The 68,908-nt window shown below is 30.9% G+C and overlaps 5 protein-coding genes across 11 annotated transcripts; 2 read left to right on the forward strand and 3 right to left on the reverse strand.

Annotated features, from left to right (window-relative positions):
* Positions 1-10,967: 10,967 nt before the first annotated feature.
* Positions 10,968-18,167, forward strand: LOC114408312. 3 transcript variants are annotated; one of them, XM_028371351.1, is made up of 9 exons: positions 10,968-11,082; positions 11,304-11,658; positions 13,196-13,690; positions 13,837-13,986; positions 14,479-14,628; positions 15,667-15,714; positions 15,836-15,898; positions 16,541-16,971; positions 17,230-18,167. In XM_028371351.1, the coding sequence occupies exons 2-9, from the start codon at positions 11,328-11,330 to the stop codon at positions 17,815-17,817; spliced, it is 2,256 nt and encodes a 751-aa protein (XP_028227152.1). In that variant the 5' UTR covers positions 10,968-11,082; positions 11,304-11,327; the 3' UTR covers positions 17,818-18,167. The 3 variants fall into 3 exon arrangements, with proteins under 3 accessions (XP_028227152.1, XP_028227147.1, XP_028227143.1); XM_028371346.1 differs by having other exon boundaries at positions 10,989-11,211; XM_028371342.1 differs by having other exon boundaries at positions 10,990-11,190.
* Positions 18,168-19,461: 1,294 nt separating this feature from the next.
* Positions 19,462-20,281, reverse strand: LOC114406249 (ankyrin repeat-containing protein NPR4-like). Its single transcript, XM_028368903.1, has 2 exons — positions 20,161-20,281; positions 19,462-20,075 (listed from the first exon to the last, which is right to left on the reverse strand). The coding sequence occupies exons 1-2, from the start codon at positions 20,279-20,281 to the stop codon at positions 19,462-19,464; spliced, it is 735 nt and encodes a 244-aa protein (XP_028224704.1).
* Positions 20,282-27,372: 7,091 nt separating this feature from the next.
* LOC114408333 (putative receptor-like protein kinase At4g00960) lies at positions 27,373-36,105 on the reverse strand. Its single transcript, XM_028371357.1, has 7 exons — positions 35,282-36,105; positions 30,001-30,129; positions 29,636-29,763; positions 29,342-29,552; positions 28,989-29,226; positions 28,520-28,670; positions 27,373-28,368 (listed from the first exon to the last, which is right to left on the reverse strand). The coding sequence occupies exons 1-7, from the start codon at positions 36,099-36,101 to the stop codon at positions 28,021-28,023; spliced, it is 2,025 nt and encodes a 674-aa protein (XP_028227158.1). The 5' UTR covers positions 36,102-36,105; the 3' UTR covers positions 27,373-28,020.
* A 9,196-nt stretch (positions 36,106-45,301) lies between these two features.
* Positions 45,302-55,588, reverse strand: LOC114408341 (bZIP transcription factor 16-like). Of its 5 annotated transcripts, none has more exons than XM_028371371.1 (13): positions 55,185-55,588; positions 54,605-54,717; positions 54,455-54,505; positions 54,284-54,358; positions 51,280-51,372; positions 51,137-51,196; positions 50,843-51,012; positions 49,815-49,875; positions 48,366-48,408; positions 47,944-48,233; positions 46,544-46,621; positions 46,332-46,457; positions 45,302-45,781 (listed from the first exon to the last, which is right to left on the reverse strand). In XM_028371371.1, the coding sequence occupies exons 2-13, from the start codon at positions 54,677-54,679 to the stop codon at positions 45,662-45,664; spliced, it is 1,242 nt and encodes a 413-aa protein (XP_028227172.1). In that variant the 5' UTR covers positions 54,680-54,717; positions 55,185-55,588; the 3' UTR covers positions 45,302-45,661. The 5 variants fall into 5 exon arrangements, with proteins under 5 accessions (XP_028227172.1, XP_028227174.1, XP_028227166.1 ...); XM_028371373.1 differs by having other exon boundaries at positions 51,280-51,369; positions 55,185-55,585; XM_028371365.1 differs by having other exon boundaries at positions 54,455-54,511; positions 55,185-55,585.
* Positions 55,589-57,304: 1,716 nt separating this feature from the next.
* LOC114408364 lies at positions 57,305-60,569 on the forward strand. Its single transcript, XM_028371388.1, has one exon. It carries the CDS (start codon positions 57,457-57,459, stop codon positions 59,140-59,142), a length of 1,686 nt encoding a protein of 561 aa, XP_028227189.1. The 5' UTR covers positions 57,305-57,456; the 3' UTR covers positions 59,143-60,569.
* Positions 60,570-68,908: the final 8,339 nt, after the last annotated feature.

Genomic DNA, 68,908 nt, shown 5'->3' on the forward strand with positions numbered 1-68,908 from the left:
TGCAACTTAGTATACACGGATTCATCAGGTGTTTGTTAAAATAATTAAGACAAATATAGGAGAGAAAATATCATGATCACCCATTTATTTGCGTTAGAGAGCAAATTTATAAACACTTTGATAGTATTTTTTTAAAAGCAAACTTTAATAGTATATTAAATATCTTATCAAGGTCCTTTAAAAAAATACCTTATCAACATCCATCATTTTTATATCTCCCTTTATTATACCTTGTTGATGAACAAATTCGTCTAAAGTTAAAGAAAATTGATTTAAAAATATTATGAGAAAAAAATAATTTAAATTAATAGAAAATTAAATCAAACAAAAGAAAAATTAAATAAGAATTTAAATTAATTAATTAAAAACAGAAAGGAAAAGAAAAACCAATTAGTATAGAAGTTAAATTCAAAAGATGAAAATGTTAAAAATTTATCATATTAGAACTATTCCTTAATGTAATGTTAATGATTTTTTTTTCTATTTATAATTATTTTAATTTACACATGTTTATACTGATATACTCTAACTTTGGTACTCAAATGAAAGAGTTTAATTTATCTATTTTTCTCTCAACTCCCTTTGCAGAGCTAAAATAGTAAATTACATTAAGAATAAAAATCTATAACAGGTTAAACAAATATCAACTTATCTCTAGCGATGACTTTATTTAGATACTATTTTCTAGTTTTATTAGAAAATAATGTTTTTCAACACTACCTCTAAAACTTATCATGCAAATGAGTGATTAAGTCATAAGCAATAATATTAAGTACAAGAAAAGATAATGCAATGATAATATTCATAAATAGATAGAAAGAAAAATTATAAGTTCATTGTCAAGTTTTCAACAAAGTGGGTTTAACACCTCTCATTGTCATGGAGGCTTTACAATTACAAGAGGGGAAATTTAGTAAAAGGAAGATAAGAAAGGGAATGGAGGAAATAAATGACCCCAATGCTTCCTTATCCTTCTTTAAACTTTTGTCTTCTATATATAAGAAATTGTATTCTTTTAAAAATTTTGTGTGTTTTTTTCTTCTTTCTTCTTTTCTTTTACAAGTGCATATTGGGTTAGTATTAAATGGGCTTCTCACGCTAAGTCCGCCTTTTCTGTGCTGAATTAGTTTATTTTTCTTAATTAGTCATATTTTTCTTAATTATTCTGTTTTTCTTAATTAGTCTTGTTTTCTTTAATTATCTTACTTTTTTGTTTTTATTTTACTTAAAAAGCATTATAAATTCGTTACTTTTAATATTCTCTGCACAAAAAATTAAATGATGTTAATTTAACTATTATTTACTCAAAAACAAAGAATTAGAAGAGAAAAATTATAAATTCCTATATAATTTAATCCCAAAATATACTTATAATGAGTGGTTATCATACCCATATTTTTTTTCTCTTTTTCTTTTTAGTATTAATTAGCACCTACCGTATGCATGAAATATATTTTTTTCAGAAGACTCCTGGAAAAAGAAAACAAAATTCAGAGAAGAAAGACAAAATGTGATGTCACTACTAAAATATAGGTTTTTTAAGACGCACCGTTTACAACGGTCATAAAGGAAACGTCGTAGATGGAGACGCAGTGACATTTTTGAAATTTTTCTAAATTTTACAACGTTTGTTAAGAGAATTGCTTTTAATAATGAGTAGAAGTAGGACAACGACGTTTATTTGAATAGCTTTTAACGACCGTCTTTGAATATGGTTTAAAAAATTTCGCAAAAGAACTACTAATTTCGTGTAGCTACTGACGTCAACACCGATGTTGAAATACTAACTTACAAAGACGTTCTTGGATTTCCACCGATGTAGAAAGCGCGATTTCAACATCGGGCACATCTTAACAAACGATGTTGAATGAACGTGTTCAACGTTATGCCTGAAAGCACCACCGATTTCGATCTGAAGCTTTCAACATCGGTCATTATGCTGACACCGATTTAAAATATTATGGTTTTCTACATCGGGCAGTTGACGAACGTTGTTGAAACGTTAGCCTATCAACGACGGTATATTCTACATCATCTATGCACCGTCTTTGAATGTGGATTTCCACCGATGTAGAATCCACACTTTCCACTAGTGTCACGTGTGAAATTTGTTTTTTTAATCAGCGGATTTTTGTTAAGTGGTCGCTATAGCACGTGTGGATGTTTTGTTTCTTCTATCACAGCGTATATATAGCAATCTTTGCATTTACTATTGATGTTTTGCTTAAAGAATTAATTAATGCAATAATGAGTATAATTCAATTTTTACAGCAATACAATAATTATGATATTACACAATACAATATTATATCAATGGTAGTGTTTTCGTACAATACTTTTTTTTGGATAAAATACATTTTTTTAGGTCTTATAATTTCTGGTTAAAAATGATGTTAATCAGGCTCTATTTTTTTATATAAAAAAAACGATTACTTTGGTACTTGTATATATGTTCTATAAAGTGAATTTTTTCCACACAAAAATACCTTGAGTTTTATAATGAAAAAAGAGGGAAGGGGGGGAGAGGGAATTCATCAATTATAGGATAAATGCGAGAATAAAACCCGTCATTTTTATAACATAGGAACTGAGCTGAGACCAATTTTGCCTTAAGTACATAAAACACAATTTACCCTTAGTTCTTTATTTTCAAATCGTATCTCTATCTTATCTTTATCCCATATTAATATTTTTTTACTTAAATAATTTTTTTTTATTTTTATAATATATGGTCATTTTTACTTAGCTTTCTCCTTTTTTTTTTATTTTGATCTCCATTAAAAAAGTTATTTCATTTTGATTTTTCACATCAGAATTTTCTAACTATGTGATGTCATTGTTAACACAGATTGGAAAATAAGTCTGTTACCTAAATAATAAAGACTGAAATATAAAAAAAATATAAGAAAAACTTATATTAAAAAATTATTATTTTATAAAAGCTATAACGATATAAAATAATTTAAAATAAAAACAAAAACAAACAGAAAATTATTTAAACCTAATCTTCTTTATCCCAGTATAAATGAAAGTAGATTTATAAACTTAATATATATATATATATATATATATATATATATATATATATATAACAATATTTTATTTTATGAGAAGACGTTACATGTTAAGATTTTAAACTCACCTTATAATTATGTTTGTATCAAATAGTATCACTATGAAATAGTATTACTATGAACAATATTATTTATTATTTACTTATATTTATCTTTTTATCTTTCTTTTCATTTTTTTATTTTTTTCAATCAAATATATTTTTCATATATTTTTAGGCTTAATTATTGATTCGATCTCCAAATTATTTTAAATGGTTCAATTTAGTCCCCAAATTTTTAAAAATAAATCAATTTATTCTACAAATTTTTGAAAGTTCAATTAAGTCCTCAAATTATTAAAAGTGAATCAATTTGATATTCAAACCCTAAAAAATGAATCAATTTGATTATCAAATTTTTAAGAACTTGAGGACAAATTTGATAATAAAAAAATTTAGAGGCCAAATTCATTCATTTTAAATATATGATTCATTTTAAAGAACTTAAGAATTGATAACTCCGAAGTATAAGCTAATTTGATAATAAAAATATATTGAAAATATCTTTAAAAATATTTATTTAACAGTGTTATCTTTAGCTTAAATGATATGAATTGATATTTTTCTTATCTATGACTTGTAGATATGAAAATGAAGGATTAAAATAATAAAAAGATCTACAAGATATCAATAAAGAAGATTTTTTACATCAAGTACAAGTCCATTCCAGTAGCTATGCAGAGGGAGTCAAGCCAAGGAGGAGGAAGATGAAGTCTCATAACCCACATATTAGGTTTATCCCTTAGGGAAAATCCTATTTCGTTAATCATTCTCATTTTCTGATTATTAGTCATCTATCATCTTCTTTCATTAATCCCTGAAGTGTAAAATCTCTCATGATCATAAGAGGCTAAACCCCTTCTTTGTTGGGTACCCAGAGGCCAAAATGTTTGTGATATAATCCTTTGTCTAAATATCTAATTAATGTTATTTTGTTTCCATTATTCTTCTCTATGCTTATTTATTATTATAGTCTGATCACTCATATATATTTATTTTGCCCACATAATTTTGCATCTCTTATCTTAATGTAGTTGGTTATCCTATCTCATCAAAGAAATTTGGGAAAAATTATAAATAAACTAGGTACTTCGTGTGGGAAATCAAAGATAGAATAATTCAGGAGATCCATATGGAAACATGGATTTCATAAAATAGAGAAAATTAGTTACATTATTATATCATAAGTAGTTTTGGCCTATTAGGGCCCAACACATTATCAATGATTTATCTTTCTCTATCTTCATTTTATCTGTCTTTATCTTCTATTTTCTTTTATCTTTATCATCTCTTAATTTAAATATTTTATCTTTTCTATCTTTAATTTTTATCTTTAAATATTTATCTCTTCTTCTAAATCTTTATCTATTATTTTATTTCTTTTTATTACTTAATAATTGAATTTGCATCACTTAAGCACACCAAAATCTCTGTGGATTTGACACTCGGACTTCCACGTACTTTATTACTTGTGATAAAATTGGTACATTTGTCAATCGATCAACAACAATCAAATTCAATATTTTAAAAATTTAAGCATCAAATTAATAATTAAATAGTATATTTACTCATCTTTTTTTATTTTTACATATCTTATTTCTTTCTAGTCTACCCTACTCCACCAAACAAATTAAAGTTTATTTAAGTCCAAATTGATAGCCAGATAAGAATGCATAATAAGGCAGCACCTCATGCAATACTCACATGTGAATATGAACGGATGGTTTATTTATGTTTGCTGACTTTAACAACTACATGTTTGAAAATTAGACATAAAAATACTTTTAAGACAAAAATAATTTATTATAATATTAGAATTTTTATTTTTGTTTTTATTTTATTTTTATTCATTGAATTTATATATATATATATATATATATATATATATATATATATATATATAACATTATTAATTTCAATCCAAATACACTATGCTGGAGCCCGAAGCCATCTGTTATTCTGTTCACATTGAGCTATAAGCCTAGCTGCTGAAATATCTTTATAGATAAGCCACTTTAATTGATGCAGTTGGAACAATAAGTATAAAAGCTACTCCCGCTTCACCCTCATTATTATACCTTCGTTATTATCACACCTAACTGATGTACGTGGTACTATCCATGCTGCACCATATAAATTCAAATTTTATTTACCCTTATTATTATCATACCCAATTGATGTACTTTTTCTTGGTTACACACTTACACTTATTATTACAGAAAAAAAAAATCAAATTGCATCAATGGATGGATAGCATCAAATAATATATAATAATAACTTAATAAGGTTGAAGCATAGTCTCCTACCCAGCCAGTTTGTGATTCACACATTGTACAATAATTATATATTTTTTAAATATTAATTTAAGGTTATTTATACTAAATTTTGAAAAAATGTTATATGTTCAAAATTTTAAACAAATTTATAATTATATTTTTAAATATATTAAATTTTATTAAACTTTAAATTTTAAGTGTATAAGTTTACCTATTATAAAACTATTTAGATTTTTTTAATATAAACTGAATAATATAGATCAATTAATGATTTATTGGATCAATCATTAATCTAATAATAAAATATTCATAACCAAGTTAATAATCATTCCGAGTCTAGTCTGATAACATTACACCTAACTGATGTACGTGGTACTATACATGCTGTAGCGTATAAATTCAAAATTTATTCACCCTTATTATTGTCATACCTAATTGATGTACTTTTTCTTAGTTACACTTACAGGGGAAAAATAGACAATAAATAAAAGTGTATCAGGATTAGATACGGCAAGAAAACCCGTATCTGTGGGTACCCGCCCGAATCCGTCCCGACTTTGACGGGTAATATCCGAGTTGACCGAGTATGGGTTCGGATTTGAGTTTTCCCCAATAACCAAAAGTCGGGTACGGGTACGGGTATGGGATTACTAGACCCGTCTCGACCCAGAACCCGAACCCGCCCCGCCACTTAAAATTTTTAGAATTTTTGCATAATTTAATCAAAAGGCATATAATTTTTATTACTAGTTAATTTTATTTTAAAATTTTTACATAATTTAATATTATTTTCTTAACTATTTATGTAGACACACGCGTTATAATAAATTTATTGATATATAAGTAGTTAAAAATAAATGTTTAACAATCAATTTATTTTTTTTCTAAAATCAAATTTTTAATATTTTTTTACAAAAAAAATATTTTTCTAAATGGTGTGTGAAACGGGATTGGGGATACCCGATACCCGACGGATACCCAACGGGTACGGGGATGGGACAATAAACTCAAACCCGTCGGGTATCGGATACGGGTATGAGAATATGTTGAGGAGTCAGGATAAAGGATTGGGGAGACAATACCCGTATCCGACCCGCCCCATTGCCATGTCTAATCAGGATGGATAGCATCAGCCCAAAGGAGACTATGCAATCCTACACGTTACTATTTTTATGGCAATCGAGCATTAGAGAATACTTTATGTACTAAACATGCCGTGGCGTATAATTCAATTTTTATAGAAATATTCGTGTATTACATAAGTGAATTATGTTTTTAGTTTTAAGAATTGAGATAAATTTGCTTTGAAAAAAAAACAGTTTAATTACTTGAATTTCAAAAAATATATTTGTAGTCTCTACTCCCTCAAATTATTTTCATTCTATAAACATATCTATTTTATTTTTATTCCAAATCCTAATAACTAACACTATTAAACGTATTAGTACCTTATCACAAAAAATATATATGTTAGTACGTAGTTTCTGTCATAAAAAAATTGTAGAAGAAATTATATTCTTACAAAAATTACTCACATTTTTTTCTCTTTTTTCTTAACTTACACAAATATTGATCTCCTAAGGTTTAAGAAAACTATACACACTTTTCTTTATTTTTAAAATATATCTAAATTTAATGTTATTATTGTTGGTATGAAGTTGATTTAGATGATTTTATGTGTTGAATCATTGATGGCTTGGTTGGGATCATTTCATTTAGTTTCTGACACCCATAACTATTCATTTGGCTTATGGGTTTGCTAAAATAAGGTTGGTTCAATATTTTTTTGTTGCTCACCATGATATTCATTTGGTTGATGGTATTCATTTAGCTTATAGGTTTACTAATATGACATCTTGATTGAGTTTTCTACAACTTTTTTTTTAATCAAAATTGTCTTATATTTGAAGGAGGAAGGCAAAGACATTTTTGAAGAAAAAAACACTTATTAAATGTCATGTACAATGCACATAACTTACTACTGGCAAATGTTTGAATAGACTAACTTGTGTAAAAAAAAATACTTTTGACTTTAGTCACTTTAGACTTGACATTTGATGTATTAAAACTTTGATGTTTTGTTATTTGATAAGTATTAGTTTTGGGAACGTTTGATATTTTATTTACTGTTGAATGTTTAATATTAATTGAATGATTATATTTATATATTTTTTAATAGGTATCAGTCTTGTGTGCGTTTGATATTTTATTGAAAGTTGAATGTTTAATATTTAATTGAATGTTTATAATGATATTTATAATTTTTATGTATTTTTATCTCTACCTTAACTTTAAAACATGGAGGGAAAAGAAAAAAATTCCCACTATTTGACAATTGTATACTTTTTAAAAAATAAATTTTTAAAACTTTTTTATTAAATCATGGGCCGACCTGTTTAACTACAAACTTCATGAGTCAAATGTGAACTAAAAAATTTAGTTCATTTAATTCACAAATCAAACTTATCTAGCTAAAAAACACAAGTTTCATGGTTGAACCTTAGATGGCCTAATTGGTCCATCTACACATCCTTATGGTTTGTATGGTTGGAAGGAAGAAAAACAAGAAAGGAAAGAAAAGTTTAAAATTTGAATTGCAAAATAAAAAATAGAATGAAAAATTTAAACTTTATTTTCTATGGGTCAACTTTCTTGTTCCTCTTCTTCCTTTTTCTCTCCAACCAAATAAAAAAATGTTTTGTTATATATGTTTTCTTTTCTCTTTATTTTTTCCCCTCATGTTTTCTCTTCTACCAAACATAAGTTTAGGCATTACTAGTGTTGTAATGTATTAGTAGGGATCTAAGTTTGGATTATCAATGTCATGTCAACATATATTTTAGACTATCACATTATCTATCATATCAATATTGTTATCACTTAAATTTAAGTTAGTGATTTTTGTTAAAAAAATTGATGACAAACTGATTATGAACCAAAATTGTTAAATTTTAAAAACCTAAAAGACCAAATTTGCAATAAAGCAATAAAATTTTAAAATTACATTATTGTGAAACTATAGTGGTCAAAAGTAAATTTAAGTCTTTACATAAAGTAATTTAATTTTAATTTTCATAGTATACAAATTCATTATGTTAATCATTGTAGGTGTTATGTTAAATTTCTTCATATTTTAAAAAATTCTAAAAAAATATTATTGTTTTAAAAATTCCTTATATTTGGTATCCAAACATGTTAATTTATGTATTATATTTTAAATGCACTTGAAGATTAAATTTCTCTAAAAATTCTCCATCCAAACACATTAAAAATCAATTTGACTTGACCTTACTCAAAATCCCATTGAAAACTAAATTATGTAATTTAAGATTTTGTGGCTATTTTGTAGAATATGATTATAATTATTTCGCGTATCCCAATTACCCAAATTTGATCAAGTATCTGATCACAAAAAATATGACTTAGTCTTGCGGCTGAAGTAAATCGGTTCAAGCTTTTTATCTGTCCAAACACAGACAGATTTTGGTAAACATGTATTGCAGAACTATCTAAAACGGCTACGTTTTAACTAGATAGAAAGCTTGTCAAAGCATCAGAGATTTTCTCTTCTTTATTTTCCTGATAAATCATTTGTACATGAAATGATATAATGGACAACACCGTTAACTATATTGCTTACTTAATGGGAACACTAACTTTGGAGCTGAAGATAAGGTATGACACAATTCACACACTACATAACAATCCAGGTTGTTTTGAATGAGTGGGAAAATAAAAGGCAAATTAGGAATGAAGGATCATATAACATTAAACAGATCTTAAGACTATAAATGATCAGCTTTAATACAATTTGAACTACAAGCTATCCGAAACAAGATCTTGCTCTTGCTATTTAAAAATTGGTAGAATACTGTTAACGAAGAATCAATTTGAAAATACTTAAAAGTTATTTAATAAACCAAAAATATGTGTAATTACGTTAACTCTTCAAAAAAAAAAAAAATCTCTCGTAAATATTCGTTTCAATTATAAAAGATAGAATAATCCATTTTGATATATAAAAAATAATCGATTTAAAAATATTATAAAAAATGAAATTTCAGAATTTTTTTTCATATATGTCAAAGTGATGGAAAAGAAAGAATATCTTTTATATATCTATCAAATTTATTAACTTTTCAAAAAATGACGAAACCCAATTTTATCTCTTCACAAAGATAAAATTTCCTATGATGAATTATTTAATTATTGGAGCTATACTAATAAAAAAAAAGAAATAAATTGAACAATAAATTTGTAAATAGGACAAAAGTTATGATTAAAGAATTAATTTCTTTAAAATTCGATAATTTTAATTTTAAGATATTAATCACTTCTGCTAATAGCTTGGTTAATCAAATTACAATTTGATATCAAAATAGCCTACTATATATCTAGCTAAATTTATATTTGAATTTACGTAATTATTTTTTATATTTGAATTTAATTTTTTATTAATAGTAAATAATTTTTTAAATTTTGTTAAATTTAGATTTTATCATAAATATATGTTTAAATATTTATGTAATGCATAAAATACTTACTAACATTAAAATACCTTAAGTATAAAACCTTTCCCTAACCTTGAGCGTTTGTCAACGTACGGCGAAATCGTCAACTTTAATACTTGTAAGAAATGGGAGAGATTATTCCCACTGCAAGCAGAAGAAAAGTCTGCGTTAATTCTATACCCAATTTAGTCTTTATCTTAAATATATAAGAAAATAAAACTACAGTAATTCACGTTTATTAAGAATATCAATTAATTTTATTTAAATTTTTTAATCTTATTATAAAATATATCATTATCTAAATTAACTTTTAAGAGAATTCGATTTTATGGAAATTAACTTATTTTAAATGAGAATATTTTCTCCATTTCAAAGGTCATATGGTTGATATGAAAAAAATTTAAGCAGATAATTGGAAATAAAATTTGAATTAAGTAAAGAATATTTTGAAAATAATTTTATAAAAACTTTTATACTAACTAAAAAAAATTTAACTAAAATTTTAAAAACTTTACACTATTATTTATTTCTTAACAAAAATTATTTAATATTTTATGTTATAAAAAAATTAATTTTAAAAAGTAAATAAAAGGAGTAAATACAAATAAAAATTTTCTTCTTATTTCACACACACAAACTTTCTTTTATTCTTGTTTATCTTTGCAAACAGAAAATTGTTACTTCCAGATATATTTTATTTTTCTTTTGTTCATTTTATTTGTATCTATTTTTATCCAAACAAATGTGTAAAGCTCAAAAGTAGTGAATATTTTTAAAAATAAATTAATAATATTATTTTTATAAACACATAATAGCTTCCACATATTTCTTTTGGGTAATGGCATTTGTATAATTGTATCTATAATTTTCAACACCTCATCAATATTTTTTTCCTATTATATCATATTATTTATTGAGTAAAACGATACCTATTTAATTAATACCTTTTCTTTCTCTTTATGCCTCTAACTATACTGGTGTCTATATATATATATATATATATATATATATATATATATATATATATATATATATATTCCTTTTTCTCTCTCACGGGATGTAAAATAAGATTTTGATTTTCCGGCGTCTAAATATATTTATTCTTTTTCTTTTTTGGGTGGACTAGTCTTTGATTATAAGAGGCCGTGGAGTGAATCATCCTTCTCAACATAGATCTTAATGTGTAAGCATTTGTCAAGTTAGACCTCCCATTCTAAGTGCCAAAATTTCCGAATAAAGTATTTTTCTTTTTTTCCTTTTATTTTAGGCGCTATATACAGTGCCCTGCAAGGTAAATGGTTACTTCCTCCCCGTACGTTGCTTTATCAAATTCCATACTTGTTTTTCATTTCATGATCCAAACGAATCTGTTAGGCTAATTGATTTTGTATGTATTTTATATAGGTTCAGATTGTGGAAGCAGTAGAAATGGCAGCTACAAACCTTGCAGCCCGTGGAATAGTTCTGGAATCGCTTACAAGAGACAATTACGACAACTGGAGTGCTCTTGTGAAGAACTATCTAATGGGTGAAGGTCTGTGGGGCGTTGTCACGTCTGTTTCAGAAATTAGTGCGAAACCTAAAACTGATTGTGAGAATTGGAAGAGGGAAAATGCCAAGGCTTTGCATATCATTCAGCTAGCATGTGGTTCAGAGATTCTTAATCAGATTAGACATGTTGAAACAGCAAAAGAAGCTTGGAACAGATTGGGCGCGTTATACAGTTCACAATTAAAAGGCGATCCAGATATTGAGCAAGGTATTTATACTACTTTTGTGCTTCTGTTTTTTTTTCTTCCAGTGATCTAGAAACTTCAGTTCAGTATTGCTAGAGGAGATGTTAAAAAAAAGAGGGTTTTTTTTTTTGGATCTTAACCCTTTGGTTGTTAACTAATTTAGAATTTGAGTGGAAAATAAGTAAAACTTAATCAATGACTGTTTTTAATAAAGAATAAACTCAAATATTACCTAAATAATTTCACTTAAATTTCAATACACTAAAAACTTGATTTAGTTCTTATACCTAGATTATCTTTTTGTCTTAGTTAGAAAAAGTAAAGATTATGTAAATATAAAAATTAAATGAGTAATTAAATCAAAAGTTATAATAATGTTACTCACAAAGCACCATGGTTGAGATTTGACTGCAATTATTCCAACAGTGAAACTATGTAAGAATTGATTTTAACTTTTAATAACCTTATAAACAACTTCCAGTGCTTTTGAAATGTTTTTGGAAAAACTAATATTACCTTTTTCTCACATCTTTTTTATGTTTAAAATTATTACAGAAATATTTAATGAAACTAAAAATTGTTATACTTAAACTAAAATAATTTTATTTAATACATTATTTTTTAAACTTGCACCACTTGTAGTGAGGGTTAAATAAGGATATATTTGAAAAATATATATTAATTAGACTTACAAATGAAAAGGAAGTAGTATAATTTGAAAATAAGAATAGAAAGCTAAAGCATTAAAAATAGAAAGCTAAAACATTAAAAATATGGAAAGGAAGTATTATAATTTGAAAATGAAAACTGATATTAGTATTATTAGATAAAGTTAGCTATTAAAGGACTTGAAAAATATGAGATAACACAAAAGATATATTTATAATTTTTTATATAAATTCTATTTTGTAAGACTGGTTTTTGTTGTAGTTATAATTTTAATGTATTTTATAAATTAGTCTGACCAATATCCTAAAGATATATACTAGTTAAGAAATTAATTTTTTTTATTAGAAATCATACCAGAGTGTGTTTTAAAAATCATATGAGTGTGTTTTTGTTGTAGTTATCATTTTAGTGTATTTTATTAGTAATATTAATTTTTTGCATCACAATAAAAAAAAATCTACTCTTACTTCTCTGGCGGGTCTTCTAGGAATGTTGATTAACATTTGTTTTTACAAATTTTGAATTCCTATCAGTTTTTTCTAAAGATATCTTTTGTACAGAAATAAAAATAAGAATAATGCTCAATTGCTAAAATAATTTGTACAGTAAACAAATTGTTAGAAAAGAATAAAAATAGCTGAAAAGTTATTTTAAACGTAATGTAAAAAATGTAGTTGTATTAAAATATCAAGAAAAAATGTTGTAAATAATAATAATAATAATAATAATAATCTACTAGATATACTTGGAGCTAATAGCTTACCTATACCTATTTACCAATCACTAGGATTTACGTAATTACCTTTTCCTATTTTTATGAAAAGTATAACCTATATATTTTGATTTTTGAGCTTTGATAAAAAATAAATTGTTGAATTGTTCGCGTGGCAGGTTTCGTGGACGATACTCTCCATGAATATAAACAGCTGCACAGATATGTGGAGAGTGGTGATTGGAAAAATGCAAAATCAATCATCTATACGGACGACACGGCCATATTTTCCACGTCCTCCACGGGTAGAACTGTTCTTCATATTGCAGTAATTGCTGGGTACGAAAACATTGTGAGGGAGTTAGTGAAGAAAGGGAAAGAGAAATTAGTAAAAATGCAAGACAACTGTGATTACACTGCTCTTGCTCTCGCTGCTGAATTAACTGGAAATCATAAGATTGCAAAGTGCATGGTGGATCCCAAGAAGGGAGGGAAGGATCTGCTAACCATGAAGACCAAAGACGCTGAAATTCCCGTTCTTCTTTCTGCTGCCAAGGGACACAAAGATATGACTCGCTATCTTTATTCTCAAACTTCTTTAGACCAGTTCCGAAACAAAAATTCCCACAACGGCCTTTTGCTTCTTACACGATGCATCACCGCTGAAATATTTGGTAAGCAATAAAACTTTTCTTAATAACAGCTAAGTATTTCACAAGTACTACTTTAAGATTAAATAGAATTAATGTTATTATATACTCCTCACTTACTTATATTCAATATAGAACTTGAGCTCCTTGTTGTTGGTTTGATCTGCTAGATGTGGCTTTGAATTTAATCCATCGTATTCCACAACTGCCTCTAATCCATGAATCCGATGACCTACGGCCCTTATACGCATTGGCACGCATGCCTTCTGCATTCCCTAGTGGCTGCGGATTTGGACGTCTCCAACAATTCATTTATAATAGTAAGTTCTCACATTTTATTTATCTTTATTAATTAATAATAGTATTCCTTTTTGCTTAATCTTAATTGAAGATTTTTTCTTTTGAAAGATTCTATGGTACTAAGAGAAATTTAAAGGTTTTGGTATTTTTTTCACCAATTGTATGAGTTTCTGTTTAATAAATATACCAAAACTCTTAGATTCCATTGGTATAGGAACTATCTTTTTTCTATTCAGAATCACACTTTCTATTAGACAAGAGTTGCATGCAGACTAATATTGCTTCAGAACTTGTAGTGTTGCCAATTTTTGAGACACTTTAACTAGAAATCGAAGACTTACTAGTTGCTACAATATTCTTTTTCACATCACTTTCGCACGCATGATTCACTTGGTGACGTTCGTTTTAAGTGTTTGTATTGAATCTGTTTGATCAATTTTAATCCGTATTCAGAGTAATATTGGAGAGCTAGCTCAAGTATTAATGTTAATCCACTTCTCGCTTTCGATCAGTTTTAATATTAGAAAAACAAGAGCAGCAAAAATTGTGCCGAATTGTGCCAGATATTGCTCAAGTAGAATGCCATGCTCAAGCAGAAGCCTCATATGTTGATCTAGAGGAACTAGAGAAAGGCCAACATAATTCGAATGCCTCCTTCGCAGGTCCGTGTGGATTGCACTCTTTATCAAATTGCCTACACCTTAATATATACACATAACCAATATATTATTTTATTTATTTCAGTATCATTACACATGAATAAAAAAGAGAATTGTGCTCAAAAGTAGAAGATGTAATCTAAGCAAGTAGAAAAATCAATCATTGGTTCGTACATTTTATATAAAAGCTTAAATAATAATTTAGTTTCTGTGAAATATCTTATTTTTGTTTTTAGTCTTTTAAAGATGTTTTTTTTATTTGCGTTTCTGTAAATTGTTTTCTTTTAGTTCTTACTATCAAGTAATTACATTAATTGAGGATATAACAGTAATTTTAAAAATTTATTAATTTGTCACTTCATCAAGAAATTTATTAGGATAGTCTGCATATAAATTGTAATTGTTATTTTATCTTAATGTATTAGATTATTTTTTAATAGTAATATTATTTTTGTGTTTAAAGGATATTTTGAGATCCTGCAAAGTTGATAACATATGCAATGTATTGCAAAATATAATCTAAAATGTTTCAATAACAAAGAGGATGCTCACTTAAGGATTCAATTACAACATTAATTATGAAAGCATTCTGAATTTTAATATATTTCAACATTTTCTGAATTATGCAGAGTATTATTATCTTTATGACAATCAATTTACTTTGGTTTTTGTTGACTCTCTCAATTTACTTTGACTATTTATATATATTGAATAAAATATTCCAAAAATTCATTATAAAATAAATTATGAAAGAATTTTATTCTATAAATCAAGAATCAAAGGATATCATGATTTTGATGGTTGAAAATAAATCTTTTTGTTTGAATATATTTTTTTCCCATCAAAAGTAATTATATTTACTTTTATTAGATATATGATGTTTTATTTTTCATTAAAAAATTTGAACAATTATTAACAATAGAAACTTAGTTATTGCTAATTTTACTTAATTATCATATGTGATAATTTTCCTCCCCTTAACAATTTCTTCTGGTCCCTTTCCTGTTTATCATTACTCAAAGTTTATTTTTGTTTCTTCAGGAAGGCTCTATGGTCTGATTTTGGATTTGCCACCCGTAAAGCTCTTAGGTACGTGTGTCCTGTTTATTTGAGTTCGAGGATTCCTATGTGCTAACATCGAATAAATGCCTTGATCAGCAATTTCCCCCTTTTTTTTATGTGTTTTCTTTCTTTCTTTCTTCTTTTTCAGGTGGACTGCTTATATTCGTTTATCTGTTGTTTCAAAATTATATACTTTTAAAGTTCTCTTCTGGTACGTCAACAGAATTTGAATTTATTTTTTGTTGTCTTGTTTTTCTTCAGCTACATTATTAATTTAGTTCTTTTATTTATTTAATTATATCAATTTAGTTCCACTATTATTCAATGATTTTGTAACAAAAAAAAATCAATGTAGCCTCTTAATTTTTAAAATTGATCGATGTTATCCTTTCTGTACAATTGTGAGAAACAACTATCACATTAGCTTAATGTATGTGTTATGTGATACAATGAAAAAATGACAATAATTGTCACATATAACACTTCTGTTAGAAATTTAAACAACATAGAACTACTGACAGAAAAACATTGTATCAATTTAAAAATAAAGAAGCTAAATTGAACTTTTTACTAATACAGGAAATAAATTAAACTAATTAAGTAAATAGAGAAATCAAATTAATAATTTAGTCTTTTTCTTCATCCTATATATATATATATATATATATTAAATTATTAAGGCTAAAATATATTTCTGTTATTTATCTTCTTTTTTTAATTTTTTTTTTAGTTTGGTCTTTAATTTCAAAAAGTTTTATTTTAATCTCTTAAAATATCTTAGATTAATTTCCATTCGTTTTCCTCATTACATTTATGGAGTTCAACATTGAGTCCCTCAAATTAATTCTCCCAGGAATCAAGGAACTATATGAACAGAAAAAGACCCACCATCTAGTTCTTAAAATACTGAAGTGCTTGTGCGAAAGAATTTCGGATTACAAGGAATCACAGCTCCAAGAGGCTTCAGCGTATGATGCGATGTTGCAGGCAGCAACGCTTGGAATTACCGAGTACATAGATGCAATGAGGAAGGCTAATCCTGACCTCTTATGGGCCATCGACAAGAACAAGAGAGGCATATTTTCGCATGCAATTCTCAATCGTAGAAAAGATGTCTTCCGACTCATAAACCGTGTCAATGGACGGAAGGAGATCATCAAATGTCGTGCAGACGCGTTTGGCAACAACCTCTTGCACTTGGCAGCATATTTAGGGCCTTCATCCGATCTCGATCGTAGATCCGGTGCTGCTCTTCAATTGCAAAGGGAACTTCAATGGTTCAAGGTTATATATTCATCTTTTCTCATCATATATGAAATATATCATATCATTGTAGAAGAAGGTTTTAAATATTGGTCGTGCTTGTGTTGTAATTTTGTCGTGTTTGTTTGTGACAAATTGCAAACAAATGCGATTGACACAATCCCAATTGCATGCGTGGATGGTTGAAAAAAAACCTTATTTTGTGGGTAAAATCATGGTCGCCGACTGATTTTTAAAACCTTATACAAGATGTATGAGCAATTTATGAAATCACTGCAGGCTGTTGAGAATATAGTGCATCCCAAGTGTAAGGAAGAGAAGAATTCAGATGGTAAGAAGCCCCGTGAAATATTCAGTGAAAGCCACGAGGAGATGGTGAAAGCTGGTGAGAAATGGGCAAAAGACACAGCTAGTTCTTTCACTCTTGTGGGTACTCTCATCACTACTATCATGTTTGCGGCGGCTTTTACCGTTCCCGGTGGAAACAATCAAGATACTGGAGTACCCGTCTTCTTGCACGACCAGATATTCACTTTGTTTATCATAACAGATACATTATCTCTCTTTACTTCTTCCACTTCAGTCCTGATCTTCATTGGGATCCTCACGTCGCGTTATGCTGAGAAGGATTTCCTCAAGACATTGCCGTTGAAGTTACTTTGCGGCCTTGTGACACTTTTCTTGTCTGTGGTGGCAATGATGATAGCATTTTGCGCTTCACTTGCTATGATGCTGAAGGGAAGTCAGCGACTCATAATAGCAGCCATGTCACTTGGGAGTATTCCAGTTATTGTATTAGTACCGTCACAACTTCGCCTCTTCCTTGAGATTTTCAATTCTACAATATATGCAAGATATATCAAGTGAAATAGTGTCTTAGTAGATATATTGGGACAAGTAGTACGTGACTGAGGCAAGTGAATTCTGCGCGCAAGAAATAATTATATATTGTCGTAATAGCAGTTTATTAGATTAATTAGAGATACACTAGCACATCATCATATATCTGATTAAGCCTGTGTGGCTGTGTTTGTTTGCACTTGGTTGCATCTTATGGTATTTTGCACGTCAATAGGGTCCATTACTGTCAAACATTGAACTAATCATGAACTAAGCCAAGCTAATGCATGTATCTCCTTCTTCAAAAGGTTAACTGTGAAAATATCACTGCCTTTAAAAAATATTAGTGTAAATTAAGTATCGTTTGATGTTGCCTACTTTAGGTTTGGAATGACTTATTCTATTTATATTAAAAAGACTAAAAATAAAATATCAATTTTTAAAAGGCATTTTTTTTACATCTTTCTGTACCTATTTCTATCTCTTTAAACTTTGCTGCTCTCTTTCTCTCTGCCTTCCACTTTTCATGTGCGTAACACATTTTTAGAATGTACGTGAATATAATCATTGAAAAGAGTCTTTTTATTATTATTAAAAATCCTTGTTTAATTTAATAAGGTTAATTTGGCTTCAAACCTTTGAGATGATGATATTTTTCAAAGACCTAATTTTATTACCTATATTAACAGGCTTCATGCGTCACCATATGTCATTTTCTTATTTGACATAGAGAAAATGAAAATATATATAATAATATGAAACAATCATCCCACTGCCAAAGGTTGCTGGCTTTGCAAAAGTATAGGGAAACAATATTGTACAGTGGCGCATAAGCAAATAAACTTTCTAAATTTGAATCCATGAGTAACCCGTCACCAATTTTCAATTTTATCAATGCACCAATGCTCACCCTAAAAAAGTACATAAAAGGAATATAAGATTACAATTCATAAATATATAAGATACAATTATTTTGCACTCGTAGGATATATATCTAGAAGTGTATAAAAAATTATAAAACATAATGATAAATCTATAATTGTAAATCATGTCATCATAAACTACTTTCTGTTATTTACATATAAGAGTAGTATTATATTTCTTTCTTAAAATCATTCATAAAGAGAATAACTTTAATTTTTTGTTTATTAAGAGACAATGTTTCTATGTATGGATGAACTATTCAAAGAATACCGGTATTATCGGTGCTTCATAGGTTTTGGTGAAATGTTTAAGAGTATGGATATTGGATACCCATCGCATATGGATATGTAAAACAAATTAAAGTATCAATGCTTCATTTTTTTAGCCACTAAGGTTAATTGTTAATTAGTCTTTTCCTTTTCACTTGTCCCTTTAATTATTAAGTTAAACTTATAACTCATGTATCGATGGTTGAGAGATGATGATCACCTACACAAATCCAATGATCTACTCTTGAAATATGCATTTGAAAATATTGAACGTTGTGAATCGAAGTTCAATCAAATCAGTGACTCTCTATGGAAGGAGAAGCTGGACGAAAATCCTAAGGATGATTATGCGGAGAGAAACTGGCGATAATAAAGAACATTTGGACCATTTAACCGGCCAATGTCATTATTCAGGCTTAACGCCTACACACTAACAGTACAACACTGTCACACATGAAGCTTTGATACAAACATTGTTTCAAATTTTTTTTCTAATACGAAAAGGATTTGATATTGTAGATCGGAAAATCTTATACATGAGTGTCAGCTGTGATGGTACGAGTATAATAACTGGTATGCTCCCCGATATGACGCCTCCTATAAAGAGTCGCTTATACGCCCAATAGTTCTTGAGTAGTATACCAAGTGCAGCACAAAAGGCAAATATCATGGACACCTCAGACAGAAAAAGGTAGAAAATGCTCAACAGTAACTTATACGGCAATCTTCTTAGGAAGTCTTGTTCAGCATAACGCGATGCGACGATCCAAATGCATATCAAGACTGAAGTGGCAGAAGTGAAGAGAGATATTGCATCTGCGACCACAAATGCAGTAAATATCTTCTCCTTTAAGAAAATGGGCACTCCAGTATCTTGTGTGTTTCCACCTGGGACAGTGAAGACCGCAGCGAACATGATAGTAGTGATGAGAGTACCCACAAGTGTAAAAGAACTAGCGGTTTCTTTTGCCCATTTCTCTCCAGCTTTCACCAGCTCCTTGTGCCTTTCAGTGAATAGCTCATGAGGCTTCTTATCGTCATCATTTCTGGCTTCCTTACACTTGGGATTCACAACTTCCTCCACCGCCTGCACTCATTTCATCAATGCAGGTATAACGAATTGATCTCGATTCGTAAATAATGGGCATGGGTCATATATAATCGCTCAACTTAGAACATGTGTTATCATGCTGGACGGTGGCGACGCCGGCTAGGGATTCGAATTCGAGGGAACAGTCCTCGACGCAGTTTAGGGTCACGACGAGGGGGAGAGGTGCAGGGTTGTTACGGTGAGGCATTGCCGCACACGATTGGATCTACTACTCACTCCTTCCTCTCTTGCCTTCTCAGTTATGCTATTATGCTATGCTTCACTTTAGAACCCTGTGTCTGTCCCCACTTTTGGGACCAGCCATTTTCAAGCGCCTAAGAAAAAGGGATTTTATTTTTAAATTATCTTGTTTTTTCTTTTCTTTATTTATATTTTTATTTTTTTTAAGAAACGAATATATTAGCCCCAAAAAAATAAATACTTATTTTATATAATTGAAATAATTATAATAAATAACTATTTTTAATGTATAATTATGCTTTAGCTTATAATCAATGATTTAAATATGATCAAGACTATTTTTAATTATTAAACCCACAAATTAGTAATAATTGTACCGTCTTGTATTAAGTTTCGTAAGATAAATTTAATATTAAATTATATAAATTCAGAATTAATTTATCATTAAGTTATATACATGATGTAATTGTGATGCTCTCTGTAAATTATTTTTTATTAGTTACAAAAGAATGTTAATAATTATTTTTTTATTGAAAAATTTAAAAGTGAGATAATGTTTCTAAAGATTTGATCTGTTAACTGAAGAAGTTATTTGATTCATGTAGTCGACTTCTTCAAACAATGAGCTAAGTCAAAGTGAAAATTTATAGGTGATTAAGATTTAATTTCAAGCCATGATTGTAACTTGTAAGGTATACATACTACTCAAAGTGATTACTTGTTTTTTTTTTCTTCCAATTGTTAATAATGGCAATTCTTGTCATTTAAGCTATCAAATACTAGAGTTTAAGCACTGATTTATGGTTCAGGCGACTAAAATGGCGTAAGAAAGTGGTTTCCAGTAAACAAATTACTTTGTAGTGTTAAACTAATTTATACAAAATAAATGCAATATGGATGAGAGACCATATTTTTGAACATCAGAATTACATTAGCATGGACAGAGCACCAAGCACAAGCAGCACTGATAGATAACATAATAAACCAAACCATACATACACTTAAAGACCTATAGAACATTAGTATATTACATGTTAAACAAACAGGTTCTATGGTCTATTTAAGTACAAGACTTTGCAATGACAAATCACAATAGTTCCAAAACATTTTATTAAAATGTTGATGATAAATGAACATATCACCCTTGTCACCAGAATCTACCGAGGTTGTTACACCGACTTGTGTGCTGGTGTTACACCTGAATTAACTTCCCATGACATGTTTGGAAGGCTTCTAGTTGCACTATCCATAGAAAATTCAGGTTTTGAGGGCACTGGGAGAGTGTAGAATTGCTATTAAGCATGAGTACGTGCAACCATAGCCATGGTTGGTCTGTTCACCAAATTTTCTTGAACAAAGAGTAAACCAATATGGATGCATCTTATCATTTCATTTTGTGAATTATTGTTTAGTGATGGATCTATAATATTTGTAACTGTCCCCTCTTGTCAGTTTCTCCATGCCTGCAAGAATTTGCACAATTGCAAATAATCAGATATTAGTAGATTACCAAATTCTGTTTCTTCATTAATACTTAGGAGCACATAATACTTGCAAGGGCAAAATAATATTTAGAGAAGATAGACTTATGAAGCTGAATAGATTTTCTCCATTTTCCTCATGACAAATACCATGAATTCTTTTAACACTTACAATCGCAAGAACCAGAACACCAAAACTAAAGACATCTGATTTCACGGAAAAATGTCCATTCAGGTGCCATATATCCGCTACATGCCAACACGGACAAGCTTAATTAGTAAACCATGTTATTACTCTTTACGGTAATAAAATCTTCACTATTTCAATCGCCACATACGACAATTGATATTGATAATGATTTTATAATTTTAATTTCATACTAATGTAAAAGTAATTAATGCTATCACTCAATCATCATCTAATATTTTTAAATAATGTTAACGTTTATCTTGTGTTTCGAAATATGTGCATGGAATAAATCATATCAAATACTGACCTAATGCAAAAGCTATAATCAACTGCTTTCATCGAGACATGAAAAATCACATATCGCACGAGACTAAACATGCACTATAACAATTAATCCAATGCTTGGCTCTTTGAATAAATTATCAATATTTGGCTAAGTAATAATGTAAAATAAAATAGTTGATAGTTGATTCAAATTAAGTTGTCATGGCAATTAGTATGCTCTAACATATTCTAATATTTACTAGGTTCCAACAATTCTACTTGTACTTTTTTTGTGTTTCATCTACAACAATCAGTCTTGTCATGCCAAAATCTAATATCTTAGAAAACATCTCTTCATCTAAGAGAATATTGTTTAGTTTGAGATCAGGATACATAAAACGTAATCATGAATCCTTATGAACATAAAGAAGGCCTCGAATAACACCTCCAATGATTTTGTAGTACCTTTCCCAATCCAATTGTGCTTTCTTTGTCGGATCTATATGTGTGTCAAAGCCATTGGTATTTTAGAGCTACTTTTAGTATAGTTGGTGGTCTTTTCATGAACTAGAACTAAAGTAATAGTGGAAAAGATCAATTATGCTAATATTTAAACCTACCAAATATTAAGTAATCAAGGCTTTTATTAGGAACAAATTCATAAACCAGCAGCTTTTCTCTTCCTTCCAAACAGAAACCAAGTAGCCAAACTAAATTTCGGTGCTGAAGCTTGGCAAGTAAAATGACTTCATTCTTAAATTCCAAGTCTCCCTGGCTAGAATTCCTTGACAACCTTTTGAAAGCAAACACTTGTCCATTAGAGAGCTTTCCCTAAAAACATATCATTATTAGGTAAATAATACATTCTTTGTATTCCAATTTATTTGTATATATACCATGTTTTGATGAAGAGTTGATGAAGAGGTGATATATAGCGGAATAAAACAATTTTATCTTACCTGGTAAACAGTTCCAAACCCGCCTTCTCCTAGTTTATTAGAATCGGAGAAGTCACTTCTTGCAACTCGTATTGTGTCTAAGTTGAATTTCATCATTGTCTTCATTTTCTTCAAATAATATGATTCAAGCACAATAAATATTATAGTAATTAGTGCAGTCAATATAGAAAGAACATCAGGAGATATAATTTGTGAAAGAAAATGACCATTGATTTCCTTTTTTCTTTTTCCGTTTTCCAAGTGGTGATGGAGCTACTCCTGCTTTGAGTATTATCAAGAAATTACTCTAACTCATGATAGATTATATGTCCATTTTGAAAGTTTTTAATTTTGTGCCTATCTCTTCGAAATTCATTTTGACAACATAGGACTTAGTTGAAAATAGAAAGTATTGATGAATCAATTAATAAATATTAGACCTACCTGGTAGAAGATTTTTTCTTGCTTTCTTCCTCATAAAATATATGCTAATAATAATGATCAGAGCAACAACAGCGAGAACAGTTGGCACAACTAAGGTGATTGTAGTTCGCAAAGAGTTGTTCTTTCCTGCAAAAACCAGAATATCTTTTTCTCGATGAGACATTTTTAAATAGGATGATAAAATATCAATAATTCAAATAATTAATTACTGAGGGAAAAAAGCCAACATAAGAATAAGGAAAGCTAAACCTAACAGAGAAGAAAATATTCCTTGTTTCACAGAAAGATTCTTTGAAGTTTATGGATTTCCCATATATATCTAAATTCTCACACATGGTAAGGAATATTTAAACATAAATTTTCACAAAACTAAGAGTTTAATAGATATGCAATGTAAAATAATTTCCTCTGTCAACCAATTAAAAATAAGTTTTGATGTGATTTTTAGGATAACTGTTAGCAAAGTTAACAAATTTATTCTCTATAATAATTTCTTTTATCAGCCCATTCATAATAATTTATAATTGTATGTAAAAAAAATAACATTGTTAGGGCATATATTTTTTCCTCAAAAGCTAGCTTTATGTGGAAAAGTATGATGGAATGTAAATGGATCATAGAAGAAGGGACAATTTGGCAGATTGGAAATGAGCAAACAGCAAAAATCTGGCAGCATAAATGGGTTTCTAATGTAAGGGATAATTGCATCCATGGCGATATCCTGAAGGAGGTTGACCCCAATGCTTTGCAAAAATCTTTGCAGAGTAGGAGGCACAATGGGACCATCAAAAGCTCCAAGAAATTTTCCAATATCAGGTAGCTCTTAACATTTCATCCATTCCTTTGCCTAATGTGCTTTGTGCTTTCACAATGTGATATTTGAGATAGATTATTTACAGATTCACAAGGCCTGGAATCAGAATGGTAATGAAGCCCAACGTAACTATTTCCAAAGTTTGATCTATGAGTACTGCAATTCTAAAAAACATCTTTTCTCTTTTTGTAACCTGTCCTTTACCAAGAGATCTTCTAGCTAGCCATGCTTCCTTTTTCAAAGAGAATTTTATTTTTGGTTGGAGGACTATCCTCACCAAATTAGTGCTCCTATTTTGTCGACTAATGTAATTAACATTTGTTCTGTTCATATATAATGCAGTTTTTATCGTAAAAAACAAATGGATTTTTAATTAAGTCTAATTTCCAGCAAAAACACGTAAATATTAGTCAGAACCAAAAATGCGTGGTGGTTGAATAATTTCTAGGGCTTGAGAGTTAGTTTGTGGGGCTGAAGTATAATTATTAATTATCTATCAGCAACTAAAACTTCTTAGTTTTTGGATAAAAATTAACCATGGCCATGGACGGACATCTTAAACAACGTCTCTTCCTTCTCCGTCTCTGCCCCTTCAAAACAGCGTCTCTACACCACAATCAATGTCAGATTTAGATCCAGATCTCCAGCGTCTCTGCGAACGCCGCCATTATCTCTGGCACGACCACCCTCTACACAATCCCACCCAGATCCGCCACCAATACCCAGTGTGCGCCACCACCTCTTCCTTCTCCGTTCACGAACTCTCCGGCACAGATCAAGCCTATCTCACTCGTTCGTGAACCGCACCACCTCGTACCAGCTGGCATTTGGCGGCCTCGTTCTGGAGCCGCCGTCGAACGCGACCCGATGGCGTTTTTGGAAACCGGCAACATCAAACCCTTAACACTTGGAGACCGGAGGATGCCACGTGTACACCAACTTAACGCGTTAAATCAAACTCACGTAAAAAATACGATTTTAACAATTGATGAATCAAATTCTAACGTTTAAAAATTAGTGAACTAAATTTAAATAATCTTAAATTTTTCAAAGGAAGACCTGGGTAGGTAGTATTATGAAAACTAAAAGGTATACTAACAAAGGTTAGTTCAGCAAGAACATGAGTTTGATTTTCGTTATTATTACGAAAATCTTGTTGGTAAGTAATATGCAAGTATTTTTGTAAGTGGTTGGAGTAGCAAAACATGCACTTTTTGTCCCACATAATTCCCTAGGTTTGGACAATATTTGTGTGAGACTGAGTCGAGAATTGTTGAGGCAGTTGCGACATTCGTCTGGCTTAAGATATCCTCTGCATGATCCTATGGCGTATACTTTGTCTGGATTTTGGGCATCCGAGAAATTGTAGAAACCATAGTCGATTTCTGTGTGGGAAGTGAGGGTGGATAAGAGGGTATTGAGGTTGCTATAGTACGTGATAGGCTGTGTAGTTTATAGTCGTGAGTGCAGATTTTGCTGTTTTCGAAATCTGGTCCTTGGAGGGCTGCTGAAAATATTGTGATTAGTGCATAGAGGCAACAAAGAAAGGAAAGAGGCATGTAAGAAATAGTAGCATTATTATTATTACAAATTGTCCTCTCGGAATGATCCACAAGTGTTACTAAGTGCTATGGGACAGGAAAAAAAGTTATAAGAGAAGAAATTATAATCTTAATATTATAAGGTTGTTTCCATATCTTATCTGATCTTGCTTCTTCAATGCTTCTCTTCCTGCATTTGCATGCCTTGCACTATTTTGTAACTGCACACTCTCCCCTTTAATCTTAGTAACCGCACATTGTTCACGTTTTTGGATTCAATATTGGCTCTCTCTTGCTTCCCATCTCTCTCACTCTCAAATCTTTTTCTTTCTATGCTCCTTCTCTTCCATATGCATCGTTATTTGTTTTCATAACATCTGAAGCCATGCATGAAACCTTTTTTTTCGTTTGTCATTTTTTAAACCTACACTATTTGTTACCACCAAATGCTCTGTTGCACAACATATTAATTGTTTCCGAAATAATAATAGCTACGTACAATCACTAATTTGTCTTCTTTTAACAGAGCCACGCTATTGAGGAGAAATGGCTTTTGATGCAACAATGGAATGGCTAGCATGTTTGCTAACACTTTTGTTATAATTTTAAATTGAAAATTAGCAAGTACAATAGGACGAAAATTATCAATAGTGTCAACCCCGTGTACCTTGGGAAAGAGAACTATTAATTAGGTTTGAATTCAAATTAGGAAGGATACAACTTTGTGAAAAGAATTGAAGCATATATATAGTTGAATATATCATTCGCAGTGATATCCCAAAACTTTTGATAAGAGCAACCACTAAATTCGTTAGGCCCCAGAGCACCATCACTATTGGTGCTAAATACAACATTGCATGCTTAATTAACCTTCTCTATAGTGGGAGTGTTTGTCAAAGAAACATTATCCGCATCAAAGCTAACACAAAATTGTTTTAGGATCAATGAGAATAAGTTGATAGGGACTAAATAAAAGGAGGAAAAAGTTTTAAATGAAATAGAGCCCACAAAAATTAAAGGAGCAAGAAGTTTTAATGATGAAAAATAAAATAAGAAAACAGACAGGGAAACAGAGAAGAAGGAGGAATAATAAAGAAGAACATGTTGATCGTGATTAAAACATAAACAAATATGCTTCTACAGGGATTGAAACAAGTAATTTTACGATGTAAGACACGTCAATGCCATGGCAGTACCACTTCATCCATTGTTAATAATATTAAATTTATTTATTTTTAATAGTAATAATCAAGATAGCATTTAAAGTGCACGTATATAGCTACATCAAATGGTTTTTAAATGTAGGGATTAGTAAAATTTGAACAAGAACCAAAACATAAAAATAGTATATGTATATAAACTAAAACATAAAGCATAACACACATTAAAGTCGTGTAATTTCAAGTTATTCTTAACAACAAAGATCAAGATGAAACTAAAAGATAAAATTTATGCAGACTAAAAGAATAATTTAACCAAATTACTTTTACTAGCCATTGTAAAACTGCATACGCCAACCAAACATCTTTTTTTGGTAAGTGGAGGAAAAACAAGAAAAGAAAAAACAGAATTACAGTCTTAGGAAACTAGTTCCATGAGCATCTGCTTGGAGCATAGATTTGAGACCTTGCGGAACACTTGCAACCAGCTGAAGCTGCACCCCCGAATTAGGACCAAGCTTAGAGATGAAATCAACACTCCCTTCCCTTCTCTGAGAGTGTGACGAAGATCCACCACCCACGTCCACGCCAACCAATATATAATTGCTAGTAAAACATTTTATGGCCATTTTAATTGCCATTAAAAGCAATATTTATTTCCATTGAAGGTGCTTTTCGTTGTAGCTGTGGAAGCAACACCAAGCAGCACGGATAGCATAATAACCAAACCATACACTTTAAGACCAATACACCATTCATTTATATTTCATGTTTCTGTCTTAGTTGACTGAAACAATTAAGTTCTATGGTCTATTTAAGTAACCATACTTTGCACAAATAAATTACAAGTTCCAAAACATGTATTAATAACATTGACGACAAATGCATATATCACCCCTAACTATGACCAGAATCTAACGAGGGTATAGCTCAGAAATTGAAGTTTCACTTACTGAGTCGTGAGCTGATTTGGTTGTGGACTGATTCGATCGTGTTGTCCCTGAATTAACTTCCCATGACATGTTTGGAAGGCTTGTAGTTGCACTATCCATAAAAAAAGCAGGTTTTGTAGGCACTGGGAGAGTGATAGAACAACTATTTAGCATGAGTGCAACGTTAGCCATGGTTGGTCTGTTGGCTAGATTTTCTTGAACACAGAGTAAACCAATGTGGGTGCATCTTATCATTTCATTCTGTGAACTATTGTTTAATATTGGATCTATAATATTTGTAACTGTCCCCTCTTGCCAGCTTCTCCATGCCTGCAAGAATTTGCTCAATTGCAAATAATTAACCAGATATTAGTAGATCACCAAATTCCATTTTCTCATTTTAATATTTAGGAGCCCACAATCTTTTAATTCATACATTTAATTGGAAGGGAAAAATAGTATTCAATAAAGGAAGACTTACAAAGTTTAGTAGATCTTCCACATTCTTCCCATGACGAATACCATGGTTTTTTTGGCCACTTACAATCTCAAGAACTAGTACACCAAAACTGAAGACATCTGATTTTATTGAAAATTGTCCATGCATTATATATTCTGGTGCCATATATCCACTACATGCCAATATGGACAGGCTTAATTAGTAAAGCATGTTGTGATGATTCTTTACCGTAGTAATTTTTCACTATTTCCATTTTACATACATCCATTGATATTAATGTTCTAATTTTAATTTCATACTAGTGTAAAAGTAATATATGCTATCACTCAAACGTCAAATATTTTTAAATGATCTTAACTATTAATCAAACGTTAAACTCTTTGAGTAAATTATGAATACTTGACTAAGTAATAATGTAAAAAAAATTGATACTTGATTCAAATTAAGCTCTCATGGCAATTAGGAAGCTCTAGCATGTTATAATACTTACTAGGTTCCAACAACTCTACTTGTATTTTCTTGTGTTTGACCTGCAACAATCAGTCTTGCCATACCAAAATCTGATATTTTAGGAATCATCTCTTCATCTAAGAGAACATTGCTTGCTTTGAGATCACGATGTATAATGCGCAATCGTGAATCCTCGTGAAGATAAAGAAGACCTCGAGCAATACCTTGAATGATTTTGTATCGTCTATCCCAATCCAGTCGTGCTTTCTTTGTTGGATCTGTATGTGCGTCAAAGCCATATGAGTTTTAGAGTTATGTTAGTGTAGTTGGCTGTTTTTTTCATGAACTAAAACTGAAGTAATACAACAATAGACTAATCATGGTAATATTTACCAAATATGAAGTAATCAAGGCTTTTATTTGGAACATATTCATAAACAAGTAGCTTTTCTTTCCCTTCCAAACTAAAACCAAGTAGCCTAACTAAATTTCGGTGCTGAAGCTTGGCCAGTAAAAGGACTTCATTCTTAAATTCCACGCCACCTTGGCCAGAATCGCTTGACAACCTTTTGACAGCAATCACTTGTCCATTAGAGAGCCTGCCCTGAAAATATATTACTGTTAGGTATATATATATATATATATATATATGTGTGTGTGTAAATGAATGAAACAATGTTATCTTACCTGGTAAACAGCTCCAAACCCGCCTTCTCCGAGTTTATTAGAGTCAGAGAAGTTATTTGTTGCAACTTTTATTGTGTCGAAGTTGAATTGCAATGATTCAGCCAATTCAATTTCATCATCGTCTTCATCTTCAAATGTGATTCATTATTCAAGCACATTATATATTATAGTTAGTGTCGTCAAAATAGACAGAACATCAGGAGATATAACTTCTGAAATCAGAACAAAATGGTCATTGATTTCTCATGATAGATGGCATGTCCCTTTAGAAAGATTTTTGTGCCTATCTCTTCGAAATTCATTTTGACAATAGGACTTGGTTGAAAATAGAAAGTATTGATGAATCAAATAATACTTAGACCTACCAGCGAGAAGATTTTTCCTTGCTAATTTCCTCCTCCTAAAATATATGCTAATGAAAATGAGCAAAGCAACAACAACGAGAACGGTAGGCACAACTATGGCGATTGTAGTTCGCAGTGAGTTGCCCTTTTCTGCAAAAACCAGAATCTTCTGCTCAATGAGACATTTCAAAGATTAAGGATGATAAAATATCAACAGTTCTAATAACTAATTATTGGGGAAAAACAGACCATCATAAGAATATATAAGGAAAAAATAAACCCAACAAAGAAGAAAATATTCCATCTCTCATAGGAGATTCTTCGAAGTTTATGGATTTCTCATATTAGGAATCTAAATTCGCATATATGGTCATAAAACTAACATTCTTAAATGTTTTTTAATCAAGTTTTCGAGTAAAATATTCTCATCAAGGGATGGGAATAGGGAACCATATGAAGGCAGGACACACTTTTTCTATAATATTCCCAAATTGTTTTAGGAAAAGGGCAAATGATATATATATTGTTAGATATTAATTAGAAAAATAACAATAACAAGTTTTATGAGCCTTAAATTGTGGAAGATGAAAGTTGTAAAGTTGTAAGTTACAAAGTCTTGAATAAGCAATTATGTGAGCATTCAGTATTCTTGAATAAGCAATTATGTGAGTAGTCACTCTATTCTAGTATAAATAGGGGATCATACTCTTGTATTTTGTGTGGCATATGAAATAAAATATTCTTCTTCTTCCAACAAAGTGACATAAGAGCTTGAGTTCTAGAGTGTTGAGAGAGAAACACTTTGTGAGTTGAGAGATGACAAGCAATGGCTTGAGTATGTTTCAATTCCCTCGTCTTATCAAAGTGAATTATGATAATTGGTGTCATCGCATGAAAGCCTTGTTAGGTTCTCAAGATGCATGGGAGATTGTAGAGAAAGGTTATACCCAACCTCAAAATGAGGCTATTTTGTCACCAAATGAGAAGGAGACTTTGTTGAAGTCGAAGAAGAAGGATCAACAAGCACTTACTTTCATTCATCAAGGTTTGGATGAAGCAATGTTCGAGTTGGTGTCAAATGTAACCACATCCAAAGAAGCATGGGAGATTTTGAAAACCTCCCTTGAAGGTGTCGTCGATAAGGTAAAAAAGGTGTGTCTACAAACTCTACGTAGAGAGTTTGAATCATTGCATATGAAGGAATCTGAATCTATCTCAGATTTTGGCAACAAGGTGTTGGTTATTGTGAACCAAATGAAGCGTTATGGAGAAAATATGGAAGATGTTCATGTGGTAGAAAAGATCCTTCGCTCCTTTAATCGCTAAATTTGATTATGTGGTTTGTGCTATTGAAGAGTCTAAGGATTTAGACTCAATGACCGTAGACCAATTGATGGGTTCTCTTCAAGCCTATGAAGAAAGGTTCAATAGAAGACATGATGAGCCATTGGAGCAAGTCCTCAAAGCCAAAGCTTCTTTGAAAGAAAATGGAGGAGAAAGTAGTCAAAAAGCATGTGGACGTGAAAGAGGACGTGATCGTGGACGTGGTCATGGCCAAGGAAGAGGAGGAAGAGGAGATCGTGACAATTTTGACAATGATGAATGAAGGAGCCATCAATCCACTAGAAGTCGTGGAAGAGGAAGAGGAAGAGGTAGAAATAATTATGAAAAAGCATATGAAAGGAGGTATGATAAATCAAATGTTGAATGTTTTAATTGTCATAAATATGGCCATTACTCTTGGGAGTGTAGAACAAATGTTGAAGAGAAGGTCAATCTTGTTGATGATAAAGAAGATAAAGAAGTTGAAGAGCCAACACTACTACTATCACTTAATAATGGTGAGAAGGAAGACAAATGCTTATGGTATCTTGACAATGGAGCAAGCAATCACATGTGTGGATGCAAAGAGAAATTTGTGGAACTTGATAAGAAAGTGAAAGGAAATGTTTCTTTTGGAGATTCTTCCAAGGTGCAAATCCAAGGAAAAGGTACCATTTTAATTTCTTTAAAAGATGGTGCTCACAAATTAATCACGGATGTTTACTATGTTCCTAAACTAAAAAGCAATATTTTGAGTTTGGGACAACTTGTTGAAAAGGGGTATGAAATTCATATGAAAGATTGTTGTTTATGGCTTCGAGATCAAAATTCTAATTTGATTGCCAAGGTGTTTATGTCAAGAAATAGAATGTTCACTTTGAACATTAAAACCAATGAAGCAAAATGTTTGAAGGCTAGCATAAAAGATGAATCATGGTGTTGGTATATGAGATTTGGGCACTTGAATTTTGGAGCACTAAAATCCTTAGGAGAGGAGAAGATGGTGAAAGGGATGCCTCACATCAACCATCATAATCAATTGTGTGAAGCATGTCTCCTTGGAAAGCATGCAAGAAGGAGTTTTCCAAAAAAAGCTAATTCAAGAGCAAAGGAGCCTCTCCAACTTGTTTACACCAATGTGTGTGGCCTAATCAATCCTCCTTCATGTGGTAACAATAAATATTTCTTGCTTTTTATTGATGATTATAATAGAAAGACTTGGGTTTATTTTCTAAAGCAAAAATCTGAGGCATTTGTAGCTTTTAAAAATTATAAAGCTCTTGTGAAAAAGGAGAGTGGTTATGTAATCAAAGCTCTAAGATCCGATAGAGGTGGCGAATTCACATCAAAAGAATTTAATGAATTTTGTGAAAAATATGGGATTCGTCGCCCTCTAACGGTTCCTAGATCTCCACAACAAAATGGGGTAGCGGAGAGAAAAAATAGAACTATTCTTAATATGACTAGATGTATGTTGAAGGCTAAAAATATGCCAAAGGAATTTTGGGCTGAAGCTGTTGCATGTGCCATTTATTTGTCCAATCGCTCCCCAACAAAGAATGTCAAAGATCAAAGACCACAAGAAGCATGGAGTGGAGTGAAGCCAAGAGTTGATCACTTGAGAGTATTTGGGAGCATTGCATATGCTCATGTACCCGACCAAGGAAGATTCAAGCTTGATGATCGGAGTGAGAAACATGTGTTCATTGGCTATGATGCAAGATCAAAAGGCTACAAATTGTACAATCCAAACAATGGAAAGACAATTGTGAGCTGAGATGTCGAGTTCTATGAAGAAGGCACATGGAATTGGGAGGAGAAAGAAGACACTTATGATTTTTCCCCGTACTTTGAAGAAATAGATGAAGAAGCCTTGACTCCAAATGATTCAACTCCAGCTCTTTCACCAACTCCTTCAACCAATGAGGCCTCATCATCTTCCGAAGGGAGTTCAAGTGAAAGGCCAAGAAGAATGAGAAATATTCAAGAATTATATGATGAAACTGAAGTTATAAATGATTTGTTTTATCTTTTTGTTGAAAGTGAACCCTTAAACTTTGATGAAGCAATGAAAGACAAAAGGTGGAGACAAGCAATGGAAGAAGAAATCAAAGCCATTGAGAAGAACAACACTTGGGAGTTATCAAGCCTTCCCAAAGGTCATGAAGCAATTGGAGTCAAATGGGTGTTCAAAATCAAGAAGAATGCAAAAGGAGAGGTTGAGAGACACAAAGCAAGACTTGTAGCTAAAGGCTACAAGCAACAATATGGAGTTGATTATGATGAAGTGTTTGCACCAGTTGCCCGCATGGAGACCATTCGTCTTCTTATTTCCTTGGCAGCTCAAATGAAGTAGAGAATTTTTCAGCTTGATGTAAAATCAGCATTTCTAAATGGCTATCTTGAAGAAGATGTCTATGTTGAACAACTAATGGGTTTTGTCATCGAAGGTCAAGAAGGAAAAGTCTTGAAATTGAACAAGACGTTGTATGGTCAAAAGCAAGCACCGAGGGCATGGAATACTCGCATTGACAAGTACTTCCAAGACAATGGGTTTGTTCGTTGTCAAAATGAGTATGCTCTTTATGTTAAAGCTTTTAATAATGGTGATGTCTTATTTATTTGTCTTTATGTGGATGACCTTATCTTTACCGGCAATAACCCAAATTTGTTTGAAGACTTAAAGGAGTCCATGTCTCGTGAATTTGATATGACAGATATGGGACTCATGTCATATTACTTAGGAATGGAAGTGAAGCAAACGGAGAATGGTATCTTTGTCTCACAAGAAAGCTACACAAAAGAAGTGTTGAAGAAATTTAATATGCTTGATTGCAATCCCGTGAACACACCTATGGAAGGTGGCTTGAAGTTATCAAAGTTTGATGAAGGAGAGAAGGTAGACTCCACGGTCTTCAAGAGTCTTGTGGGAAGTTTAAGGTATCTAACCAATACAAGGCCCGATATTCTATATGCGGTGGGAGTTGTGTGTCGCTTTACGGAGGCTCCTACCTCTCCTCATCTAAAAGCCACAAAAAGAATTCTTCGTTACTTGAAGGGTACAATTGATTTTGGATTGTTTTATTCTCCCTCCAATAACTATAAGCTTGTGGGATTTTGTGATAGTGATTTTTCCGGAGATGTTGATGATAGAAAAAATACTACCGGATTTGTATTTTTTATGGGTGATTGTGTTTTTACATGGAGTTCTAAGAAGCAAGGCATTGTGACACTTTCTACTTGTGAAGCCGAGTATGTAGCTGCAACTTCTTGCACATGCCATGCCATTTGGCTAAGAAGATTGTTGGAGAAACTTCAGTTGTTGTAAAAGGAAAGCACAAAGATCTATGTTGATAATAGATCTGCACAAGAGCTTGCCAAGAATCCGGTGTTCCATGAACGAAGTAAGCATATAGATACAATGTATCATTTCATTAGAGAGTGCATTACCAAGAAAGAAGTAGAATTGACTCATGTGAAAACTCAAGATCAAGTTACAAATATTTTCACCAAGCCTCTCAAATTTGAAGATTTTCGAAGATTGCGAGCAAGACTTGGTGTGCAGAAGAATTTTTCCAATTAAAGGAGGATGTTAGATATTAATTAGAAAAATAATAATAACAAGTTTTATGAGTCTTAAATTGTGAAAGATGAAAGTTGTAAAATTGTAAGTTACAAAGTCTTGAATAAACAATTATGTGAGCATTCAGTATTCTTGAATAAACAATTATGTGAGTAGTCACTCTATTCTATTCTAGTATAAATAAGGGATCATATTCTTGTATTTTGTGTGGCAAATGAAATAAAACCTTCTTCTTCCAACATATATATCAATTGTTTTAAATATCAGACCACTGCGATCACATCAGTCTAGTCATCATAACCGTGACTGCGATCCAAATTTAAAATCATATTTTAAAGAATTAGTAATTAAAACAATTCCACCAAATTTGCAAGCAAGTAGTACAATGAAAAGTACCTTTTAGGGAAAGTGGTACCGATGCTGATGGTGTAGGTTCATCGTAGAAGGGGTAGATTTCATATCTAACATTACAACTTGGTCTAAGCACTACAGCACCAACTTTGTTTTTGAAAACATTTCCGAAATCTGCCAAACTCCAATGCAAGCATTTACCGCAGTCTTGCCTTGACAAATCAGGCGTACACTGCACAAGACCGTATATGGTTTGGAGATTCGCAAAGACTGCAGTATCCGCGGCATACTTGCGACGAGAGTCACCTGATGCAGCTTTGTCACTCAGATTTCTAAGTAACTCACCCAACACTTTATTGAACTCTTCCGCATCCGTTGCATTGTTTACGTTGTTCATATGATACGAAAAAGAAGCATCCATGGTGTGAAAAATTGCGCGGTTGGAGTAGCGCAACATGCACTTCTCTTCCCAATTGATTGCCTCTAACTGCTTTGGACACAACCGTGTGAGACTCACTCTAGAATTGTTGAGGCAGCTGCGACATTCGTCTGGCTTAACATCTCCTCTGCATAACCCTATTGCGTATACTTTGTCTGAGTTTTGGCCATGCGAGAAATTGTAGAAACCATAGTCGATTTCTGTGTGGGAAGTGAGGGTGGATAAGAGGGTATTGAGGTTGGTTTGGTAGATGCTATTGGCTGTGTAGTTTCCATTACTGTTATTACAGTATTTGGAGTATTCATAACTTGGTCCGAAGCTGGCTTCACATATTACTATTATTAGATACAAGCAACAAAGAAAGAAAAGCGGCATACCAGAAATAGTAGACATTATAAATTGTCCTCTGGGAATGACAAGTAACATGCATATGACTGAGCGCAAAGAGTGTGGTGGTGTTTATATACACAAACGTACTATAAACACATGGCTACTACTAGAATTATGTCGTACTAGGTACCTGTATCGGGTATATTTTTAAAAATAGATACTTTTTATCAACGTAAATATTTAGCTCGTATCCAAGTTTTCTTATTGTGAGAGAAATTGAAATACATTCTTTTTTAAAGTTTGATGTCTATGTATTCAAACTTTAATTTTTTTTTACATTATCATTCAAAAAATTTATCATACATAATAAATTTATCATACATAATTAATTATGATTAGATGAGTGCGCATAATTCTTTTTTTTTATTTATATCCATATTATGAAAAGAAATAGGCTCAACTTCAAGAGAGATATAAATATTTTTTCGATGTGAAAAAAAGAGATAAATATTTAGGTTTTATACATACACAAATATTTCTTTTTGATGGAAAATACGTTTATTTGTATTTTTTTATCACTTATAAAATTGAGTTGTGTTTATATTAGATTCTTTTTTATAAGTATTTTTTACTTTTTTTTTTGTCTTATTATAACTATCTGAGGTTGTTTTATACATATTAAGAAAAAAAAATAAATGGATAAAAGAGAATACCAATTTTTCAAAATTAATCCTATCATTGTTAATTTATTTTTAATTTTTGTTACTCATATAATTAATATTATAAAAGATATAAGTAAAAAAATAATTAATGTTACACTAAAAAGTTAAAATAATAAATATTTTGAGATAATTTGTTTTCTTATACCATAATTATTATAGAAAAAGCATAGTAAGATTTATATTAATGTAACCATATCCTAGATTTTTTAACAATCTTGTTTTCCGTACCCATCCTATACTCTTTACCGTAGGCATGTTCATGCAACTTAGTATACACGGATTCATCAGGTGTTTGTTAAAATAATTAAGACAAATATAGGAGAGAAAATATCATGATCACCCATTTATTTGCGTTAGAGAGCAAATTTATAAACACTTTGATAGTATTTTTTTAAAAGCAAACTTTAATAGTATATTAAATATCTTATCAAGGTCCTTTAAAAAAATACCTTATCAACATCCATCATTTTTATATCTCCCTTTATTATACCTTGTTGATGAACAAATTCGTCTAAAGTTAAAGAAAATTGATTTAAAAATATTATGAGAAAAAAATAATTTAAATTAATAGAAAATTAAATCAAACAAAAGAAAAAATTAAATAAGAATTTAAATTAATTAATTAAAAACAGAAAGGAAAAGAAAAACCAATTAGTATAGAAGTTAAATTCAAAAGATGAAAATGTTAAAAATTTATCATATTAGAACTATTCCTTAATGTAATGTTAATGATTTTTTTTTCTATTTATAATTATTTTAATTTACACATGTTTATACTGATATACTCTAACTTTGGTACTCAAATGAAAGAGTTTAATTTATCTATTTTTCTCTCAACTCCCTTTGCAGAGCTAAAATAGTAAATTACATTAAGAATAAAAATCTATAACAGGTTAAACAAATATCAACTTATCTCTAGCGATGACTTTATTTAGATACTATTTTCTAGTTTTATTAGAAAATAATGTTTTTCAACACTACCTCTAAAACTTATCATGCAAATGAGTGATTAAGTCATAAGCAATAATATTAAGTACAAGAAAAGATAATGCAATGATAATATTCATAAATAGATAGAAAGAAAAATTATAAGTTCATTGTCAAGTTTTCAACAAAGTGGGTTTAACACCTCTCATTGTCATGGAGGCTTTACAATTACAAGAGGGGAAATTTAGTAAAAGGAAGATAAGAAAGGGAATGGAGGAAATAAATGACCCCAATGCTTCCTTATCCTTCTTTAAACTTTTGTCTTCTATATATAAGAAATTGTATTCTTTTAAAAATTTTGTGTGTTTTTTTCTTCTTTCTTCTTTTCTTTTACAAGTGCATATTGGGTTAGTATTAAATGGGCTTCTCACGCTAAGTCCGCCTTTTCTGTGCTGAATTAGTTTATTTTTCTTAATTAGTCATATTTTTCTTAATTATTCTGTTTTTCTTAATTAGTCTTGTTTTCTTTAATTATCTTACTTTTTTGTTTTTATTTTACTTAAAAAGCATTATAAATTCGTTACTTTTAATATTCTCTGCACAAAAAATTAAATGATGTTAATTTAACTATTATTTACTCAAAAACAAAGAATTAGAAGAGAAAAATTATAAATTCCTATATAATTTAATCCCAAAATATACTTATAATGAGTGGTTATCATACCCATATTTTTTTTCTCTTTTTCTTTTTAGTATTAATTAGCACCTACCGTATGCATGAAATATATTTTTTTCAGAAGACTCCTGGAAAAAGAAAACAAAATTCAGAGAAGAAAGACAAAATGTGATGTCACTACTAAAATATAGGTTTTTTAAGACGCACCGTTTACAACGGTCATAAAGGAAACGTCGTAGATGGAGACGCAGTGACATTTTTGAAATTTTTCTAAATTTTACAACGTTTGTTAAGAGAATTGCTTTTAATAATGAGTAGAAGTAGGACAACGACGTTTATTTGAATAGCTTTTAACGACCGTCTTTGAATATGGTTTAAAAAATTTCGCAAAAGAACTACTAATTTCGTGTAGCTACTGACGTCAACACCGATGTTGAAATACTAACTTACAAAGACGTTCTTGGATTTCCACCGATGTAGAAAGCGCGATTTCAACATCGGGCACATCTTAACAAACGATGTTGAATGAACGTGTTCAACGTTATGCCTGAAAGCACCACCGATTTCGATCTGAAGCTTTCAACATCGGTCATTATGCTGACACCGATTTAAAATATTATGGTTTTCTACATCGGGCAGTTGACGAACGTTGTTGAAACGTTAGCCTATCAACGACGGTATATTCTACATCATCTATGCACCGTCTTTGAATGTGGATTTCCACCGATGTAGAATCCACACTTTCCACTAGTGTCACGTGTGAAATTTGTTTTTTTAATCAGCGGATTTTTGTTAAGTGGTCGCTATAGCACGTGTGGATGTTTTGTTTCTTCTATCACAGCGTATATATAGCAATCTTTGCATTTACTATTGATGTTTTGCTTAAAGAATTAATTAATGCAATAATGAGTATAATTCAATTTTTACAGCAATACAATAATTATGATATTACACAATACAATATTATATCAATGGTAGTGTTTTCGTACAATACTTTTTTTTGGATAAAATACATTTTTTTAGGTCTTATAATTTCTGGTTAAAAATGATGTTAATCAGGCTCTATTTTTTTATATAAAAAAAACGATTACTTTGGTACTTGTATATATGTTCTATAAAGTGAATTTTTTCCACACAAAAATACCTTGAGTTTTATAATGAAAAAAGAGGGAAGGGGGGGAGAGGGAATTCATCAATTATAGGATAAATGCGAGAATAAAACCCGTCATTTTTATAACATAGGAACTGAGCTGAGACCAATTTTGCCTTAAGTACATAAAACACAATTTACCCTTAGTTCTTTATTTTCAAATCGTATCTCTATCTTATCTTTATCCCATATTAATATTTTTTTACTTAAATAATTTTTTTTTATTTTTATAATATATGGTCATTTTTACTTAGCTTTCTCCTTTTTTTTTATTTTGATCTCCATTAAAAAAGTTATTTCATTTTGATTTTTCACATCAGAATTTTCTAACTATGTGATGTCATTGTTAACACAGATTGGAAAATAAGTCTGTTACCTAAATAATAAAGACTGAAATATAAAAAAAATATAAGAAAAACTTATATTAAAAAATTATTATTTTATAAAAGCTATAACGATATAAAATAATTTAAAATAAAAACAAAAACAAACAGAAAATTATTTAAACCTAATCTTCTTTATCCCAGTATAAATGAAAGTAGATTTATAAACTTAATATATATATATATATATATATATATATATATATATATATATATATAACAATATTTTATTTTATGAGAAGACGTTACATGTTAAGATTTTAAACTCACCTTATAATTATGTTTGTATCAAATAGTATCACTATGAAATAGTATTACTATGAACAATATTATTTATTATTTACTTATATTTATCTTTTTATCTTTCTTTTCATTTTTTTATTTTTTTCAATCAAATATATTTTTCATATATTTTTAGGCTTAATTATTGATTCGATCTCCAAATTATTTTAAATGGTTCAATTTAGTCCCCAAATTTTTAAAAATAAATCAATTTATTCTACAAATTTTTGAAAGTTCAATTAAGTCCTCAAATTATTAAAAGTGAATCAATTTGATATTCAAACCCTAAAAAATGAATCAATTTGATTATCAAATTTTTAAGAACTTGAGGACAAATTTGATAATAAAAAAATTTAGAGGCCAAATTCATTCATTTTAAATATATGATTCATTTTAAAGAACTTAAGAATTGATAACTCCGAAGTATAAGCTAATTTGATAATAAAAATATATTGAAAATATCTTTAAAAATATTTATTTAACAGTGTTATCTTTAGCTTAAATGATATGAATTGATATTTTTCTTATCTATGACTTGTAGATATGAAAATGAAGGATTAAAATAATAAAAAGATCTACAAGATATCAATAAAGAAGATTTTTTACATCAAGTACAAGTCCATTCCAGTAGCTATGCAGAGGGAGTCAAGCCAAGGAGGAGGAAGATGAAGTCTCATAACCCACATATTAGGTTTATCCCTTAGGGAAAATCCTATTTCGTTAATCATTCTCATTTTCTGATTATTAGTCATCTATCATCTTCTTTCATTAATCCCTGAAGTGTAAAATCTCTCATGATCATAAGAGGCTAAACCCCTTCTTTGTTGGGTACCCAGAGGCCAAAATGTTTGTGATATAATCCTTTGTCTAAATATCTAATTAATGTTATTTTGTTTCCATTATTCTTCTCTATGCTTATTTATTATTATAGTCTGATCACTCATATATATTTATTTTGCCCACATAATTTTGCATCTCTTATCTTAATGTAGTTGGTTATCCTATCTCATCAAAGAAATTTGGGAAAAATTATAAATAAACTAGGTACTTCGTGTGGGAAATCAAAGATAGAATAATTCAGGAGATCCATATGGAAACATGGATTTCATAAAATAGAGAAAATTAGTTACATTATTATATCATAAGTAGTTTTGGCCTATTAGGGCCCAACACATTATCAATGATTTATCTTTCTCTATCTTCATTTTATCTGTCTTTATCTTCTATTTTCTTTTATCTTTATCATCTCTTAATTTAAATATTTTATCTTTTCTATCTTTAATTTTTATCTTTAAATATTTATCTCTTCTTCTAAATCTTTATCTATTATTTTATTTCTTTTTATTACTTAATAATTGAATTTGCATCACTTAAGCACACCAAAATCTCTGTGGATTTGACACTCGGACTTCCACGTACTTTATTACTTGTGATAAAATTGGTACATTTGTCAATCGATCAACAACAATCAAATTCAATATTTTAAAAATTTAAGCATCAAATTAATAATTAAATAGTATATTTACTCATCTTTTTTTATTTTTACATATCTTATTTCTTTCTAGTCTACCCTACTCCACCAAACAAATTAAAGTTTATTTAAGTCCAAATTGATAGCCAGATAAGAATGCATAATAAGGCAGCACCTCATGCAATACTCACATGTGAATATGAACGGATGGTTTATTTATGTTTGCTGACTTTAACAACTACATGTTTGAAAATTAGACATAAAAATACTTTTAAGACAAAAATAATTTATTATAATATTAGAATTTTTATTTTTGTTTTTATTTTATTTTTATTCATTGAATTTATATATATATATATATATATATATATATATATATATATATATATAACATTATTAATTTCAATCCAAATACACTATGCTGGAGCCCGAAGCCATCTGTTATTCTGTTCACATTGAGCTATAAGCCTAGCTGCTGAAATATCTTTATAGATAAGCCACTTTAATTGATGCAGTTGGAACAATAAGTATAAAAGCTACTCCCGCTTCACCCTCATTATTATACCTTCGTTATTATCACACCTAACTGATGTACGTGGTACTATCCATGCTGCACCATATAAATTCAAATTTTATTTACCCTTATTATTATCATACCCAATTGATGTACTTTTTCTTGGTTACACACTTACACTTATTATTACAGAAAAAAAAAATCAAATTGCATCAATGGATGGATAGCATCAAATAATATATAATAATAACTTAATAAGGTTGAAGCATAGTCTCCTACCCAGCCAGTTTGTGATTCACACATTGTACAATAATTATATATTTTTTAAATATTAATTTAAGGTTATTTATACTAAATTTTGAAAAAATGTTATATGTTCAAAATTTTAAACAAATTTATAATTATATTTTTAAATATATTAAATTTTATTAAACTTTAAATTTTAAGTGTATAAGTTTACCAATTATAAAACTATTTAGATTTTTTTAATATAAACTGAATAATATAGATCAATTAATGATTTATTGGATCAATCATTAATCTAATAATAAAATATTCATAACCAAGTTAATAATCATTCCGAGTCTAGTCTGATAACATTACACCTAACTGATGTACGTGGTACTATACATGCTGCAGCGTATAAATTCAAAATTTATTCACCCTTATTATTGTCATACCTAATTGATGTACTTTTTCTTAGTTACACTCACAGGGGAAAAATAGACAATAAATAAAAGTGTATCAGGATGGATAGCATCAGCCCAAAGGAGACTATGCAATCCTACACGTTACTATTTTTATGGCAATCGAGCATCAGAGAATACTTTATGTACTAAACATGCCGTGGCGTATAATTCAATTTTTATAGAAATATTCATGTATTACATAAGTGAATTATGTTTTTAGTTTTAAGAATTGAGATAAATTTGCTTTGAAAAAAAACTGTTTAATTACTTGAATTTCAAAAAATATATTTGTAGTCTCTACTCCCTCAAATTATTTTCATTCTATAAACATATCTATTTTATTTTTATTCCAAATCCTAATAACTAACACTATTAAACGTATTAGTACCTTATCACAAAAAATATATATGTTAGTACGTAGTTTCTGTCATAAAAAAATTGTAGAAGAAATTATATTCTTACAAAAATTACTCACATTTTTTTCTCTTTTTTCTTAACTTACACAAATATTGATCTCCTAAGGTTTAAGAAAACTATACACACTTTTCTTTATTTTTAAAATATATCTAAATTTAATGTTATTATTGTTGGTATGAAGTTGATTTAGATGATTTTATGTGTTGAATCATTGATGGCTTGGTTGGGATCATTTCATTTAGTTTCTGACACCCATAACTATTCATTTGGCTTATGGGTTTGTTAAAACAAGGTTGGTTCAATATTTTTTTGTTGCTCACGATGATATTCATTTGGTTGATGGTATTCATTTAGCTTATAGGTTTACTAATATGACATCTTGATTGAGTTTTCTATAACTTTTTTTTATAATCAAAATTGTCTTATATTTGAAGGAGGAAGGCAAAGACATTTTTGAAGAAAAAAACACTTATTAAATGTCATGTACAATGCACATAACTTACTACTGGCAAATGTTTGAATAGACTAACTTGTGTAAAAAAAATACTTTTGACTTTAGTCACTTTAGACTTGACATTTGATGTATTAAAACTTTGATGTTTTGTTATTTGATAAGTATTAGTTTTGGGAACGTTTGATATTTTATTTACTGTTGAATGTTTAATATTAATTGAATGATTATATTTATATATTTTTTAATAGGTATCAGTCTTGTGTGTGTTTGATATTTTATTGAAAGTTGAATGTTTAATATTTAATTGAATGTTTATAATGATATTTATAATTTTTATGTATTTTTATCTCTACCTTAACTTAAAAACATGGAAGGAAAAGAAAAAAATTCCCACTATTTGACAATTGTATACTTTTTAAAAAATGAATTTTTAAAACTTTTTTATTAGATCATGGGCCGACCCATTTAACTACAAACTTCATGAGTCAAATGTGAACTAAAAAATTTAGTTCATTTAATTCACAAATCAAATTTATCTAGCTAAAAAACACAAGTTTCATGGTTGAACCTTAGATGGCCTAATTGGTCCATCTACACATCCTTATGGTTTGTATGGTTGGAAGGAAGAAAAATAAGAAAGGAAAGAAAAGTTTAAAATTTGAATTGCAAAATAAAAAATAGAATGAAAAATTTAAACTTTATTTTCTATGGGTCAACTTTCTTATTCCTCTTCTTCCATTTTCTCTCCAACCAAATAAAAAAATATTTTGTTATATATGTTTTCTTTTCTCTTTATTTTTTTTCCCTCATGTTTTCTCTTCTACCAAACATAAGTTTAGGCATTACTAGTGTTGTAATGTATTAGAAGGGATCTAAGTTTGGATTATCAATGTCATGTCAACATATATTTTAGACTATCACATTATCTATCATATCAATATTGTTATCACTTAAATTTAAGTTAGTGATTTTTGTTAAAAAATTGATGACAAACTGATTATGAACCAAAATTGTTAAATTTTAAAAACCTAAAAGACCAAATTTGCAATAAAGCAATAAAATTTTAAAATTACATTATTGTGAAACTATAGTGGTCAAAAGTAAATTTAAGCCTTTACATAAAGTAATTTAATTTTAATTTTCATAGTATACAAATTCATTATGTTAATCATTGTAGGTGTTATGTTAAATTTCTTCATATTTTAAAAAATTCTAAAAAAATATTATTGTTTTAAAAATTCCTTATATTTGGTATCCAAACATGTTAATTTATGTATTGTATTTTAAATGCACTTGAAGATTAAATTTCTCTAAAAATTCTCCATCCAAACACATTAAAAATCAATTTGACTTGACCTTACTCAAAATCCCATTGAAAACTAAATTATGTAATTTAAGATTTTGTGGCTATTTTGTAGAATATAATTATAATTATTTCGCGTATCCCAATTACCCAAATTTGATCAAGTATCTGATCACAAAAAATATGACTTAGTCTTGCGGCTGAAGTAAATCGGTTCAAGTTTTTTATCTGTCCAAACACAGACAGATTTTGGTAAACATGTATTGCAGAACTATCTAAAACGGCTACGTTTTAACTAGATAGAAAGCTTGTCAAAGCATCAGAGATTTTCTCTTCTTTATTTTCCTGATAAATCATTTGTACATGAAATGATATAATGGACAACACCGTTAACTATATTGCTTACTTAATGGGAACACTAACTTTGGAGCTGAAGATAAGGTATGACACAATTCACACACTACATAACAATCCAGGTTGTTTTGAATGAGTGGGAAAATAAAAGGCAAATTAGGAATGAAGGATCATATAACATTAAACAGATCTTAAGACTATAAATGATCAGCTTTAATACAATTTGAACTACAAGCTATCCGAAACAAGATCTTGCTCTTGCTATTTAAGTTAGATTATCTCTCTGAAAAGAGGCATGCAGTGGTTGGTTGGTGCTACTGACCGCCCGGCATGGCCTCTGTCTGCCCACTCTGTTGAGTGTCATTACCCACATGCTGATCATTCCTGCAAGACCTGTGATGATCATCATTCGCAGGTAGTTCCCCCAGTCTCTCCTGTAGAACAGACAGTGTGGTCAGTCTTCCCACAAATCTTCAGATATCAAGCAGGTTATTTAGTTATAACAGTCATATTAGTCCATCTAGGCATATATGTTTTTTGCTGAATCAACTTTCAAATGTGTAAGTTATCACTCTGAACCTATTCTTTGCTAGAAAGTTTGTGTCATACAGAAAACATGGTACTGGCAAGAGTGCTTATCAATTTGCAGAAGACACCAAAAACAACATATTCACAATGTTTGAAAAGTTACCTAAAACCTTGTATACAAAGAGGGGAGGGGGGACCCTCAAACCCCAAGAGTTCTTTCCTCTCTATTTTTGGAAATGATAAAAATGTTTTTTTTTTAAATAAATAAAGGGAGATAATTTGTGTACCCTAAAACTCTCAAATAAGGAGTAGAGAGTTCCTTAGTTCTCCTTTCTTTAGTTAGACATTTGAGCAAGAGGAAATAATGACCCCACCATCCCATCCCTCTTCATTTCTTTCCCTCGGTTTAAAAACTTCCAATTTCCAAAAAGTAGCAATATAAGATTCTAACATTACCTTGAGAGCTGAATTCTCGGAGACTAGCTGCTCATAATCACTCCTGATTCGATTTACTTCAGACCGGAGAGAAGCATTTTCTTCCTTCAAAGCCTCAGCACGCTGAGCTAACTCATCACACTCAGCCTTTAAGAAAAACTCAAACAGAAGTTAGATGTGACTTATGATCAACCAACCACAGAAGGAAATCACCATAGGGTACTCTCCATTACCTGCTTTCGCAACCTGGACCTACGAGCAGATTCCCTGTTAGACTGCTTCCGCCTTTGCCTTTTAAGCTCTCTTTCATCCTGAAAGTTAACCAGAAAAGAAAAATATAAAATAACATGTAAAGACAGTAATAAAGCAACAATAAAACTTTAAAATCAGATCTGAGACCAACATTAAGAGCAGTATTGCAAGTTCTTGGGATTTACTAGATATTTAATAATACCTCCAGTTCTTTATATAAGAAACAAATAATAAATTCATCAAGAACAATGAAAATAGTTAGGTTAGTTAATTTTAATTAATATCATAAATTTGAATTTCATTCCAAAAATAACCATAGAATTAAATGATTTTCAGTAGCGGTTGTGTTTAATGACAATACTTGTAATTCAAGGAATAATTTTTCCAACCAATGAGTGTGGTTTATACTGTTAACAGGTCCATTACTGCATCCACTTGCATGGGAAATGAGTGAGTGTCTTAATAGACTTCACGATAAATTAAGGATATAAAAGGAAATTAGCATTTAATATATCTAAAAATGAGTCTGTTTCTTATAATTAGTACAACAAAACCATGCTTTTAATAAGGCCACAATGACATAAACATAAGAAAATAACCTTTGGTCTTTGACTAGGTACGCCCACAGACATAACTATCAGACTAACCCTCGGGCTATGGGTGGTGGTTGGGAGAAAAAAAATCTTTGTGAGGCAAAGTTTCTACATACCAAAAGTCTAATAGTCTGCAGCAGATTAAACCCCAAATACCAATGTGTATAATCAAATGAATAAATTTACTTTACCAAAAGATATCTTAATGAGGAAATAACAAGAGGCATAAGGCATTTGCTTCATTCACTAACAGATTCTCCGTTTGAAATGTGATGAAAAAATTGCCAAACATAGAGCACAGTAAGTGTTGGTTATGAGCACAAGAGGATAGCTGACATAGAGGTTAGCTCAAATACATGTCAAGACTTAAAATTCAGTACTAACTTTGAATGACTATTATATATGTCACTCACTATAACAGCAAATGCTCTTATCAAGCTTAATGTTAATTACCGCATACAACCAGACAGTTACAAACTTCAATTTGTCCAACTATTTTTTCACCCTACAACTTAAGATGCTATTCTACTTCACAACTTCATCTCCTTTTAGTTCTGCAAATTGCGATCATTTCCAGAATGTAGTTTAAGTCCACAAACCTCTAGAATGCACTAAAAGTCTAAAAGCTATAAAACTTTCATTATATGTCACAGCCAGAGAACAATGTGTCATGAAGTTCACAATTAGGACATTACTTATATATATTCAAAAGGGTAAACCAGTTAATTTTTTTCTTCTATATATCAAGGTAACAGTCATCATATCATCAGTCTGCAGTAAAAAATAACCTGTAGCCAAAGTTGTGACTGAGCACTATCCCGAGATCCAACAGTAGCCATCCCTCCAGCAACTGCAGTAGATGGAACCTTTCTGCCAAGTGCAGGAATGTTGGATGAAGCTGGTGTACCCCAATAATCCATTCCTATATTTAAGTTTGTCGTGGGACCAGGAACAGCTCCAGGAGCACCACCTGCAGAGATAGGTATGATAGACATAGTTTGATTGACTACTGTATGAGGTGTATTTAGTCCCCCATTTTGAGCAGTATATGCTAAACTGCCATTTTGAGATGGTTCATCTGTAATTCAAATGATTCAATAGAAAAAAAGTACATTTCAGCTGAAGCATAGAAACATAATTGGTCAATATATGGAACTACACAAGAAAGTTAGAAAATATATTGAAACAAAAGAAAGTAAGCATTCCAAACCTTCAAAAGAATCCTGCCTGCCCCCAGATTTCAATTGAGAGTCCTATGAAAAAAAAAAAAACAGAAATAAATACACCTATCATAATAATAATTATCTAACACTTAAAGAGCAAAAGGCATGCATAATTTATTTAGGACATCATTCAAAAGATAGTTGAGTATCCCACAAATATGAGCAGCAGCCAGCATGAGCTATGTATCCCAGATCCATGTCATATTCTTAAACATAATAGACATTTATAAATTATGTATATCATTTATCTGACAGATAGACGTAAAAAAAAAACATTGAACATCCATTAGTACTTTACACTGTTTTGCAACAAAAACTTGTAAAAAGACTTGTAGTACTCTTGTTTTATAACAACAATGGCCTTATCCCTTTTAATAATTTCCGCCAATATCCTTCCTCGTCCCCGCTCTCCAACTCCGCCAAAGGTCTCATAGTCAGTCTCAAGCCTTAGTAAAGGAGGAGGATTGTGTAAAGCTCTCAAATAGCCAACGTAAAACTTATTGAAACCCCAAACACGGGAGCCCACAACGGATTATGTGTACTAATGCTAGGTATTACCCGGAAATAATGTGTTGTGTGACTCAAGTACATTGTTAAATGAGCTAGAGTTGCTGCGACAATGCCTGAATGTAGTATTAAAATAAATGAGCAAGGATCCTCACATTTTTTTCTGGATGGAAGTGAGTAAAGCAGCTAGTGTAAAAGTGCTTAATTAGGTTTGGTATCTAGAATAATGGTATTTTGACAGGTAAGTCTTTGGGTATTATTCACCACTTATATTTCATTTAAAAAAAAAAAACATAATTTCAAAACTTATTGACTGTTTTTGCCCCCATAAAATCATCTATATATTAGGTAAACAGCAGTTCTTATTCATTATAATAAGATTAAACGCTTAATTCAGGATAGCAATCGTACATGAATTATATTGATAGAAAGAGCTACACCATTGTATTCAATAACATGTTCTTTTCACCTTTTTTAACATATAGTATGTTCCTTAAAACTTTAGATGGACGTGTGACCAAGCAAGAAAGGACAAGATATAAGTCTATATAATGAGTAGATATAGGTGAGGCATCTGGAGGAAAATATGACAAATATTTTAAGGTGGTTTGGACACACGTAAAATGGTCACTGGAAGCACTAATGCAAAGAGTAGATCACTGTTTTTAGTCCTTGGAAAAGAGGTAGAGAGAGACCAAGATATTAGAGGAAATTGTTAAGAGGGATATCATAGTGAATAATATCCCTGAAAATTTGCTCTTTAACCAAGTCCAATGAGATTGAACGATCCATGTAGCCAACCTCACCTAGTGGGATAAGGCTTTTGTTGTCATTGTATACTCCTTAAAACTTACAATTACTGCAAAATAAGTATTAATGGATACATATTGACAACACAGTAGAAAACTGAGGACTGTCCCTGAACTTACATTTTGAGAATTGGCATCACTGCCTTCACTAGTACCTTCGCCTTCACTTGCACTCTCACCACTACAAATCCAAGATTTCCCAATCAGCATAAGTCGCCAGTATGCAATTGCAAATGGAAAGCAAATATACTCAACAGGCTTAGAAAAAGAAACCATTGTCAAACCTAATATTATATTTACAATTATTGACAGGAAAGTACAAGCACAGATAAATAAATAAAAAATATCTATATCAAGTAACTGTGTAGAGATCCCCAGGCAATCTAAAATAAGTATTAATAGCAATTTCTGTAATCTAAAAGATAATATGTACCGAATAGAAGCCCAACAAAATTCTAAAAGAAAGCTTACATACTGTATTAAAAAACTGCAATAAATCAGACTAAAAGATTAAAAGGACACCAATGAAGGAAACATCAACTTCAGGAAGTGACTAGTGTTTTTATTCCCAACTAGATAGTACATGGTATTCAGAATCCTAAGTCATTTATATTTTATCATTGTGGTTCAGATAATGATAGGCTCTGAAGGCTGCAACAAAATCACACATCAAAGTGAACTTTAAGGACTTGCTTTGTTTGAATAAAGTCAAACAATTTTCTAGCTTTATTTCCATGATCTGGAATACCAAAAAGCAAGACCAAAGATTTTATAATTAAAATGAAGTTCATTCTTTTAACACTAGAGAAATGGATGCAAATGATAACCAATTATCAAATTCATATTCATTCCTCCAGTTCTGAATTAAATGATTAAAATGAGTTCTATTTGGTGCATAATCCAGTCCTCCAAATATGTATTAGTTATATTATTCCCCTAGCTATAGAAACAGTAACTGATGATGATGATTGGTAACATATCATAGCAAAATACTATGCCATGTAAAAAGAGTGGATGCATAGAATCAACAGTTTAGCAATTGGCAGGACATTTGGAAGCAAAGTGTGTCTTTCTTTGGCCAAGCTGGATTGCTTTGATTCAGATAAGAGGGTACATATTTCAAGGAGATTGATCAACACAACACGTACCTCTTCGAATGAATTCCATTAGCAGATGTCCCTGGTGTTTTACCATGTTCATTATTTTTCCCTGTGATCATATTCAAACTACCCAAACTTCCTTTTGATCTTTTGATTGGCAATTTTTCCTTCACCTCAGGAGGTTTACCATCAGCTTCCATGCTGCCAGGAGTGTTTCCCTGCATGAAAACTAATAGATTATTTTTCCTTACTCGGATAAGAACAAGTTTTGCACAGAAGAGGGAAAAGACAGACAAAGACAAGGTGAGAATGAGCACAAAAAAACAAAAGGGGAAAACTCACTGATGCCTCAGCAATGCCATTTGGAGAAGGCATGGCAAAAGGACTAAAAGGATAAGATCCCTGTATAAATTTGAGGCAACAGTAGTTGATGAGCTAATGATTCAGCATGATAACTTCAAGAAAGTATAGTTTACAAAAAATACCGGAGGCATGGATGGATGAGCATAAATGCCACCAGGGGGATACATTGCAACATAGGGATGTGGTGGAGTACCATAGGGAGGCATAAATTGCTGCTGATAAAAATTTCATTAATGAACCAAAGGAGGAATGAGACAGACTTTAAATGAGATATTTCATATTGTTAGTGTAGTATAGACTAGTTGTAGTTGTAGTCTTGTAGATGCAGTAGAGAACAATAGAAAGAATAAAGAATGACAAGCAAAGAAGACCATTCAACATTCAAGGACCAAAATCTATAGAATTCATCTCTAGAGGTAAAAATAGTTCGTGTCAACTCCTGATTAGGAAATTCAAGCCATTTAATTTCCTGATACAACAAAACTTTAACAAAATAATTACACCTAAGACATGCAAGGAACTAGAATCCTCATTAATCACAATATATGCATATTGGTGAAGCAAGTATTTCCCTAACAATAAGTAAATCTCAAATTACTATAAATTAACCAAACAATGATTTTACATGCTACCAACCACCACTACCATTGCTCTGAACTATGGTCCCATCTGAATAACTATCACCATCACCAAAGGCTACTAATACATTCATCATCATCCACCACACCGCTAACCAGCCCAGCATCACCAGTGCCATTACCAGAGTACAATTGATATGCCACAACCATCAGTTCGGGCTCCCATCACCACCATTGTCATTGCCTAACTATTTAAGTTTCCATTTTTACCCTTCCCACCAACATGGTAGCACTAATGAGATGATGAAATTACTAAAGTTGAAACAGTTTCATAATCACTTTCTCTCTGATCAGACATTCAATACACACAGCAGACAATCCTGAAAAACTCAAAACACTATCAATTTGCGAAAAGGATTATTCACAACTCCTAATTTCCTGCAATCAAGTGATCAACATAGTAATACAAGGGGTTTAGTAATGCTTGTTTATATACAACAACAAAAAATGGTAAACAGGGGATTCAACTTCACTGGCCAACAAATAAAAATGTACGAAATCCTTCTCCTTCATGAATATGATCAGGCTCAAACACTAACACACATTTGCTAGCTCCTAGCCGCAATCAAATAATGAAGTAAGTTTCTTTCTACTAATGTTCTTCCATAGTTCTGCTTACTGATGGTTGGTTTGTTAGAATATCTAGAAAATATCTCATAACACTATTGTATCTTACAGTATTTTAGAGTTTCTTAGATCATCTTTTAGGAGTGGTTTCTGTATTTCATTATATTTCAAGATTTGTTTCCTTATTTAATTAATTAAAATCAGGAATCTAGTATTAGTTTAAAATTTAAATATGGATTGTGGCTTTGTATTTTGTATTTAAATCAAAACCATATGAATTTCAAATTATTCACAGGCAGATTCTCCCTTCCTCCTAACCTACCTAAAACCCTATAATTTCAACATGGTATCAAAGTGGTGCCAGTGCCATCCTCCATGACCTGGCCCATCACTGTTATGCTGATTTTCATTGACTTTTTTTGTCATCCCCCTATACCATGTGTTTTTGCAATTGCAACAACCTTTCTCTCGTGCAGTCATACTCATGGTTATCAATGGCTGCAGGCCCTCCAATGTTCTGCAGCTGAGAGCTGACTAGCCACTGGTGCAGCGCTGCCATAAAACCTGCTCAATGCCCACACACCACCTAAATATCACTGCTCCAGTACCCATGCCCCTATTTCCTCCGGCCACCGTTCTTGCTTGATCCACGGTTGCTTGACCTGTGATCTCCTGTCTTCAGATCTGGTCTAGCCTTGTTCAACCACTCACCCTTTCTCTAGAATTAATCTTTGTTTTGCAGTTAATCTCATATTTAGATGTCCTTTATTTTAGTGAATGGGAAAGCATGAAGCAATATTCCCACCACTTTTGTCATTGTGTGCCTCACTGCACCATCTCTAGCCTGGCCTGGCCCCTATCATCACATTTGTTTTCCACCTCGACATGGTTGTTTACCTCTCTTTGGATCCACTCAGTTGTGTTTGACAAAACAATTTGGTGTGTTTTTCCTGCCTTCATCAAGAGTGAGCTGTTTTCCGTTGGCTTGGCTTGATTATTGGTATTCTTTGCAATGGTTATCTTCGATTTGGGCTGTTTGACTCCTTTTGGATGTTTATTTTTCTGACAGTGACTTTTCTACCAATTGATGACTTCTTTTTCTGCTAATGACCATTTCAACAGTGACTTCTCTACTGGATGGTGATTTTATTCTCATCATTCTTCAGGTGATTGGACTTGGTTCTGACTCACTCCAGCTCCAAATATAATTCACAATCACAGGTCATATTTCCAAGTTTTTTGGGTCTCCAAAGTTTTTATGTTATAGAAGTTTAAGTTCTTGCAGAGTATAACTGATTGCTGGCAAATTTCTTCTAATGATCACCCCGACAAAAACTCTTCTTCCTAGGTCATGCAACACTCCAGCCAGCTTTTCAACCTGAGCATCCCTCCAGTCATCTTCCTAAGTTATCCCTCCTGTTCATTTGTATCAAGCTTAAAGCTTCATAAGATTTAGCTAGAGGGAGTGTGCTAGAATATCTCAAAAACATCTCAATATCATTATTGTATGAACTATGGAATAATTTAAAACAACATCTTAGGATTTATTTTCATACTTCATTATATTTCATGGTTTGTTTTCCTAATTAGAATTATGAATCTAGTGTCAGCATAAATAAAGGTTATGGCTTTGTATTTTGTATCAAATCAACACCAATTCATGTTATTCATTAGCTTATTCTCTCTCTTCCTCCTACCATCTAAAACCATGTAACTTAAATATTTGTAATAAATAGGCTAATAGCTTGAAAAGAAGAAAAAATTAATATCTAAATTATTTTCCATTTGGCCACAGCTCAAGTATAGACAGTACTTTGGTCCAGTTAGGTCTTACATTTAACTGAGCAATAGCACAAGGTTAATTTCACATTAACACTACCATGCACATGGGATTGCCTTTTATAATGTAAGTGACAATTACCTGGACACCCCACATATAAGGGTGAGCCTGGGGATTTGATGCCAAGAAACCATGTGGAGGTATAGGAGAATATGCCTACAAAATAAGGGAGCTGGGTGAACCAAAATCCAATCTTGACAATAACGAAAACGATAAGCCATTAATGCCAACAAAGACTGTTTCAATAAAAACCTGAAAGCCAGGCCACTCAGGATTAATTGTTCCAGTGCTGGTGGTCGAAGACTGCTCCTGGGAAAGAAAAAACAAATGCTTTTGGCATCACACAAAAACTACCGACCATTAACCATCAATACAGATAGAAGAAAAGAAAAACAGTTAGACCTGTGACGTAGGTGGTGGTGGCGGCGTCTTTGACTCCTTCTCTTTTGGAGTTTTATCCATCTCACTGCTGCCCATACTTATATCAGTATCTTCAAAATATACATTAAACCACCCTGCACCAAACATAACTTACATTACAAGACAGCCTAAAAGACAGCATTCTCTTCAAAACTTACAACCAAATTCCATCACCGTAAAGTCAAGCATGTTAGACAAAACACTATAATCACATGCTTTTGTGTTGAATTAATCTACAAAGCTACAATCATTAATGTATCAGTTGTACCAACAGGAACCAACCAATACATTGCACCTTGTTCCCTCCCAATCATCCCAAAATCCAACTTTTGATGTTGCCCTATGTTATCTCCAAACCTAAGATGGTACAAGTTCTCTTCACCTCTATAATAACACTACGACATTAATCTCTACCACAATTGACAAAGCCACAATAATCAGAGCTCGAGAAACCAAGATGAAAACCAAGGATGCAAAGTGAAATTAATATATCTCAACAAGCGAAAAATATGAATAATTCAACTTAATAAATAGAAAATAGAGCTGAGAAATCTCAAATTACCACTCAGAGAGAAACTGTGGATCCTCCAAAGCTGGAGCAGAAGCAAAAACAAAACCTGATCTGCCGAGGATGACAAAAAACAAACAAAAGGAAGCGACAGCTAAATGCTCAGAAAAAAATGGGAAGAAAATTAGATTTTGTGGGTAGCACGATGGTTAATCGGGGAATTTTATTTAGGAAATATAACGGAAAAAAATTATCTAGAATTTATTTAGGAATGGATGAGAAGGGAACAAAGAATGAGAGGCAGATCAAAACTTAGGGTTTGTTTGGTTAAGGTTAATGTTTGTTTGTTTGGCTTTGGGTGTTGACGGAGAGGAACCCATGAATCGTCGTACGGTGTCGCTGTCCAGTGAGATTTTCCTTCCCATTTTGCACAGTTTGTGAAATCCCCATTTACTCCCTATGCCCACAGATTTCCTTTTTCCTTTTTTGGTTAATGTTTTTCGTGTTTTATTTCATTATTACTGCCTCATCTTCTAGCCATAAATATATATATATATTTTTTTAATGACTTGATTGTTTATTAAATAGATGGATACAACGCAAGTACAAAGTACAGCTGATTAAAAGTTAATTTAATTACTAAGTCAATATCAAGCAGGACCTTGTTTATTTATATAATAACAAAGTTATTATTAAATATGTTGCATAAAGTTTTTAATTTTTTACATTTAAGAAAAATATTAAAATTTCATTTATCTTATATGCATATAAAAATTAGAATAATTATCTTCATAAGAGTATTTATAGGAGTCATTTTTTAACAAAGTAGAAAATTTCTTCATGAGTGTTTTAAATTATTATTTTTAATCATCGTAATCTTTATTTTTAAATTCAATACTCAATATCTTTTAAAATAATTTTTTTGCTTAAGTTTAAAATAAAATATTAGTTAGTAATTAAAAATAATTCATATCAAAATTATTTATCATAAATTTAAAATATAATCATATGCTAAAAAACATTTATTTATTACCAATTTAAATTATACTCTTTAAAATGAATTATTTTTTAGTAAGTTTAAAACAAAGTAATAGTTAGGAATTAAAAATAATCTTATATCAAAATTTTTTACCATAAATTTAAAATATAATTTATGAATTTCAAGCATACTATTATTTATATATTCAAAAGTTTTTTTTTTCTCTTTTTACTAGAGACGACAATAATAATTGGCATTTACTATTTTCTCTCGCCATAATTACTAGTACACTTCCCTTTTATTTCTTTTCCCAAAAATATCCGAGAAAATACACTCCCCTTTGTGCACACACACAACTACGTTTTGCATTTCAGAAATTCCTCCCAATCCACATCTCAGAACTGTCTTCAGTAACATTCCACAATGTGCTTTACATATTATGATAAAATCCTTCTTCCTCAAATCAAGTATCTAGGCCCAACTATACTTGTCCCAAATCAAGAAAAAACCATTAAACCCACACACCCACATGACACAGTTTGCTTCCAGAAAAAGTCCAACAATAGTGCAAAAATTGGTCCTGTTTCCTACACAGTTTGCTTAAGGTCAAACAAATGCACTAACTTTGCTTTTTTATGAGTGGCAAAAGAAGAAAAGAGAAAGTGAAAGGTGAAGAGCAATTCAAAATTTTGTACCTCACTCTTCCTCCTTAGTCAACGTGAGAAAGTTGAGAAGAAGAATGCTCTAACAATTTTAAATCAAACCACAACACTTAAGAAGAGAGTATGAATCTCATAACCTAAAGTTAAAAAAATAAAATAAAAGAGTATTCTTGGCAAAATTTCCATCCCCCATCAATCTTTCAAGACTCAAGCCTTTACCACCTACCCAAGCCTCACTGTCCCCTTTCCCATCATGTGTTGCATTAGTTGTGGATAAGTCTTTTTTTTCATTAGAGAAAAGTTATTGGAAAAAGAGTTTGCCAAAAATAAGAACTTGGGGCACAATAAGCAATTGTTGGTACAAAAAGAAGGGGGAGGTTGAAGTCTGAACGAGAGAGAGAGAGGATGTAAAGTTTCGAAATATTGATTCTAGAAGAAGAAAACTTAAGGGGAGTGTATTTTGTAGGATATTTTTAGAAAATAAAATTAAAAGGGAAGTGTATTAGCAAGGAGGGGGTGGAAATAATAAATGCCTATTAATTAGGCCCGTTCAGTCCCGTCACACAAACCCCATTATTTTTGTGGGCCTCAGCCCATAACGCCCATAACCCATTTCCCCCAAATTCTCATTTCCACTACTCCCTGCAATTCACTTCACTTCCATTCTTCAAAATACCAAATTCCAATGGCAGAAGCAGAATCCGAAGCGCTGCGCCTCAAGGCCATGGCGGAGTCCAAGTTCAAAGCCTCCAACAACGCCAAATCCGCTCTCAAGTACGCCAACCGCGCCCACCGCCTCTGCCCGCACCTCGCCGGCGTGCCGGAGACCGTCGCTGCCCTCTCCGTCCTCGCCGCGCCGGACTGGTACCGCGCCCTCGGCGCCGAGCCCTTCGCGAGCAGCAGCGTCATCCGGAGGCAGTACAAGAAGCTCGCGCTGCTCCTCCATCCCGACAAGAACCCCCACGTGGCCTCCGAGGATGCCTTCAAGCTCCTCGGCGAGGCCTTCCGCTTTCTCTCCGACAGAAACCGCCGCCGCGAGTACGACGCCGAGCTTCGACTTAAAATCGAGGCGGCGGAGAGTGAGAGCGAGACATTCTGGACTGCTTGCTCCACTTGCAGGCTCCTGCACCAGTTTGAGAGGAGGTACTTGGGGCAGGAATTGGTGTGTCCGAGTTGTGAGAAGGGTTTTAGGGCTGTGGAAGCGGTTCAGAGTGATGATGATGGGGATGTTAGGGTTAGGAGTAGGAGGTTAAAGTTGAAAGAGATGGAGAAGAGGGAAATTGGGGTGGAAGGGAAAGTGGGGAATGCGAAGGAAGGGAGATTGGGGAAGAGAATGTGTTCGGTTGGGGAGGTTTTGGAGAGGGCTAAACCTAGTAATAGTAAGAGGGTTAAAAAAAATGGGGAGGAAATGATGACATTGGCTGAATTCCAGAGTCAAGTGAAGAGAAAATTGCAGGGGGAAAAGTTGAAGGCAAAAGGAAATGAAAAGGAAAAGGAGAAGGAGGATGGAATTGAGAAGAGGAGAAACCGGGCGGAGAGGCGGCAGGGATTGAGAAATAATGGAGGTTTAGAGGTTGGGGAGGTGAGGGGTTTGAAGAAGAGTGTGAAGCCTGCGATTGAGGAGAAGAGGAAGGGGTTGAGAATTGAGAAGCATAGGGGGGGTTCTAGTGGAGGGGATTTGGAGGATATGGCAGTGGTGGATTCGGATTTTTATGATTTTGACAAAGATAGAGTGGAGAAAAGCTTTAAGAAAGGCCAAGTATGGGCGGTGTATGAAGATGAGGATGGAATGCCGAGGAATTATGCCTTGATTGATGAAACTGTCTCGGTGAATCCCTTTGGAGTGAGGATAAGTTGGTTGGATGTACAGAACAGTGGGGATGGGAGGATAGTTAGTAGGGAGAAAATTGGGTTTCATATACCTTGTGGGAGATTTAAGGCTACCAGGAAGGCTTCTGTAAATTCGGTGAATATCTTTTCTCATGTTGTGGATTGTGACAGGGCAGCGCGCGAGCTTTACAAAATTTACCCCAAGAAGGGATCGGTATGGGCGCTTTATGGGGAGGGAAGTATTGATGTGGATGAGGGCAAGGGATGCTATGACATTGTCGTGTTTTTGACGAGTTACAATGAGGTGAATGGTCTGAGTATGGCGCATCTTGAGAAGGTTGATGGTTACAAGACAGTATTCAAGAGACAGGAGAAGGGGAGTGGTGCTATTAGATTTCTTGGGAAGGATGACATGTGGTTAGTTTCACATCAGATTCCTGCACGGAAGCTTCTTTGTGATGAAACTCCTGAACTGTTGAAAGATTGTTGGGAACTTGATCCTGCTTCACTTCCTTCAGATTTACTTACTATTGGTGGATAGATAATTGAGGTTACGTAATCTTTTTGGTGATAGACTGAATTTTGAAAGACTATTTGGAATTTGATGGTTGATGACTTCGTATATACTTACTATTGGGTGGCTTAAATTGATGACTTTGGAAACTTGTTATTAGGAAACCTGACTGCTTTGTAAAGCTTAAATTTGTTAAATCTGTAGATTAAAGAGATATACATGAATTACTCTTATATTCTGCTGGATTAAACTGTTCATCAACACTATAAACTAGTTACTATCGCTAAATCATGCTGATGCTTTATTCAGTCTCCACTGGTTGGGAGAAAGTGTTAAAAATGTATGCACTTATTATTACCTGTGAAAGAAGTCCTGTGTGGACAATATGACAGACTGATAACATTTTAGTTCTCTGCAGTTCTCTTCAAGAAACATTTTCACTAAAACAGAATCTGATTCTGTGAACAAAATTCTGTTCTATGGTCCAACTTCTTGTTGATAGATCAGTCAATCAAATATATATATAAGTGGACTCAGTGGTTGCTCATTTGCTCCAACTGATTGACTTGTAGCCTAAATGTAATCTTCCTTTTTTATGGTTTCATTATGCCTTCTTTATGACATTTTATCATTTGTAGTTAATCTAAACTCATCTTCTTTTGTCTCTATCATCAGTGAGATGCCAAAAGCTTTAAAAAGGAGGTGGGAACATGTGCATTTTAATTATAGTTTAGAAACTTTATTGTATCAAATTGTATTCAAATCATGGTTGAGCGAGCTTTTTTAAATGCTCTATATGATAATACACATAAGGGTCCATGATCCATCTAGTCGCTTCAGTTTTATGGTCTGTTTCTTCTTTGAGACACAACTGTAGTTCTTTATTTACAATTGCCATCTTCTAGCTCCCTGGCTTTGAGGAAGGAATGCTCAATATGAGCTTCTTGAATTTCTTTCTTTCACCACTATACTGAGTGCTTTGTAAATGATTATCTTGGAAAATTAAAAAAAGGATTAGCTGAAAGATTCTTTTTGATATATGGCTTTTTTTTATTGAAAGCCTTTTAGGTTCACTTGAGTTACATTACAGTAGCTTAAAATGATTTATTTCTATATAACCATTTTACAGATTTGTTAATTGCAAAATTCTAGGTTTTTCCCCATACTTCAGAGGCAAAATTTGCAATGGCTGTTGTGTGGACAATGTATTTCAGTTAATATATCTTTCCAGTTTGAGGCACAAATTCTTGAGCCTAATTTACTTGAACTACAATCCTCTTAATTGTGGTAAGTTGAGTTATGACTTGATATTGCTTAAGGAATTAGATAGTCTAGGACTCAAGGGTAAACCATTGGTCTTTGTTCTAATCTCCGTTTGGTCACTCTTTTACATTTCCTAAATGATTGCTGTATTTGGTTTTCACACACAATCAAATTATATTACCTTTTTATTACCTGCGTATATTGCATATTTACTTGTAGGCGTTACATACCTGGGATGGCTACAAATTCATACTTCAATTTGGTATTACCAAATCTAATTAAATGTTTATGGCTCCTTAGCTTGCCACAAGGGAATGTTGCTTAATTTTTAATCTGTGTATTCTGGGTTCTCAAAGTCAACACAACAGTTCTTAAAAAAATTGTTGTGTCTGCTTACACTTATAGTGAGTACTCTGGCTTTTATTCTATGCACGGTATTTATAACTAATGTTTCATCTTGAGCTTTACTCTGGTTTTGTTAATGGAAAAAGATGTCCAACTAGCTGAAAATAAGTACCATCAGAATTCTTTGTACAGCAATGTCAATTTTGACACTGAAGGGGTCCGGTACAAACCTATTTTTCATGTTTCATTTCGCATCTGTGTATAAAATGTTTGTTCATTTGCTTCCACATCACATTTTCACTGCAACTACTGACTGGTATAAACTCCAAAACTCAGCTCAACTAAACCAAATACCCTATTTTTTACAAATTATAAATTAGTTGGTTTTATAATGCATCTATGTTGAATGTTTGTTCATTTACCTGCACATAAACTTATTTTCACTACTGACTGATATAAATTATAAAACTCGGGTCCAGACCTCCAGTGAGCTAAATATCCAACTGTTTTATATTTACACTAATATTGACCCGTGGTTCTTCAGTTTTAAGCTCATACAATGTTATGAGACAGGAAAAAATTACATGAGAACTGTTTTTACACACAAACATATTTCGGGTTTCTTGCATATCCCTAATAATCACTATCAATTTTCCCTCCCTCTTTAACCTCAACGCCATTGGTGTTGATGAGGGGTACATGAGAACTGTTATTGTCTGTTTATGCGTGTAAATATGGTTTCCCTGCATATTTTGTATGTTATTTGATTTGATGTGCTAGTAGATAAAAGAGAGGCAGAGAATTCTGTTGCATGCAGAGGCGCTGCTACTACATTTATGATTGGGGATCACGAAAGAGAGAAGTCTTAGAATTTGTGTCCTTGTCCAAATGTTTGACTGAGGGAACTCTGAATTACTGTACTTTGAACTCTTGACTCTTATGTTGATATAATCTTTTGTTACTAATTTAGTAATTTGGGACTTGTTTATATTCTCTTTATTTGCTTTTAACTCGTTACTGTGAAATTTATTTTGTAGCACTCCTCATTTCTAATTGTTAATTTGTTACTTGTTTCTCTTTTATTTGCTTTTAATCTTCAGTTCGGGTCTGTACCAAAAATCTTCAGTTTGGGTTTGTTCTTAGTTTGGGTTTTACAGAACACAAGTCTTGTATTTTATTTATTACTTGCTTCCTCTTTTTTTCGGTCTTTCAATTATTTTTTTGTTGCTATTTTTTTATTTGAGCTTCAGGATTTTCATGAAATACGAGTTCTAATATCAAAAAATTAATGTATGGACCCTGTTCAAGAGTGTAAAAATGTGTATAAGTGACTTCTAACATGAATGATGGGTTCGTAAAAAAAATGTTCAAAAATGTCTTGCACTTTGGACACAATTCTCTTATATATAGATTTTTATTTACTTTCTATATAAAAAAAAAAAAGATTTTTATGTACTTCTAATTTATTAACACGAAACTTGTTGACTTATTCTCCAACTCAGCATCATCGATGATATAATTAAGGTAAAAAAAATAACACTATTTTTGAGGAAAAAAAATGTGTAGAAAATCAAAATAACTTGAGGTGGTCAAAGAGAATAAAAAGAAACTACCCCTACCATAAGCTAATTAAGCTTAATTTTGCATCACATTGCAAGTTTACGTACGGAGTCACGAACTTGAAGCTATTTTAGAAGGAAGATAGTATGATTTTTATTTTTTTTGGAAAAATGATTTTGTTAGTTTGGTTAGAAATATTAGTTGGAGGGATTTGAACTTGAAATGTCTTTTTTCTCTCTTCATCGTTCCCTCTTTTTCAATCATTATACCAACTTTATATCTATAAGATAGTAGCAATCTAACCTAATCTTCTTTTGATTGATTTGGTGGAGTGTTTAGTATGCAATAGGGAAATGCTGAAACAATATAGATTAGTGCGTCTTAGTGTGTGTTTAGTTTCAAGTTAGATAATTAATTTTCAATAAAAAATTTCATGTTTGAGTTAAAATAACTTTTGAATAGTTTTTAGTTAGATTTTTTTATATAGAATTTTATTTCTAATTTGATTTTATAATAAAATCACTCAAATATAAATTACTTTATTTCAAAATTAATTTCGTCAATGCTTATCAAAATACAAACTTGCTGTTAACATATTTGTTCGCGAACAAGTAATAGATAAATTAAATTTTCAAGTCCTTTGCTCATAAACAAGTAATAGATCAATTAAATTTTTAATTTTAATTGTGATTGGGCAATGACTAATTTTGGTATTCATTAGACATGATTCTCCCTTCATTTTGGCTACCTACATATTCACGTAGCAAGGGATTTCGGGGGATTCCCTTTTAAAGAAAAACAACAAATAGAGAGATAATTAAGTAGACAAGAAAAGATTTTGAGACCAAAGCCATGTTCAAAATGTTAGTGGTACGGAGTTATGGTATGTGATCGATGATTAAATTGTGAAGGATTGTGATTAATCATCATAAAATTTGGCTGCTTTTTTTTTAAAAAATGTAAATTATATTAAATCCAAAATGATACAACAATAAACGGAACATATCCTGGAATCGGAGAAAATTAACAATCTTCTTAATATAAGAAAGTCTATATCAAAATGTTAAAATAAATACAACAAGTGTATTTATCTATACATAAAATACTTAATCTTGTTAATAACCTCTATGGAAAAATTTGCCTTGCTTTTCTCTCTCCCAAACCGGTAACTGCCCGAGCTTGCCATTCACGTTGATGGAAATTGTTTGGGGTTTGCAAAATTTACTGTGTCATTACTTCTTTCTCTTATCTCTTTATTTACTACCAAAGAGAGAATTAAATCAATCACAAAATATTTTGTTTTATAACTTGATAAGTTTTCATGAAACATATTTTCAATAAGACCATTCATTCGTCTGTTCCATTACTTGTTTATTAAAAGTTTTTGCAAAAAAATTTAAGGAACACAATTCGGTTATACTTATTGTATTTATCTTTTTTATCAATAAAAATTAAAAACAAATATTAAGAATTTACAATAAATTCATGCACCTTATTAAATCAAATGAATTAGATCTGCACAGTACTTATTGTATTTATCTGTGTAGCTACACTAATTTATAGAGTCTGATTATAATTCTGTATTTTAGTTAAATTTAAATATCCTTAAGCCTAGGTTGTCATGATGAGGTGGATTTTCGTGTATTTCACAACATCATTAGCTACATATGCGGATGGCATCTAATCTAATTATAAATAAAATTGATCTTAATTATCTGCATAAAACCGGGGAACAAGTATTTTGCACTCTCCAGTGGGCACTTAAAAATTAAAAGAAATTCAGTTACCACCCGTGATCCTATGAGTAATGATAACCTTACTCTTTTCGCAATGAAATAATCGAATCATATTCTTAACAATATGTTCAGGCTATGGTACACCTTTTAAGAGTATTAATTGAATATTTTTCAACGTAATTAACGTAGCAATATATCCCCTATTAGTTGGTATGGGGTCGCTGACTTCTTGTCTCAAACAAAATGACAATGTTAGAGTGGTTCACAAGCTAACTATTCATGGCTATCTAAATTAACTAGCCCCAACTTTAGGTTTCATTAAATTGATGCAAGCATGCATGTTACCACTTTCCCTTCACAAGGTCATTTTTTTTCTTCTCAACCTATGCTAATTTGATATTTGATTTTGCTGACTATTCGTATCCTAAGAGGAGTAGGTTGGCCATGACATCTTGTTTTTAAAACTTTTTTAAAAAAAAAGTTGTAGCATAAACTTACTAATTAATCTATTTATGTCGAGCGCTTACTATTTTATAAACTTCATTATTATTTCATTTTGGTTGCATCTTTCTTTACTTAGTTTTTACATTTTAATTTGCCACTTTCTTTGTGCTCCTCTTAATGATTGCATGGGTTGTTCTCCAATCAATTTCAACTTCATTATCTGAATATATCGCTCTCTAACTTTTGTAAGGAGGAAGCTTTTCTCATACAAGCTGGCATGCTTCCATATTCAAATGGAATTTGTTATGCCAAATGAATTGTTAAGTGTAGTATTAATCTTAATGTATGAGAATGATTGTTGTGGAGGAATTATTTGTCCACTTCTATTTCTATAGGGATGCTAGAAAGCTCAGTGGAAGCAGTGGGTCCCCATTTAGGTTCTGTCTATGATTAATGGATTATACCATCCCATATGAAGGAGTTGGCTGTGAATGAAAACCTGCTCGGAATCCTTTGTTTTCTTTCTCAACTACTACTAAAATAGGATGTCCATTGCAGCTTGGTCTAGCAAAAGCATCACATAATGCACATTAAAATATTAAATGGCTTATACTATGTAACAATGATGTGTATTCTTAATTCTTTGATACAGTTTCAATCCAATTCATTTCACTCATTAACAAATAAATTAATTTGAGCTCAATGGTCAATCAATTTTTATAATATTAAGGGCCTGAGTCTGGAAATAAAAAAAAAATACTCTACGTACAAAAAGATATCTTCGTTTATCAAAATAAAAGTTAATCTTATGCTCAAAGAATACAAGACTTAAATTGTAGCTTATACAATCTTAAGACTTGATTTTAATACATTCTTTATTTTTAATTACCTTCTTTTCCTTAACCAATTTATATACAATAATGTCATGTTACACATTCGTTATATTCCTAATAAATTAATATTATATAAAATTCGGAATATGGGACTTCATTTTAATAATTAAAAAATAATGAGAATTAAATATAACTATAGACTAAAATATGGGAATAAAATGTAAAACTAAACCTTTTTTCATTTAAAGTCCTCAAATTATTATTTTCTGTTCAAATATTTGAGAGTTTATAATAAATTTGAGACATGAAATAAATTTAAAAGTTTAGAGGTAAGAAATATAGTTAAAATTTGATAGAAATTGAAGAATATTATAGGTATTGAGATTAAGGTTTAAAAAGAATAAATTTTGATATTTTATGTAATTTAATGATTTGATTGGTGAGTTTTGAGTAGAAGAATATTTTTTTTTAAAATAATCTATCTGGTTTATGAAGATTTTGAGTGGAAAATAAGATTTAAATTAAGGAGAAAAAATTAATGTAAAGACCATATTTACTTAATTTTAAAAATTATTTTAAAAAAATTGAATGCCAATTTCATACACAATTAAATTAAATAGGCCAAATATATAATCAAACCAAAATATAATTTAAAAATATAATCTATTACTCTATATTTCTAGCATTAAATATTAATATTATCGTATTATTTGGCGTCTTTTAGGCCTATTAGTTCAATCCTTTGGTAGTTAAAATGGCCAAATTGAGTCCCTAATTTATTTCTTTGAGAGATAGCTTCGTTCCTTCGTTGCCTTCCTAAATAGATGTAAGGCTCATTTTGATTTTACATCAGGTCATTTCCTGTCAAATTGTTGATTTCTTAAATCAATTGTAACGCTCCAAAAGATAAAAATCCCACACAATTGTAGAAAGCATAGACGTCCCTGTCTGAAAGTCCATACACAACATTATTGTTGGTTTATATGGGAAAGTTTACTTCTCATAAAATAGTGAGATGAAATGAATGGTTTTTATTGCATTGCACTACTACTAAAAAATCCATTAAATACGTTTTTTTTAACAAATTTAGACCACAAGTTATGGCCCACCCAGAAAACATTAAATACGTTATGTAGATTATTTTCACTTTAAAAAAAAATTGTGGTATACATAGCTTCATACAACCTAAACACAAAGGCTTCAAACAATAATATATATATAAGATATGGTTATTAAGATCCAGTTGTGTTAGACGTGAGTGAATAAGTTATTTAACAGAATAATTTGTATTCAATTTTTGGCGCGTGCAAAATTCTTTTGAATTAATAACAATTACATACCATAAATGAGACTAAATTTTCACCAAATAAGTTAAAAAAAAACACCCATAGTATAGTATTTGATATTGGAGAAAAAAAGTACCTACACCGGGCATAAATATAAGTAATTAGGATGTGTTTAGTTATATTTTATTGATTTAAATATATTTTTAGTAATTTAAATTTAATTAGATATTTTTTTAGTTCTTAAATTGAAATTAGCGCCCATCAAATTCATAAAATGTTTTTTTAAGACCTAAAGTTATAATTAACATGTATTATATTTGGTAAATCTAATAAGTAAAATATTAAATAATATTAGTACGTAATGTTAATCATATATTATTTAGTAAATAATATCATATAAGAAAAATTACATATTTATTCTAATACTACATTAATACCTTTAAATACTACGTTAATATCAATCATATAATTAATAATAATTACGATGAAGTAATTGTTATTCCGGTTATTATGTTATAATCGTTAGTTCGTTGCAGTAATTGTTAATATTTTTTTTCTGTGAGCAAGATTGTGTATTTATTAATTCTCTGTTATAATGTCGTGTGGTTGTGTGTGTGAACTGTGAAGGCATATATACAATTTTAAGCTTAAATGGTTAAGAAGAGAAACAACATTAAAAATGAATGTCGAACATCCATGAAGGAGTACTAACTGTATATGCAAGTAATCCAGTCATGCCAATATATATATATATATATATATATATATATATATATATATATATATATATATATATATATATATATATATATTCTTCTCTTTATTAATTTGTCAATGGTTATTCTATTTGCTAACTTTTTTGTTTAAGGTTTTGCTAGCTGCTTTTTTTTCGAAAAATATAAGTTCTACCTTTACCGTCAACTGATTCTAACTTAGATAGCAAGGGAGTTTTTTCTTTAATTTATTTTCTTTATTTTGATTTTGCTTGAAGACAACGAAAAGTCAAATTCCCAGGAACTTGCTAAGGTCAGTGTAGAAAATATCGAAATCAAAATTGATGAGTTAAGAGAACCTTCACTGCAGTATATTAAGGGATTTTTTTTTTTTTTTGATAGAGTAACTAAGGGAGTAATATCTTCAATTCACACTTTTTTTTATTAATTAGAGCGTGTATTTTGTCATCATATATCCTATTTTCCACACCAAAAGGTGCGAAAATTAATTGTTCATGACTTGTCATGCACATCAAGCCATGAATTTGATCTCTTTATTTAACCAACAGAGGCATTACGGTCTGTAGATATAGTTGTGTTCCCATTCTGTAAATAGCTGTGTCCTTTAAAGCAATTCTTAATTGTGAACATGGAAAAGCTTTGTTAAGATAAATAAAATTCATTAAAGTGATGCCTATGTGTTTGGGTGAATGTTTTAAGTGTCACTCGATTCTTTAACCTAAAATTTTAGATTTAAGTGTTATGGATGAAAAAATATAATTGAAAAAGAAATTTTTTATTAAAAATAACCTTTCAAATTTTTTTACGAAAATTAATTATTAATACAATTAATAGATATCTCATACCAATAGTTTGATATAAAAAACTATCAACACAGGAATATTCTTGATATATACAAAAAAAAATCCTTTTTTGTGAAAAAACAAAATCCCTCAAAGTGAAAAATTCCCTTTAGATATTGGGTTTATTTCCTTTTAAGTGAAAAAATATATAAAGTGAAAAGTAAAAAATAGATGAAGTACTTTAGAATCTTAATTTTTAAATTAATATGTTAAATTGACTTTTAGAGGTCGTTTGAAAGAGCTTATAAAATGAATTTTTGAATTTACAAAAAACAGTTTAAAACTCTCATAAGTTTTTTAAATGTTATTTTAATAAAAAAAAATGGTATGATTAAAACAAAATTTTAAGTTTATGATACAATTCCTCGTATTAAACTATTTTTCAAATTCACAAATGTTTATAAGAAAGAATAGTTTATGTAAAAACTAATTTAAAAATATTATTTTATTATTTATTTATACTGTATTATTTATTTAAAACGGCAAGTTTAAGTACAAGCTTGTGAATGACTCTACAATAATGATGAAAAAAATATATTCCCTCTTTTTTATATATTAACTAAGGAAAAGGTGAAAAAAAGAGTAGAAAATAAAGAAAGTAAAAACTCCAGTATTAGTTTTAAGCCTTTGAAACTACTACTGAATCTATGGAAAGACGAGAAACAACCTGATGAACTGAAATATTAATAATCACAGAAAAAAAAAGAAGCAAAAGCTATTTTCATAATGAGCAAAATGGGAGTAGCCTAA

The sequence above is a fragment of the Glycine soja genome, chromosome 1 (assembly GCF_004193775.1).
Source record: "Glycine soja cultivar W05 chromosome 1, ASM419377v2, whole genome shotgun sequence".
NCBI classification, from domain to species: Eukaryota; Viridiplantae; Streptophyta; class Magnoliopsida; order Fabales; family Fabaceae; genus Glycine; species Glycine soja.

Excerpts from the sequence above, each read along its gene's own strand:
- LOC114408333 (XM_028371357.1), bottom strand. The coding sequence starts at position 36,101 with ATGTTACTTGTCATTCCCAGAGGACAATTTATAATGTCTACTATTTCT. Across the intron at positions 30,130-35,281 it reads GGTACCACTTTCCCTAAAAG|AAAAGGGCAACTCACTGCGA; the intron begins GTACTTTTCATT and ends TGGTTTTTGCAG. Across the intron at positions 29,227-29,341 it reads CCTTGATTACTTCATATTTG|ATCCAACAAAGAAAGCACGA; the intron begins GTAAATATTACC and ends ACGCACATACAG.
- LOC114408312 (XM_028371351.1), top strand. The coding sequence starts at position 11,328 with ATGGCAGCTACAAACCTTGCAGCCCGTGGAATAGTTCTGGAATCGCTT. Across the intron at positions 15,899-16,540 it reads ACTTTTAAAGTTCTCTTCTG|GAATCAAGGAACTATATGAA; the intron begins GTACGTCAACAG and ends TAATTCTCCCAG. Across the intron at positions 16,972-17,229 it reads GGGAACTTCAATGGTTCAAG|GCTGTTGAGAATATAGTGCA; the intron begins GTTATATATTCA and ends AAATCACTGCAG.
- LOC114408341 (XM_028371365.1), bottom strand. The coding sequence starts at position 54,679 with ATGGGCAGCAGTGAGATGGATAAAACTCCAAAAGAGAAGGAGTCAAAG. Across the intron at positions 51,373-54,283 it reads CTTATATGTGGGGTGTCCAG|CAGCAATTTATGCCTCCCTA; the intron begins GTAATTGTCACT and ends AATTTTTATCAG. Across the intron at positions 46,622-47,943 it reads AGTCACAACTTTGGCTACAG|GATGAAAGAGAGCTTAAAAG; the intron begins GTTATTTTTTAC and ends GTTAACTTTCAG.
- LOC114408364 (XM_028371388.1), top strand. The coding sequence starts at position 57,457 with ATGGCAGAAGCAGAATCCGAAGCGCTGCGCCTCAAGGCCATGGCGGAG.
- LOC114406249 (XM_028368903.1), bottom strand. The coding sequence starts at position 20,281 with ATGCCTCACCGTAACAACCCTGCACCTCTCCCCCTCGTCGTGACCCTA. Across the intron at positions 20,076-20,160 it reads CGTCCAGCATGATAACACAT|TGCAGGCGGTGGAGGAAGTT; the intron begins GTTCTAAGTTGA and ends TGATGAAATGAG.